We start from the raw sequence: 72,089 nt of genomic DNA, 5'->3' as shown, positions 1-72,089 counted from the left end.
CAAAGCGAAAATTGTTGTTATTCTAGTACATGGTACTAATAAATATAATGTTGCTGAATTTGTCGAACAACATAATCATAAGTTGTTTGGTAAGGACAATATGTTTTTGTCTCGTACAAAGAGGAAACTTGATTATTCACAGGAGATCTTTATTTATAACTTGTCAAAGCAAAATATTGGTGCCTCAAGAGCACATAGATTGTATTCCGAACTTCATGGTGGTTCTGACATTCGAGGTGGGTTGGTTTCTGATTTCAAGAACAGTACGAGAAATCTCAATTCTTACATAGGTGCCAGGGATGCAAAATTCCTTGTAGCGAAGATGCTGGAAAGGAAAAAAAATATCCCAATTTTTTCTTTCGATTTTAGAGTTGTTGAGAAAAATTGAACTCGATTTTTTGGGCTGACGAAACTGCAAAGTACAACTACAATGCTTTTGGAGACGTTGTTTCTCTGGATGCCACATTCAGCATGAATAAGTATTTTTAAATTTTGCAATGTTTTCACATAATTTTTCTTGCTTCCAATAACGCTTACCAAGTTTTATATTTTTAAACAGATATGATATGGTTTTCGTACCTTTCACTGGGATAGATAATCATAAGAAATGTGTGACTTTTGGTGCTGGACTTTTGAGTAAAGAAGATGCTAGTTCTTACTCTTGGCTGCTTAGAGCATTTTTGAAAGCATTCAAAAAACAACCTACGCTTGTTCTTACAGATCAAGATCCAGCTTTAAACAAGGCTGTTAATGAAGTATTTCCAATGTCAACACATAGGTTTTGTATGTGGCATATTACAAAAAAACTTCCAAACAAGGTGAATATTTTTTTTATATTCAACCCAAACTCACTATGTTTACCTTGTTATCACATAATGTTCAATCAGATATTAAATATTTCAGAACAAAATCTATGCCACGACTACAATTCAAAACCGACTTCTGCTAGAATTTAAGATACATTCTGTTAGAATTTTAACAGAAATTCTGTTAGAATTGATAGTTTACAACAGTCATACCCTTCATTCCTTGTGCAGCACAATTATATATTTTATACTAACATATATATATATATATATATATATATATATATATATATATATATATATATATTCAGATAACATCACAACTAGCCACAAACTCAGCCTTTCGCAAGCGTTTTCACTCTATAATTTGGAATTCTAAGCTGGAACCACATGATTTTGAAAAGGAATGGAAATCTTGTTTAAATGAGTTTAACATTTCAAATAACAAGTGGTTGCAAGAGATGTATGGGTTGCGTAGACGTTGGGTACCTGCATTTTTCGAGGACATACCGATGTCTGGTCTTATGAGAACTACATCATTGTCGGAAGGTCAAAATTGATCGTTTCAGAACAATACCCTTACTGGTTCTTATCTTTTAATGTTTATGATGACATTTGAGGGTGTTATGGAACGACAAAGGCGTAATCAAGTTGTCAACGACTTTAACATTGCTACAACACTTCCTAGATTCATCACATCTAGTCCAATTGAACCACATGCTTCAAAGGTTTACACTCGTAAAAATTTTTATCAGGTGCAGAAAGAGATATCAGATTCTGATAACACTTGTTTCCAAATGAGTGTTACTTCTAATAATGGTGTTGACACTATTATTGTTTTGGAGAAGCAAAAGAACATGACAACAAGGCAACCATCAAGTCATGTTGTTGATGACAAACTTGAGGAATACCATTATGATCGTCTTACAGAGGATACCCATTACATCGTACGTTATTACTTTAACAATGCATAATTATTTTTTTTAATCACACAACAATACTTTATTACTGAAACTCATATTTTATCATACATATTCCAGGTTACACACTCAACAATAAATGGTTCATACAAATGTACCTGCATGCATTTTGAACATGTCGGTATTTTGTGTAGGCACATATTTTGTGTTTTTAAGTACTATAGTATTGAACAGATTCCTGAAGAATACATTATGAGACGGTGGCGTCGGGATTTTGTTCCAACAGAGTTGCTTAAAAGGCGTTTTTCTAATTCTTTACTAGACTCTAACTCTGACATAGCGGCTATTGAAATTTTTTCAAACGTAGATCGTTGTGTTTCATTTTTAAGCCATGATGCATCGAAGTTAAAGTCATACCTTGAAGAGTTGAATAAGCTGAAGAAAAATTTTGTAGATGATTGTCCAGCCCCTGAGATGCCATCAAGAGAATCATTCTACAACCAGATTATAGGCGTAGAATTAACTAATGAGTGTTACTTCTAATAATGGTGTTGACACTATTATTGTTTTGGAGAAGCAAAAGAACATAACAACAAGGCAACCATCAAGTCCTGTTGTTGATGACAAACTTGAGGAATACCATTACGATCGTCTTACAGAGGATACCCAATACATCGTACGTTATTACTTTATCAATGCATAATTTTTTTTAATCACACAACAATACTTTATTATTGAAACTCATATTTTATCATACATATTCCAGGTTACACACTCAACAATAGATGGTTCATACAAATGTACCTGCATGCATTTTGAACATGTCGGTATTTTGTGTAGGCACATATTTTTTGTTTTTAAGTACTATAGTATTGAACAGATTCCTGAAGAATACATTATGAGATGGTGGCGTCGAGATGTTGTTCCAACAGAGTTGCTTAAAAGGCGTTTTTCTAATTCTTTACTAGACTCTAACTCTGACATGACGGCTATTGAAATTTTTTCAAACGTAGATCGTTGTGTTTCATTTTTAAGCCATGATGCATCGAAGTTAAAGTCATACCTTGAAGAGATGAATAAGCTGAAGAAAAAATTTGTAGATGATTGTCCAGCCCCTGAGATGCCATCAAGAGAATCATTCTACAACCAGATTATAGGCATAGAATTAACTAATGATGCTCCCGATATTGACAATCCATCAGATATTCGTAATAAGGGAACTGGCAGTCGTGGTAAGAGATTAAAATAAAAAAAAGAAATGCTGGAAAAAGTTTGTTCGAAGCCTAAGCGAAAGTGTGCTTTATGTAAACAGATGGCTAACCATGATAAACGAAATTGTCCTCTTAAAAAACGTGTCTAAGTAGTATGCTTTATATGTAGTTTTTCTTTTAGTATTATATTACAGTAAAACTTTTTTGTTTCATCTTTATTTATTTTAATGCTTACAAATTTCATAGTCTTTAATAAAATTGTCATATAGTGTAATACACTTTTGCATAATTTGTAACAATTCTTATCTGCCATTAATGACTATCCTAACTTGTAACAACATAATCTTCATACATTATACCACGATTAATGTGTATCCTATGTAAAATATAACATTGAAACAAACATGGAAATCATAATGTTCATACGTTCTACCACTTGTAAAACAGCACATATATTCTATCAGAATATCTTATACACATAATATTATTGAAAAATAAAACTTACATGTGCATCACAAACCATCTTTCAACAACTTATTTTGTTACACTTTACCAATTGTAACATAAGTTATTATATTCTTCTTCTCATACCATAAGTTATGATTCTATTAGAATTGATTTTCTTCTCATAGAATTCTTCCAGAATGCTAATAAGTATAATGTAGACACATACACAGACAATTCTAACAATTCTTACAATTAATCTATTAGAATTTTAATTCTTGGGATCAAATTCTACCAGAATGCTAATAAGTATAGTGTAGACACATACACAGACAATTCTAACAATTCTTACACATGATTATTTTGTATCCTATCAAACATTTAACATTGAAACAAACATGGAAAATCATAATTTTCATACATTCTACCACTTGTAATCAAGCAGAAACATTCTATCAGAACGTCATGTAAATATACTTAAAACAATTTACATATACCATTAATGTCTACACTAACTTGTACCAAACTACCACAACAAATGCATATCATAATTACATTCTTTAATAACAAAACTTACTTGTACATTACAAACCATATTTCAACACAAAACTTACCTGCACATGACAACTTCATATCCATTTACACATTCCAACATCAATCAAATACTAATGATTTCCAAAAAAAAAAACTACTAGAACAAACACCATTCAAATTCAACAATTTCTCAAAAACAAACAATTCTAGAACATAATAAAACACATCAACATTTTCCCCCAAGCAAAATACTTACACCAATACAAACCATGTTACCAAAAGTCTTACACCATAAACCATCCTACCATGATAAACTCTTACCCCAAAACACACAATACTAGACCAAAATAAAACAACATAACAAGTTCCCTAAATAAAAAACATAGACTTAAACCAAACATACTACCAAAAGTCTTTCAACACCAACCATCCTAACATTATAAAATGCCCATCTTAAAATCGACGTCTTCCACGTTTTTGCTTCTCCCTGATTTCCTTCACTTCATTCATCATAGCCAATATCTACAATGGATCGAGTCTCTCATACGCTTCTGCATCTTTCTCCAACATACTTTTATGTTTGTTGTACTCCGATTTTATAAGCTTTGCCATGTATTTGATTTGTAGATTATTTAATGCAAGTAAATCACTCTGCTTTTTCCTGTAAAACCGCAATCCCAACGCCCTTCATTTTCCCCCATATATGACTCCATATGCCTCATAAGATATACTCCACAGTCTAATCCTTCTTTCTCTACTTTCCATGTCATTTACATGACACGAGCTTTAATCTTGTTGAAAGTTGTTGACTTTTGGTAATTCTCTGTTTTTAAATAGTTCCCAAGCAACTTTTTCTGCCATACAATACAATCATTTTACAATTCAATCATAAACTCATGTATTATAAATCTTTCAAATAAAAGCTTCAACATACCACATGAACGGGTTTTATTCCATAGATTTCCTCAACAGAACCATTTCGGGTCACATGGTCTATAATGTAGTATGTTGGAACCCTTAGATGAAAGCATATCAGATAATATTTGCTTTTATCAACTATTGGGAAGAAAACCTGTTACAAAACATATAGTAGTCCGATAAGATAGGTTTGTATGTTAGGGTTGTAATTGATAAAAAACAATGTTTAATTAAATCACCAGTCCAATATCCTTCAGCTTTTCCTGTTTTGGTAGACTTTTAAGGTGGAGTTTCAACATCGAATCAAATAATTTTTGAGTTCTTTCAGGTGACAATGATCCACCCAGTATCTCGTCTGCCTGTACACATTAATAAACCAATCAATAAAACACATATTATTGGACTGTAACTAAATTTAATTTTAAAACTTACCAAAAAATTTGTGTCAAAGAAAACTCTCGAAACTGATCCTACATCCCTTAGTTCCTCCATTCTGTTGAGTAATGATGACCAACAGTCAATGATTATCACATGAATAAACGTGTTGCATTTAAAATGATATGTGAATCATTGATGCAACACATGCCCGCTCCCAATGTTCCATATTTCTTCCCTGCTCGACAATTATAAAGTGATCAATGTTATAACACCACATTCTAAAAGCAAACCACTAAATTGTATTATTTAACTTACCCATAATCTCTTTTTGATGCAAAAACTGAATTGTATAACGACATTTCATCCTTCTTCACCTTGTCACTCATTCTAACAATCCTTTCAACAAAAGGTGATTTTCCATATACAGGTACCTTTTGATCTCTTTTTCCCCTTTTTCCATTGTCATCATCTTCCTCACATACCTCAACTGTTTCCAAGATTTTCTTTCCTCTTTTTTTTTTCTTTTTTATAACTTTCCAACACAGCCTCATCTGTCATTTTAATTGCTGTTGCCAACACTTCAGGATTCTCCAAGAATTGTGAACATGTTAGATTATCTGTATTATCTACCTTATCCATATTAGGTGTACTGAAACCTCCACCATCATCCTTCTTTTCCCCATGAACTACCAATCCTCTAACTGGAGAGAATTCTGCTTCTTTTCCACCATCTGCCTCTCCTTTGTTACTATGACCATCAAAACTAGCTTCTTTATATTTCATTCCTCCAGTCTCTGCATTATTCACTTCTTTGAACAATTTTTCATTTTTTTCACACCACTCCTTCAAGATCACGCTGTCTGGGAATTTCTCAATTCCATGTTTTAGAGCTTTTTCAATATTCTTCTTTTCGGACAATATTACTCCATAGCTATGCTCGATAACAGCCACGTATGCCTGTAACTTTTATATTAACATATCATGATTAATATTATAAAACCATTAATGTTCCACTTTCCAAATAAATCAATAACTATAAATCAAATCATACAATTTAAATCAGCCATGTATGCGTTTATGTTTCATATTAACTTATCATTTTTTACATTCTATCAGAATGTCATGTAAATATACTTAAAACAATTTACATACACCATTAATGTCTACACTAACTTGTACCAAACTACCACAACAAATGCATATCATAATTACATTCTTTAATAACAAAACTTACCTGTACATTACAAACCATATTTCAACACAAAACTTACCTGTACATGACAATTTCATATCCATTTACACATTCCAACATCAATAAAATACTAATGATTTCCAAAAAAAAACTACTAGAACAAACACCATTCAAATTCAACAATTTCTCAAAAACAAACAATTCTAGAACATAATAAAACACATCAACATTTTTCCCCAAGCAAAATACTTACACCAATACAAACCATGTTACCAAAAGTCTTACACCATAAACCATCCTACCATGATAAACTCTTGCCCCAAAACACACAATACTAGACCAAAATAAAACAACATAACAAGTTCCCTAAATAAAAAACATAGACTTAAACCAAACATACTACCAAAAGTCTTTCAACACCAACCATCCTAACATCATAAAATGCCCATCTTAAAATCGACGTTTTCGACGTTTCTGCTTCTCCCTGATTCACTTCATTCATCATAGCCAATATCTGCAATGGATCGAGCCTCTCATACGCTTCTGCATCTTTCTCCAACATATTTTTAGGTTTGTTGTACTCCGATTTCATAAGCTTTGCCATGCATTTGATTCGTAGATTATTTAATGCAAGTAAATCACTCTGTTTTTTTCCTGTAAAACCGCAATCCCAACGCCCTTCATTTTCCCCCATATATGACTCCATATGCCTCATAAGATATACTCCACAGTCTGATCCTTCTTTCTCTACTTTCCATGTCATTTTCATGACACGAGCTTTAATCTTGTTGAAAGCTGTTGACTTTTGGTAATTCTCTGTTTTTAAATAGTTCCCAAGCAACTTTTTCTGCCATACAATACAATCATTTTACAATTCAATCATAAACTCATGTATTATAAATCTTTCAAAAAAAAGCTTCAACATACCACATGAACATGTTTTATTCCATAGATTTCCTCAACAGAACCATTTCGGGTCACATGGTCTATAATGTAGTATGTTGGAACCCTTAGATGAAAGCATATCAGATAATATTTGCTTTTATCAACTATTGGGAAGAAAACCTGTTACAAAACACATAGTAGTCCGATAAGATAGGTTTGTATGTTAGGGTTGTAATTGATAAAAACAATGTTTAATTAAATCACCAGTCCAATATCCTTCAGCTTTTCCTGTTTTGGTAGACTTTTAAGGTGGAGTTTCAACATCGAATCAAATAATTTTTGAGTTCTTTCAGGTGACAATGATCCACCCAGTATCTCGTCTGCATGTACACATTAATAAACCAATCAATAAAACACATATTATTGGACTAGAACTAAATTTAATTTTAAAACTTACCAAAAAATTTGTGTCAAAGAAAACTCTAGAAACTGATCCTACATCCCTTAGTTCCTCCATTCTGTTGAGTAATGATGACCAACAGTCAATGATTATCGCATGAATAAACGTGTTGCTTTTAAAATGATATGTGAATCCTTTATGCAACACATGCCCGCTCCCAATGTTCCATATTTCTTCCCTGCTCGACAATTATAAAGTGATCAATGTTATAACACCACATTCTAAAAGCAAACCACTAAATTGTATTATTTAACTTACACATAATCTCTTTTTGATGCAAAAACTGAATTGTATAACGACATTTCATCCTTCTTCACCTTGTCACTCATTCTAACAATCCTTTCAACAAAAGGTGATTTTCCATATACAGGTACCTTTTGATCTCTTTTTCCCCTTTTTCCATTGTCATCATCTTCCTCACATACCTCAACGGTTTCCAAGATTTTCTTTTCTCTTTTTTTTTTCTTTTTTATAACTTTCCAACACAGCCTCATCTGTCATTTTAATTGCTGTTGCCAACACTTCAGGATTCTCCAAGAATTGTGAACAGGTTAGATTATCTGTATTATCTACCTTATCCATATTAGGTGTACTGAAACCTCCACCATCATCCTTCTTTTCCCCATGAACTACCAATCCTCTAACTGGAGAGAATTCTGCTTCTTTTCCACCATCTGCCTCTCCTTTGTTACTATGACCATCAAAACTAGCTTCTTTATATTTCATTCCTCCAGTCTCTGCATTATTCACTTCTTTGAACAATTTTTCATTTTTTTCACACCACTCCTTCAAGATCACGCTGTCTGGGAATTTCTCAATTCCATGTTTTAGAGCTTTTTCAATATTCTTCTTTTCGGACAATATTACTCCATAGCTATGCTCGATAACAGCCACGTATGCCTGTAAGTTTTATATTAACATATCATGATTAATATTATAAAACCATTAATGTTCCACTTTCCAAATAAATCAATAACTATAAATCAAATCAAACAATTTAAATCAGCCATGTATGCGTTTATGTTTCATATTAACTTATCATTTTTTACATTCTATCAGAATGTCATGTAAATATACTTAAAACAATTTACATACACCATTAATGTCTACACTAACTTGTACCAAACTACCACAACAAATGCATATCATAATTACATTCTTTAATAACAAAACTTACCTGTACATTACAAACCATATTTCAACACAAAACTTACCTGTACATGACAATTTCATATCCATTTACACATTCCAACATCAATAAAATACTAATGATTTCCAAAAAAAAACTACTAGAACAAACACCATTCAAATTCAACAATTTCTCAAAAACAAACAATTCTAGAACATAATAAAACACATCAACATTTTTCCCCAAGCAAAATACTTACACCAATACAAACCATGTTACCAAAAGTCTTACACCATAAACCATCCTACCATGATAAACTCTTACCCCAAAACACACAATACTAGACCAAAATAAAACAACATAACAAGTTCCCTAAATAAAAAACATAGACTTAAACCAAACATACTACCAAAAGTCTTTCAACACCAACCATCCTAACATTATAAAATGCCCATCTTAAAATCGACGTCTTCCACGTTTTTGCTTCTCCCTGATTTCCTTCACTTCATTCATCATAGCCAATATCTGCAATGGATCGAGCCTCTCATACGCTTCTGCATCTTTCTCCAACATACTTTTATGTTTGTTGTACTCCGATTTCATAAGCTTTGCCATGTATTTGATTTGTAGATTATTTAATGCAAGTAAATCACTCTGTTTTTTCCTGTAAAACCGCAATCCCAACGCCCTTCATTTTCCCCCATATATGACTCCATATGCCTCATAAGATATACTCCACAGTCTGATCCTTCTTTCTCTACTTTCCATGTCATTTACATGACACGAGCTTTAATCTTGTTGAAAGTTGTTGACTTTTGGTAATTCTCTGTTTTTAAATAGTTCCCAAGCAACTTTTTCTGCCATACAATACAATCATTTTTCAATTCAATCATAAACTCATGTATTATAAATCTTTCAAAAAAAAAAGCTTCAACATACCACATGAACGGGTTTTATTCCATAGATTTCCTCAACATAACCATTTCGGGTCACATGGTCTATAATGTAGTATGTTGGAACCCTTAGATGAAAGCATATAAGATAATATTTGCTTTTATCAACTATTGGGAAGAAAACCTGTTACAAAACACATAGTAGTCCGATAAGATAGGTTTGTATGTTAGGGTTGTAATTGATAAAAAACAATGTTTAATTAAATCACCAGTCCAATATCCTTCAGCTTTTCCTGTTTTGGTAGACTTTTAAGGTGGAGTTTCAACATCGAATCAAATAATTTTTGAGTTCTTTCAGGTGACAATGATCCACCCAGTATCTCGTCTGCCTGTACACATTAATAAACCAATCAATAAAACACATATTATTGGACTGTAACTAAATTTAATTTTAAAACTTACCAAAAAATTTGTGTCAAAGAAAACTCTCGAAACTGATCCTACATCCCTTAGTTCCTCCATTCTGTTGAGTAATGATGACCAACAGTCAATGATTATCGCATGAATAAACGTGTTGCTTTTAAAATGATATGCGAATCCTTTATGCAACACATGCCCGCTCCCAATGTTCCATATTTCTTCCCTGCTCGACAATTATAAAGTGATCAATGTTATAACACCACATTCTAAAAGCAAACCACTAAATTGTATTATTTAACTTACCCATAATCTCTTTTTGATGCAAAAACTGAATTGTATAACGACATTTCATCCTTCTTCACCTTGTCACTCATTCTAACAATCCTTTCAACAAAAGGTGATTTTCCATATACAGGTACCTTTTGATCTCTTTTTCCCCTTTTTCCATTGTCATCATCTTCCTCACATACCTCAACTGTTTCCAAGATTTTCTTTCCTCTTTTTTTTTTCTTTTTTATAACTTTCCAACACAGCCTCATCTGTCATTTTAATTGTTGTTGCCAACACTTCAGGATTCTCCAAGAATTGTGAACATGTTAGATTATCTGTATTATCTACCTTATCCATATTAGGTGTACTGAAACCTCCACCATCATCCTTCTTTTCCCCATGAACTACCAATCCTCTAACTGGAGAGAATTCTGCTTCTTTTCCACCATCTGCCTCTCCTTTGTTACTATGACCATCAAAACTAACTTCTTTATATTTCATTCCTCCAGTCTCTGCATTATTCACTTCTTTGAACAATTTTTCATTTTTTTCACACCACTCCTTCAAGATCACGCTGTCTGGGAATTTCTCAATTCCATGTTTTAGAGCTTTTTCAATATTCTTCTGTTCGGACAATATTACTCCATAGCTATGCTCGATAACAGCCACGTATGCCTGTAAGTTTTATATTAACATATCATGATTAATATTATAAAACCATTAATGTTCCACTTTCCAAATAAATCAATAACTATAAATCAAATCATACAATTGAAATCAGCCATGTATGCGTTTATGTTTCATATTAACTTATCATTTTTTACATTCTATCAGAATGTCATGTAAATATACTTAAAACAGTTTACATACACCATTAATGTCTACACTAACTTGTACCAAACTACCACAACAAATGCATATCATAATTACATTCTTTAATAACAAAACTTACCTGTACATTACAAACCATATTTCAACACAAAACTTACCTGTACATGACAATTTCATATCCATTTACACATTCCAACATCAATAAAATACTAATGATTTCCAAAAAAAACTACTAGAACAAACACCATTCAAATTCAACAATTTCTCAAAAACAAACAATTCTAGAACATAATAAAACACATCAACATATTTCCCCAAGCAAAATACTTGCACCAATACAAACCATGTTACCAAAAGTCTTACACCATAAACCATCCTACCATGATAAACTCTTACCCCAAAACACACAATACTAGACCAAAATAAAACAACATAACAAGTTCCCTAAATAAAAAACATAGACTTAAACCAAACATACTACCAAAAGTCTATCAACACCAACCATCCTAACATCATAAAATGCCCATCTTAAAATCGACGCCTTCGACGTTTCTGCTTCTCCCTGATTTCCTTCACTTCATTCATCATAGCCAATATCTGCAATGGATCGAGCCTCTCATGCGCTTCTGCATCTTTCTCCAACATATTTTTATGTTTGTTGTACTCCGATTTCATAAGCTTTGCCATGTATTTGATTCGTAGATTATTTAATGCAAGTAAATCACTCTGTTTTTTTCCTGTAAAACCGCAATCCCAACGCCCTTCATTTTCCCCCATATATGACTCCATATGCCTCATAAGATATACTCCACAGTCTGATCCTTCTTTCTCTACTTTCCATGTCATTTTCATGACACGAGCTTTAATCTTGTTGAAAGCTGTTGACTTTTGGTAATTCTCTGTTTTTAAATAGTTCCCAAGCAACTTTTTCTGCCATACAATACAATCATTTTACAATTCAATCATAAACTCATGTATTATAAATCTTTCAAAAAAAAAAAGCTTCAACATACCACATGAACGGGTTTTATTCCATAGATTTCCTCAACAGAACCATTTCGGGTCACATGGTCTATAATGTAGTATGTTGGAACCCTTAGATGAAAGCATATCAGATAATATTTGCTTTTATCAACTATTGGGAAGAAAACCTGTTACAAAACATATAGTAGTCCGATAAGATAGGTTTGTATGTTAGGGTTGTAATTGATAAAAAACAATGTTTAATTAAATCACCAGTCCAATATCCTTCAGCTTTTCCTGTTTTGGTAGACTTTTAAGGTGGAGTTTCAACATCGAATCAAATAATTTTTGAGTTCTTTCAGGTGACAATGATCCACCCAGTATCTCGTCTGCCTGTACACATTAATAAACCAATCAATAAAACACATATTATTGGACTGTAACTAAAGTTAATTTTAAAACTTACCAAAAAATTTGTGTCAAAGAAAACTCTCGAAACTGATCCTACATCCCTTAGTTCCTCCATTCTGTTGAGTAATGATGACCAACAGTCAATGATTATCACATGAATAAACGTGTTGCATTTAAAATGATATGTGAATCATTGATGCAACACATGCCCGCTCCCAATGTTCCATATTTCTTCCCTGCTCGACAATTATAAAGTGATCAATGTTATAACACCACATTCTAAAAGCAAACCACTAAATTGTATTATTTAACTTACCCATAATCTCTTTTTGATGCAAAAACTGAATTGTATAACGACATTTCATCCTTCTTCACCTTGTCACTCATTCTAACAATCCTTTCAACAAAAGGTGATTTTCCATATACAGGTACCTTTTGATCTCTTTTTCCCTTTTTTCCATTGTCATCATCTTCCTCACATACCTCAACTGTTTCCAAGATTTTCTTTCCTCTTTTTTTTTTCTTTTTTATAACTTTCCAACACAGCCTCATCTGTCATTTTAATTGCTGTTGCCAACACTTCAGGATTCTCCAAGAATTGTGAACATGTTAGATTATCTGTATTATCTACCTTATCCATATTAGGTGTACTGAAACCTCCACCATCATCCTTCTTTTCCCCATGAACTACCAATCCTCTAACTGGAGAGAATTCTGCTTCTTTTCCACCATCTGCCTCTCCTTTGTTACTATGACCATCAAAACTAGCTTCTTTATATTTCATTCCTCCAGTCTCTGCATTATTCACTTCTTTGAACAATTTTTCATTTTTTTCACACCACTCCTTCAAGATCACGCTGTCTGGGAATTTCTCAATTCCATGTTTTAGAGCTTTTTCAATATTCTTCTTTTCGGACAATATTACTCCATAGCTATGCTCGATAACAGCCACGTATGCCTGTAAGTTTTATATTAACATATCATGATTAATATTATAAAACCATTAATGTTCCACTTTCCAAATAAATCAATAACTATAAATCAAATCATACAATTTAAATCAGCCATGTATGCGTTTATGTTATATATTAACTTATCATTTTTTACATTCTATCAGAATGTTATGTAAATATACTTAAAACAATTTACATACACCATTAATGTCTACACTAACTTGTACCAAACTACCACAACAAATGCATATCATAATTACATTCTTTAATAACAAAACTTACCTGTACATTACAAACCATATTTCAACACAAAACTTACCTGTACATGACAATTTCATATCCATTTACACATTCCAACATCAATAAAATACTAATGATTTCCAAAAAAAAACTACTAGAACAAACACCATTCAAATTCAACAATTTCTCAAAAACAAACAATTCTAGAACATAATAAAACACATCAACATTTTTCCCCAAGCAAAATACTTACACCAATACAAACCATGTTACCAAAAGTCTTACACCATAAACCATCCTACCATGATAAACTCTTACCCCAAAACACACAATACTAGACCAAAATAAAACAACATAACAAGTTCCCTAAATAAAAAACATAGACTTAAACCAAACATACTACCAAAAGTCTTTCAACACCAACCATCCTAACATTATAAAATGCCCATCTTAAAATCGACGTCTTCCACATTTTTGCTTCTCCCTGATTTCCTTCACTTCATTCATCATAGCCAATATCTGCAATGGATCGAGCCTCTCATACGCTTCTGCATCTTTCTCCAACATACTTTTATGTTTGTTGTACTTCGATTTCATAAGCTTTGCCATGTATTTGATTTGTAGATTATTTAATGCAAGTAAATCACTCTGTTTTTTTCCTGTAAAACCGCAATCCCAACGCCCTTCATTTTCCCCTATATATGACTCCATATGCCTCATAAGATATACTCCACAGTCTGATCCTTCTTTCTCTACTTTCCATGTCATTTACATGACACAAGCTTTAATCTTGTTGAAAGTTGTTGACTTTTGGTAATTCTCTGTTTTTAAATAGTTCCCAGGCAACTTTTTCCGCCATACAATACAATCATTTTACAATTCAATCATAAACTCATGTATTATAAATCTTTCAAAAAAAAGCTTCAACATACCACATGAACGGGTTTTATTCCATAGATTTCCTCAACAGAACCATTCCGGGTCACATGGTCTATAATGTAGTATGTTGGAACCCTTAGATGAAAGCATATCAGATAATATTTGCTTTTATCAACTATTGGGAAGAAAACCTGTTACAAAACACATAGTAGTCCGATAAGATAGGGTTGTATGTTAGGGTTGTAATTGATAAAAAACAATGTTTAATTAAATCACCAGTCCAATATCCTTCAGCTTTTCCTGTTTTGGTAGAATTTTAAGGTGGAGTTTCAACATCGAATCAAATAATTATTGAGTTCTTTCAGGTGACAATGATCCACCCAGTATCTCGTCTGCATGTACACATTAATAAACCAATCAATAAAACACATATTATTGGACTAGAACTAAATTTAATTTTAAAACTTACCAAAAAATTTGTGTCAAAGAAAACTCTCGAAACTGATCCTACATCCCTTAGTTCCTCCATTCTGTTGAGTAATGATGACCAACAGTCAATGATTATCGCATGAATAAACGTGTTGCTTTTAAAATGATATGCGAATCCTTTATGCAACACATGCCCGCTCCCAATGTTCCATATTTCTTCCCTGCTCGACAATTATAAAGTGATCAATGTTATAACACCACATTCTAAAAGCAAACCACTAAATTGTATTATTTAACTTACCCATAATCTCTTTTTGATGCAAAAACTGAATTGTATAACGACATTTCATCCTTCTTCACCTTGTCACTCATTCTAACAATCCTTTCAACAAAAGGTGATTTTCCATATACAGGTACCTTTTGATCTCTTTTTCCGTTTTTTCCATTGTCATCATCTTCCTCACATACCTCAACGGTTTCCAAGATTTTCTTTCCTCTTTTTTTTTTCTTTTTTATAACTTTCCAACACAGCCTCATCTGTCATTTTAATTGCTGTTGCCAACACTTCAGGATTCTCCAAGAATTGTGAACAGGTTAGATTATCTGTATTATCTACCTTATCCATATTAGGTCTACTAAACCTCCACCATCATCCTTCTTTTCCCCATGAACTACCAATTCTCTAACTGGAGAGAATTCTGCTTCTTTTTCACCATCTGCCTCTCCTTTGTTACTATGACCATCAAAACTAGCTTCTTTATATTTCATTCCTCCAGTCTCTGCATTATTCACTTCTTTGAACAATTTTTCATTTTTTTCACACCACTCCTTCAAGATCACGCTGTCTGGGAATTTCTCAATTCCATGTTTTAGAGCTTTTTCAATATTCTTCTTTTCGGACAATATTACTCCATAGCTATGCTCGATAACAACCACGTATGCCTGTAAGTTTTATATTAACATATCATGATTAATATTATAAAACCATTAATGTTCCACTTTCCAAATAAATCAATAACTATAAATCAAATCATACAATTTAAATCAGCCACGTATGCGTTTATGTTTCATATTAACTTATCATTTTTTACAATTATGAAAGAAATATTTTTCCATATTCTTAGTGAATTTATAGCTTTCCTCCTCGTCAACATAATCCCTCATCATCCCGTCCAACATCTCATCTTCATCAACCATTCCATCATCATCACCAATATCTTCAAAGTTTTCCGGTAACTGCCTACCAAACCCACCAGCACTAATCTCCTACTTCTCTATTTTTTCAAGTAAAGCACTCGTAACATTTCTAATAAACATTAACCTTTTCACTATCTTCAAACCTGTGAACTTCATACTACGAACTTCATACTATATACATACACCAACTACATCAAAAAGATTAAAATTCATTACTTAATTCATTATACATATTCCTTTTCAGGTATTCTTCTCCATTGAACCCTTTTTTATCATATTGGCCTTTCCATTCTTGCAGAACTTCATTATCTTTATCACAACTACTCAAGCTCAGAAAGTCTTCCCCCACATTTGGTAAACCCAATATGACATGCACTGTGTCTTTCGTAATTGTTATGACCATATTTTCCAGAACTAGACGGCTACTATCTGGATCATAGTGATCTAACAGATAGTAGTTAAGTAACCCCGTAGTAGTGTCTATTTCAATATGAAGAAGTGAACCAAATCCCATTGACACAATCCCATTTTTCTGTGCGGGTGACATTACTTTCACAGCTGAACTTATCCTTCCAGGAGTCATCCTAGTTGCAAGTCTTCTATAACCTTCTGGATGGTCCTTGCTTATTTTTATGACCTTCCCTTCCATTGTTTTGATTTTATCATTTTCATGTTCTACTTTTCCTTTTTTTCTCTTTGGACTTTTCTTTGAATGTGCATCTTGCACTACCTTTTTCCTTTTTACAACATTTTCCTTATCTTTCATATCCACACCAAATTTAGCCTTTTCATTGTCTTTCTTTGCCCCACTAATACTCTCCATAAAAATCTCATTTAAACCTCTTGGTTTTTTCCTTTCACCACTTGCCTCCGACGATTTCTTATTGTCCTTAACAGGTGTATTTCTAGCAGAAGCTTTCCTTTTCAGCCTTCCTACACTTGTGCTGTCAATTTGTATTGTGTCTTTCTTATCTTTGTTAAAATCTGTTGTATCACACAAACACAATTACTAATCGTCTAATACAACTTCAATAGAATAATAAACTCTATATTAGCCATATCAGAATCATATAGTTGAACTCATTAATTACAAGCACTTATTATCTAAACTGACTTACCAGATTCTACATTGTTCTTTCCATGTTCTGATCTTGAAGTTGTTTTCCTCTGTTTCTTTGTTTTGCTTGATCCAACAATATTCATATCATTTGGTCCACTTCCGACACCTTCTACTTCATTAATTAACAAGAAATACATATTGGCTACCAACATTTTCAAAAAATTTTGTTATTTTCCCTCATTAACCAAAAAAATTAAATCTACCTGTAGGTTGAGTACTGATATTCTCTTTAACGGGTGTTGATCTGGTACGGTAGTTCCTTCTCACATTTGTTTGGCTTGTAGTATCAACATTAATTGGGACTGGATCAGCTTCTGCAACAACTAATGAAATGAATGATTAAAGTCAATTAATAGTAGTTTTCAAAGTAACCAGCCATACTTCATTACCTATAAAAACTACAAGTATTATATAAGTTTTTATTCTGTAAGAATGAAAGACATATCCAAAACCTGTTTCTACCATAATTAAAACCAAATAGTAAATACAAATAAATTAAATCATCAAACATCACAGTAATAAAAACATATACATTTACTTAATAGCAATCTCCAGATTAACCAGTCACAATCCAATCTATATGACCCCTATATATACTTACTTCTGTTACAATTCAGTAAGCATGTACACACATACCTGTACAATGAATCTATTAGAATTTTAATTTTTGGGATCAAATTCTACCAGAATGCTAATAAATATAATATAGACACATACACTTCTGTTACAATGATTCTATTAGAATTTTACTTCTTCTCATTCTGTAAGAATGCAACACACATAAGTATAATGTTTATATTACAATTAAAGCCAAAGCTTTGCCACAAAAAAACTAAATCATCAAAAAACACAGTAACAAAGACAAACAAACAAACACATATACAAATACTCAATATTAATCCCCATATGAACATTAATTTTTAAAGATTGTGTGAGAATTAGATTTATTTAACCACTACATCCCCTTCTCGTGTTCCACATTCTTTACGAATTTAACACATTTAATTAAACTAATTATGTTAGAATTACATACACACTCTACATACAACTAAACTGCAGCATCAAAATAATAGGAATAAATCTACAAATTATAAAAACAAAAAAACCAAATAAAATAAAACAATACAACATTATATAACAAAATTTTATCATAACATAAAGACCTTGAAAGATTTGTGCATTTTTTTTAAAAAATATCTCAAAATACTAAAAAAAATTTAAATAACAAACAAAACCTTCACACCCTAAATTACCACAACATCAACTACGTTGCCTCCTTTTACATATTTAGTATTATGTAAGAATGTACTTCACATAAAATCAACACATAACCTTTTAGTTCTTACAGAATATCCTCAAGACTGACTTATATCATAAATACAACAACATATTTCAAATAAATAAATGGATAGAAACAACATCGTTTTTGGCGGTTACAAGACACAACAAAATACACAATCACAGACCCTGTTCTTGAAGAATCACATTACCATATCTGTAAAGTAAAAAATTTAACTTAGTTTGTAAATCCCAAATTTCAGAAAACCCTAATGAAAAAAATACTCCATTTTTACAGACTTTTGTTCTGTGTTACTTAACCGAACTTAACAACCACATGCATCTACTTCATTGTTCAAAAATTCCAAAAGAATGTTCTGTAATCAAACGATTACCTTAAAAAAAACCAAAAAAAAAATACCTCTAAGCGGAGTAACGAATAGATTCAAAATCGTTGCTTGTGTGTTCTTAAATTTCGATTTGAAAGAAGTCGTCCTTGTATTCCTCATTCTACTGCAATTTCTTTTTTTTTCGAACGATCACAATGCAATTTCTTTGAACGATCTTCGATAATATAACACTTTATAATAAGAAAACAACAGAATCTACCGCTATTTTTGGTTGATTATAGAAGATATACATTGATTTCGTGTTTCGATACAGAGGGTAGTGGAATCCGGATTTATGCGAAGTTGTAGGGATTATGCGGGAAGTTATGAAAATAGAGCAGTTTTCTATTTTAATGGAGAGGACAAATATACACATATACCCTTCCTGGTCCCTTTTCTTTAAATGTGAAGACTTTTTCATTTATTGGATATCAATTTAATGATAATCATTTTCATTTAAAAATTACATATTTCATTGGCCCACAATTAATAATACAATAACACTATAAATAGTGTTAACAAAATAACCTAAGCCTATATATATATATATATATATATATATATATATATATATATATATATATATATATATATATATATATATATATATATATATATATATATATATATATATATATATATAGGGTGAGGTTCAATAGAGAACCATAATTAACCAATGAACCAATCTTTTTTTCAACTTTTACAACTTATTTTTTATCGAAAAAAAAACTAAAAATACATAAATTCATAACTTTTTATCCTTTTTCCAATGATATCAAATTCGATTTTTTTTTCTTTTTTACGTCAAATTCACAATGTGAATCTTTGAAAATTCACACGGTGAATCCGAAAAATATTTTTCACATTCACAATGTTAAAATATTTTTCACATTCACATTCACAATGTTAAGCTCTAGAAATTAAAAAAAAGATTTGGTTCCTTGAAGAACCAATAATTATTAGTTCTCTATTGAACTTTTCCATATATATATATATATATATATATATATATATATATATATATATATATATATTACCAATGAGCATTAATATATACACATTCTATAGTTACGAAATAAAATAATAATTTGAAAATCTTTTATATTTAATATAAAATAAGACATAATCGAGAAAGAAAAGGCTAAAAAAAACAAAAGTGATTGTCACAACAAAATGCATCATGAATAATGATAGAAGCTATTTGTTGAAAAGGGAAAGAAAAGGCGAATTTTTTCGCACCAAACAAAACACAAAGATTCGACATCTTAATAATTGTCATAATATGATTTTGATTTTTAAAATTATTCATTATTTTTAAATTAATATATGGAAAATATATAATAAATATGACCAATTAGGCCCTTCTATTTGCATAGATGTCTCAAATAACATCTTTTAGTTTTTATTTTTAGTTCAAAACATTATTATTTTACCTTATTTTTATTTTTTTGCAAATCATAGTTATTTTACCATAATGAATTAATGTTTTTTTTTCAAAATTTTAACAGTTTAAAATATAACATAAAGCTTACTGCAAAAAGCCATTGTTGTTAATTTTTTTGTTTAATAATTTATATTTGTTTTACTATGAAAGTAAATTATTACAAAAACAATATCATCATTGCTACTTTAACTAGGGATGACAAATGTATGGTATCGTACTCATCCATTAAATTAGTTGTAATTTCTTAATCAAACATATTTATTTATGTGATATTCATTTCAAGTTAAGCAATGCCTAAATTCTAAAAGAAGAAGAAAGACAAAAAAAAATTTAGATGTTTGTTGCAAAGTCACAATCATGTAGTCAAATCTTAACCAAAATTTCGACAAACGTTTATGTTAGTATCCATTAAACTAGTTTTAATCTTTTAATCAAACATATATATTTATGTGATATTCATTTCAAGTTAAGCAATGTCTAAATTCTAAAAATAAAGAAGAAAATCATTTTAGACGTTTGTTGCAAATTAATAATCATGTAGTCAAATCTTAACCAACAGCCGTTTATATTAGTATATTTTTAATAGATTAGGTTAGTATAGTAAGTTTATAAAAATCAAGAAAAAATATAGGTTGTACCATGAACATTAAGTTTTAATTTTTTTTTTGAACAGTAAGAAATTTATTAAAGCAACACAAGCAAGATGCTAGTGAGCATTAACAGAAATATAAGACGAATTGGGACTGATGTTCCATCTATCCCATGACAAAAATCTATCTTTTCTAACTCTACTTTTTATCCACCAAAAGGATCTGGTTTTAATTTCTCAGAAAATGGAATTATAATTCATAACCATGCCTTTGAAAATCTTGTTGTTCCTATACCTCCATAAAACCTATATGAAAGCCAATAAAATCACTCCTAGTCTGTTGCTTTTCTCCTTCTTATCTGCATCCCTCTTCTGAATAGTTTGGAACAAATCTTCAATGGTAACCTTGTCAGTTGGAAATTCATGACTCCACATATTAATAAGAGCGATAACTTCCTTAGCCGTTGAACACCTGGTAAACAAGTGGTTCTCCGTCTCTTCGAAACTATGGCACAAAGGGCAATATGTGGATCTGATTTGAGAACTTCTCCTTGCCAAATTCGACAAGGTTGGTAAACGACCCAACCTTGTTCTCCAAAATAGTACATTTGCTTTATTGGGAGTCGACTTGTTCCAGTAAGTATGAAAATCCAAACGTTCAAGAGTGTGGCAGTCTATAAGCTTTCTGATGGAAGAAACCGTGAATTTTCCGTCATCTTCTAGGCCCCAGTCCCAGCCATCATCCGTTTTGAAAAACATGTGTCTAAGATCTATATTTCCGAGGTTAAGAGCTTTGTTGATGTTGCTGATCGTCCCCCATATCCCTCTTTTGTCTGCAGCTGACCAACAAAACCCCAATGGATTTATATAATAACATCTCTACATCAAAACCTCTTATAATGTAGATTTCTTGCTTCAATATTATGAACATATATCAAATAGCTTGATCACATCCCCTAATCTAATAAATAAGTAGATTTTTGCCACGTGGCATTTTGTAAGCCCTCCCCAATCTATTTTTCCTGCTCAAAATACCAATGTGAATTTTCCCAAATGCCCTTGCTTCAGCTTTAATAGTTATGCATTGACCTTTGAACTGATATTTCAAATTCGATAGCAAGAAATCTGGAATTCCATAGCAAGAAATCAAGAAAATCAGGAATCATAATTGTAACGCCCGTAGATCCGGGCTAGTCAATCTGGAGATAATAGGGGTCGAAAACGACTTTTCTACAAAAGATTATTTAGAATAAATAATATTAACCAAGTTGTATAATATGTCTCAAGGGTTCCGTACATATAAAGAACGCCGAAATCCGAGTTATAACGAAGAAGTTATGACCCGTCGAAGTTTCACGATGGAACCGACACGACACCGGGAAGCGTAAATAGTGAATTTACGATAGAGAGACTTTTAGCCTTAGCGATCTAAACGAAAGTCATAGAAAACGTTAAACCGAGAGCGTCCATAAAAAGAACTCCCAAATCTGACTTCGTATGAGGAAGTTATGATTTTTCGAAGTTTCGGCTTAGCAACGTACAACCCGAAGTTCGAATATTAGATCGAGTGGTTTTTAACCAACACAGCCTAAACGAGAATCGAATATCTCGTTAATAGTAGCGTAACGATAAAAAGACAGACGAAAACGGACGTCGGATGAAGAAGTTATGGATTTTTAACGGACCAATCCTGTCCCGACCTGTTAAAAATATAAAATTTAAAATAAATTCAAAATTAGCCGACGGAGTCTAAACGAAAGTTATAGAGTACGTTCCCGCCTACGCGTGGATATAAAGAGCGTCAAAAACGGAGCTCGTATGCGAAAGTTATGATTTTTAGAAGTCGGAAAGGAAAAATTGCGAAGCTGTTGCTAGATCGATGACGTGGCGCGATCCCAACCGTCCCTTGATGTTCACAGGCCTCGCTTCGGATGGAGACACCTGGCCTCGCTACGCAGCGCGTACAAGGAACGCCTCATGTTCGGAATTGCTTGGTCTCGGAGCATGCCACGTCGCACCATCAGGCTTCAGACACGTCTCGTACGAACGCACCGCGTTGGAAGTCTACGCCCTACGTCCGAGGAACGCCCAGCATAGGTCCGAGGAGCGCAGCACGTTCCCAGCAGCTCCGGCCCTATAAATACCATGCGAGCCTTTCCGGATTTCTCACTCATTTCTTTATTCTCTCTCTAATTTCTTTCTCTCTCTAAGACCCCAAACCACCCCTAAACCCTAGGAAAAACCCCTAGCACCCAAAGGAAGCCCCGAGGCTCCCGGATTCCCGAGAAAAAGGGTATTTCGGCTCGGGAATGCTGCTCCGACGAAGCCCGGTTTTTGAGAAAAACCCGCTGTAAGTGCGCTACGCCTAACCTATCTTTAGTATAGCTTATGTTTTAATATAGTAATGTTATTAGGACCTTATAATAATTATTTGGGCTATTATTATGAGTTATATAGTGTTGTTTAACGCTTATATAATAATAATAATAGCTAGACTATTAATTAGTCTCGGTTAACGTTAGACTAAACCCTAGTGGTATTGATACTAGGTTTTGTCAAGGGAAAATTGTTTTGAGATAATGAAGCGCTGTCCGAGTTCCGAGTCACCACCTTTCAGGTGAGTGCATAGTCCCTTTCATCTGACACATAGATATGAAGTATTTAATATAAATTACGTGCTATGTGTGCATATTGTCTGTATACTTGCCGTCTGTGCTGGGTGAAAGATTTTTATACATGTTTTAAATGATTTAAACTGTATATGTATTTTATATCTACAAAATGTGTTGGGTAAAACATGGGTAGATGAAATAGTTGCTGTGTGACAAAAATAAAATGATGAGAAGTGATATAGACCATGAGATAAGGGTGAGAGGTAAACCAGGAGAGAAGCCTTTTACCCATGTGTTGGCCCCGTCATTCAGCAGAGTATGGATGACAACCACGGACTATTCTAGACAGTCTAGTGGACACTAGCAGGCTCGCAACCTGTAGGTGTTTTGAACTGTGTATTCACCAGATGTACTCTAAACACCCATTGACATGTATTGCGAGTGGATTCTCGGAAACGATACTATCAATAAACGAGATAAAAACCCATTGACATGTATTGCGAGTGGATTCTCGGAAACGATATTGTTGATAAACGAAATAGCCCTGACAGCTATGGATTTAGTGCCTGTTGAGCAAACCCTGGCAACTATGGATTTAGTGCCCGTTGATTAAACCCTGGCAACGATGGATTTCGTGCCTATTCCTTAGGATGATCCTTAGGAACGAATGAACAAGAAATCGTTGATTCTTAGGGTAGATCCTTAAGAGTAAATAAGATACTGGGGATGGGTAATTGGGTTAATTGTTTGATGATTAAACATAATAATTATATTATTGTGGGTTGAAAACCCTATGTACTCACCAGGTTTCCCAACCTGACCCACTCAGTTTATTTGTATCACAGGTGTCGATATGAAGTTACATTACACTGAGAGATTTAAAAGAGATGTCGATCACTAGTGTAAATGAATGTAAGTTCTGTTTATGTTTATGTTCCTGTATTGACGGTGACATCCCAATGTTTTAAAATGAATAAAAATACATTTCTTCAGAAATGCTTTGATAACGTATTTTATCATGTTTTTCTGGGAACAAATTCCGCAACATTTTCATTAAAAGAGGTACTCTGATTTTTATAAAGCATAAACAAAATCGGCCTTTTCTGGCCGTGAAAATGGGGATGTCACAGTTGGTATCAGAGCATTAGTTTAAGCGAACTAGGAATTTGTAGGAAATTTCTAGACTTAAACTTAGAATGCTAAGCGATTATTGTGAGATGAGTGTCTGCTATATTTTAGACACGAGCACTAGTTTATTTTAGGAAAGATGCCTAAAATGTTTTATGTGCTAAATGTTTTATGTTATAGCTATAAAGATGCCTTATATGCTATTATTTGTTCGGATCTATGGTCTATTGCCGACCGGATATGGAAATTTTATGTGTTCAGATTTCTAAACGTTTAATTACGATATTAGAACTGACATGTAACTTTTCAGAGTAATAGGGAGATTTATACGTCTATCGTAAATAAAACTTTCCTATCTTAAATTCTCGCCTCGGTACACCGAATGTCTGCTTTGGTGTACAAAACGTCATGGTGAAGACAGACTAGGAAATATCCGAGGAAGATGACAACCTAAGCCAAAGAATGTGATGGGTCATGCATCGGTCGTTGTGCCTGCACCCGAACCTATCACAATGGCAGAAGTTCAGGAAGTGATGCGAACCATGATAGACTGATAAAATAGAGGAAATAATAAGGCTTACGATAGTGAATGATACCTATCAGAAGATATCGTAAAAGAGGTATCTTGCCTTTAGAATGCGTCTGATAAATAATATGTCTAGTACGGGAGAAGTACACTTTCGATTGGCAGAAAGAAAGAATTTTTGGTATAATCCATAAAGTTATCCCATGGTCTTGAATTTTCAATACCAAGCGAGTTGAAGCAGAATTGATGATTGAAGATGTGCATGGAAGAAGTCCTAGTAGAGTCTAGGGAATTTTTTTTATGATTATTTGGACACACTCGTATGTGTTAAATTGTTTTGTGATTTTAGGACTTGGGGACTGCGAGACAATACTTGGGACGAGTATGAGTAGGTGTGAAAGGTAGTAGATGCATATACTACCGGAAGCACAGGACTCACGCTTGGATCAGGGAAAGTCACAAGGTTACCAAGAAGCTAGTAATTGATTCCGTTTTATTCAAGCATGTTGTTACCATCGATTCGGTAATGACTAAGAAGATTGTTGTTATTCCGACCCTAGTGGTCATATCGAATTGAGTCCGACTACGATGAGCATGATCTGTGGTTCAGAGAACCAAGTCCGATGTAGCATCTGATTTAAGCTAGAGGCTTGAAGTGGAAGACAATCAAAGCAATCAGTAAAGGTATCACGATAGTTGCTTGTAGCTAGGAATGCTACCTTTGAAGATGTGATTATATCCCATTAGAACATGAAGGGAGGTATAGCCTGTTCTGGAATTTGACTCTAAGAGACCTAAGTCTAAGCATTGCAACATATGATGATAGGTCATTAGAATATGACACATCGTTCCATTATAGTAATAAAAGAACTTATCTTAAGTTCGTATCCAGTGAGGATCGAGATTGTGACTTGAAGGTCATAATTTGGAGTCTAACGTGAGATAGGGAGCAAGTGCAAGATTGAGCACCGCCTGCAGTCAACGAGTCCAAGAGTTAGATACTCGTTCGAAGAAACAAAGAAGTTACGATTATTACTTAGGATGAAGAGATAACGTATGGAGTCATCATGTGAGCCCTGTTTCGTTGATGATTCCGGGACGTAATCATCCTAAGGAGGAGATAATTGTAACGCCCGTAGATCCGGGCTAGTCAATCTAGAGATAATAGGGGTCGAAAACGACTTTTCGACAAAAGATTATTTAGAATAAATAATATTAACCAAGTTGTATAATATGTCTCAAGGGTTCCGTACATATAAAGAACGCCGAAATCCGAGTTATAACGAAGAAGTTATGACCCGTCGAAGTTTCGTGACCGAACCGGCACGGCACCGGGAAGCGTAAATAGTGAATTTACGATAGAGCGACTTTTAGCCTTAGCGATCTAAACGAAAGTCGTAGAAAACGTTAAACCGAGAGCGTCCATAAAAAGAACGCTCAAATCTGACTTCGTATTAGGAAGTTATGATTTTTCGAAGTTTCGGCTTAGCAGCGTACAGCCCGAAGTTCGAATATTAGATCGAGCGGTTTTTAACCAACACAGCCTAAACGAGAATCGAATATCTCGTTAATAGTAGCTTAACGATAAAAAGACAGACGAAAACGGACGTCGGATGAAAAAGTTATGGATTTTTAACGGACCAATCCTGTCCCGGCCTGTTAAAAATATAAAATTTAAAATAAATTCAAAATTAGCCGACGGAGTCTAAACGAAAGTTGTAGAGTACGTTCCCGCCTACGCGTGGATATAAAGAGCGTCGAAAACGGAGCTCGTATGCGAAAGTTATGATTTTTAGAAGTCGGAAAGGAAAAATTGCGAAGCTGTTGCTAGATCGATGACGTGGCGCGATCCCAACCGTCCCTTGATGTTCACAGGCCTCGCTTCGGATGGAGACACCTGGACTCGCTACGCAGCGTGTACAAGGAACGCCTTGCGTTCGGAATTGCTTGGTCTCGGAGCAGGCCACGTCGCACCATCAGGCTTCGGACACGTCTCGTACGAACGCACCGCGTTGGAAGTCTATGCTCTGCGTCCGAGGAACGCGCAGCGTAGGTCCGAGGAGCGCAGCGCGTTCCCAGCAGCTCCGGCCCTATAAATACCATGCGAGCCTTTCCGGATTTCTCACTCATTTCTTCATTCTCTCTCTAATTTCTTTCTCTCTCTAAGACCCCAAATCACCCCTAAACCCTACCCTAGCACCCAAAGGAAGCCCCGAGGCTCCCGGATTCCCGAGAAAAAGGGTCTTTCGATTCGGGAACGCTGCTCCGGCGAAGCCCGGTTTTTGAGAAAAACCCGCTGTAAGTGCGCTACGCCTAACCTATCTTTAGTATAGCTTATGTTTTAATATAGTAATGTTATTAGGACCTTATAATAATTATTTGGGTTATTATTATGAGTTATATAGTGTTGTTTAACGCTTATATAATAATAATAATAGCTAGACTATTAATTAGTCTCGGTTAACGTTAGACTAAACCCTAGTGGTATTGATACTAGGTTTTGTCAAGGGAAAATTGTTTTGAGATAACGAAGCGTTGTCCGAGTTCCGAGTCACCACCTTTCAGGTGAGTGCATAGTCCATTTCATCTTACACATAGATATGAAGTATTTAATATAAATTACGTGCTATGTGTGCATATTGTCTGTATACTTGCCGTCTGTGCTGGGTGAAAGATTTTTATACATGTTTTAAATGATTTAAACTGTATATGTATTTTATATCTACAAAATGTGTTGGGTAAAACATGGGTAGATGAAATAGTTGTTGTGTGACAAAAATAAAATGATGAGAAGTGATATAGACCATGAGATAAGGGTGAGAGGTAAACCATGAGAGAAGCCTTTTACCCATGTGTTGGCCCCGTCATTCAGCAGAGTATGGATGACAACCACGGACTATTCTAGACAGTCTAGTGGACACTAGCAGGCTTACAACCTGTAGGTGTTTTGAACTGTGTATTCACCAGATGTACTCTAAAAACCCATTGACATGTATTGCGAGTGGATTCTCGGAAACGATACTGTCAATAAACGAGATAAAAACCCATTGACATGTATTGCGAGTGGATTCTCGGAAACGATACTGTTGATAAACGAAATAGCCCTGACAGCTATGGATTTAGTGCCTGTTGAGCAAATCCTGGCAACTATGGATTTAGTGCCCGTTGATTAAACCCTGGCAACGATGGATTTCGTGCATATTCCTTAGGATGATCCTTAGGAACGAATGAACAAGAAATAGTTGATTCTTAGGGTAGATCCTTAAGAGTAAATAAGATAATGAGGATGGGTAATTGGGTTAATTGTTTGATGATTAAACATAATAATTATATTATTGTGGGTTGAAAACCCTATGTACTCACCAGGTTTCCCAACCTGACCCACTCAGTTTATTTGTATCACAGGTGTCGATATGAAGTTACATTACACTGAGAGATTTAAAAGAGATGTAGATCACTAGTGTAAATGAATGTAAGTTCTGTTTATGCTTATGCTTCTGTATTGACGATGACATCCCAATGTTTTAAAATGAATAAAAATACATTTCTTCGGAAATGTTTTGATAACGTATTTATCATGTTTTTCTGGGAACAAATTCTGCAACATTTTCATTAAAAGAGGTACTCTGATTTTTATAAAGCATAAACAAAATTGGCCTTTTCTGGCCGTGAAAATGGGGATGTCACAATAATCATATCCAAACTTAATCACTTAAGGTAGATTCTCTCTTAAACCCTAATCCTCTTCACTCTCCATCAATGGGTCATTGCAAGAAACGACGTTCGAAACGAAGCATTAAGATCAACGTAAATCGGAGAAGGTATTGACCATGTTCTGTACCGACGATTCAACATTGTTGTGCTCTATACATCAATTTAAGGTCAGAAAGTACAATTCTTCTTCCTCCTGTTTCAAATTCCCATTCGAATTTCAAGACATTATATTTATGATCATCTTTGAGTTGATTACGAAATTAATGTAAATAACATTGACAGTTAAACTAAAATTTTCAGTCATAAGGTGATGTGTATGTTATTGGTGATTAACCGTATGTATGTATGGAGAATTTAGCTTTAGATAATGATTTTTATTAGTTTTTGAAGTTCAACAGAACAGTAGCTTTAGTTCTTTGGTTATTAATGGCAACAAAATCATAAATCATAAAGAAAATGTTGATGAAGTTCAACAGAAAAGTAGCTTTATTTTTTTGCTTTAGCTATTCTGTGGTACTAATTTGGGGTTGAGTAGATTATTTTTGATGTTCAATTGGCAGGTTTGAAGATGTACACCAAATGCTTGATGAAATGCTTGAAAGAAACCGGTAAGATTATTTATAATTACTTGATTAGGTTGAAGTATAATGATGTATCATAAACATCCTATTTTATTGTCAGATTTGAAGATTTTCTGTTTAAACTTTCATCCATGATATTTTTTTGTTTGGCTTTATTTTATCATGAAGATTCCCATCTCCTCTATCATCCACCACCCTTGAAGTCTTCCAGCCATCTGTTGTGGGTAAGAACAAAGTGAATATCAACACTCTTTCCTCGCCCCTAATATTCTTATTTGGTAACTTTGTTTTGGTTACTCAACATCTCAGGTTAGATCTGTATTACTCAAGATCTAGAGATCTAAGCATCTCATCCAAACAACACACTATCTTATCACCTTTGTATGATTCCAAATTTTGCATATTTCATCAAATAAGGTTACATATACAGTTTCTTTTTTCTTGAATGAGTATTTTTATCCTTATGGTTTTAATTAATAAATGTTGATTTATACGTGCCAACTGCAATGTTTGAATTTGTATTGAGGTAAATGAATTTATTTTCCAAGATTAGACCATGTCCAGTACTACAATCAAACTCGGCTCATCTTCAGCACTTCCGGTTATAGTTGACTACATACGTTTGTACTTCGTTCCTAATATAGAAGATAATGAAGGAAAAAATATTGAATCCATGCTTATCACTGTCTAGACAAAAGATACATTTAGAAGCACAGTGTGTAACAAGCATGTAGTGTTGTGTTTATGGAATTATGCTGTAGGGTTTAATTGTTTTCTTGAACTTTAATGGTGATATGAAGTTGTATTAGTAGAAGTGTGCATGGCTAATTAATCAATATCTACTTTTGTCATTTAATTGATTAAGTGGCTCGAGAATCCATTTGTAAAGGATAAATATTATTCATTTAGGGAATTTTACTTTAGTTTATTGCTTGGCGTCATTCAGATGTTCTTTTTTTTTTTAACATAATCCTAAAACATAACAATTATAATGTATTAATTTCAGAAAAAATTGAGTCAATTATAGAAGATAACAATGATACATACATTCCTTTCATGAGAAAGGATTATAGTTGTCAATTTGTCTTAAGTATTTAATTGCCAAAAAATATTTAATACAATGGTTTTGTCTTAATTTTATTGATTATTAATTTTATTATATTTAATAAACTGTAACCAAACTCTATTAAATGGGTTTCCAATTCCTTTTGTGTAGTTACTATATCTTATGTTGATATTTTCTTAATGCTAACTTATTCTTTTAAATTGTATATTTTAATTGTAACTTTAGAAAATGTTGAATTCAAATTTTAAAAATCAAATAAACAATATATAAACCTTTTAATTATTTCTTTATATGTTTAATATACCTTTATATATATATATTATTAATATACATTATTATTGAAATGTATGTTTTTTTGTTTGATTTTTATTTAATGTTAATTTAATACTAAATTTCTTTATCATTAGTCACAATTAAAAAATTAGACCAAAAACCCGTATTTTGTTTTAGTACTACGAAAATATTAAGGTAAATAATTAGAAAAAAAAAATAGTATTTTTTATAAAATAGCTTTTTACGTATCATATTTCTCAAAAACTAATAAAATATTTTATTTTTCAAACTGTAAATATTAACCTGACTCTTCTAAGCCTAATAAAAAAATAAAATTAATTAATTGCTATTTGGATTATAAAAATAACAAACATTTATGTAATAAATCAATATTTTAAGCTCCATCTACTACAAATGTTATTGACAAATATTATAACCGTACATTTCTTTATATATTGTTATATTTGTTACAATATAATTTTTTCAATATTTTTTTCACTTAAGTTATAACTAAAATTGCATTGCTTATTATTGCAAATTTTCTTATCAACATTATTATTTTCGGTCAAAATATTTTATGAATGTAGTAAAATACATTTATTTATGCAGGTTCAGATTGATTGTTATTTTTTACACTATATTCAAATTTATATTTCTTCTATAAAATCATATCTTTATTAAATATCTAAACATACATAACGTTTATCGGATATTCAAATTAATATATATATATATATATATATATATATATATATAATTTTAAATAATAAATATAAAAATCTAAACAAACTTATATCTTATTAATTTATTAAATTTTTATAAATATTTGATTTTTCTTTATTATTTTTAATTATTATATTATTTTTCGTTGTTACCCGTGGTTTCTACGGGTTGTAACCTAGTGTTTGTATAAGTAAGGGGAAACCGTATATACACTAATTCAAACTTTAACTCACGAAAGAGGTGCTGTTTCGCAGATCAACCGATCCATTCATTTTTTTAATATAATAATATTTTTATACAATATAAATTTTACTTTTTTATATAACTTAAATACTTTTAAATTTATCCCTTACACATTTATAAAAGTTTCAATTAATACATTTTGTTTATTAAAATTTCATTTATATATCATTATCAACGTATTAATTGGACTAGGTGTAAAACCTATGTATTACATAGGTTCATTTAAAAGAAGAAATAAATATGAAATTGTAAACATTGAAAAGTTTGAATTTATAAGAAAATTAAAAAAATATTGAATTATTAAAATTAATGTATTTTTTTTAATTTTAAACAAATAATTTAGATAAATAAACAAATGAAACTAACGATGTTTTACTTTACAACTTTTAAAATTAAAAGGAAAGTATGTGGAATTTGAAAATGAAAAAAAATTACAAAATGTCATATGAAAAAATTTAATTGAAAATAACCACAAAATGACATGTGGTCAAATCAATAAGAGTGTGACATGTGGCAAATTTTTTTTTATTTATTAGAGTAGATGAAGATGATAAGAATATTAAGATTTTTGTTATTCTAGACCTATTTTTAATACTTGTATCGGTTTAAAAAATCGAGTGGTAAAAATCATCTAATTTTCTGCTTATTTATTTCAATTAGTTGATGTGCCGTTATGTCACAATTTAAATAAGAAAAATCGATATGTTAGTTATTTTCAACTTTTTTTTAATATGTTAATATCGACCTACAAAAGAATAGTGTTAACCAAAGGTTCTAAAGAATATTGAAACAAAGTAAGAAACCAAATTTTAGAAACTTGAGCAATACCTCTTTCCTTTTGGGTTACATTATATCACAGTGTGACTACGTTTTTATGTTGCTTGAATTTGGGTATTACATATGTATCTTTCATATGTATCTTTCTATTGTGTAAAAGTATCATAATATGTATTATATCTTTTGTCTTTGAAACACGAGCCACATGTATTAAAACAAAAACTGTAGAAAAGCACTAGTGGATACAAAAAGAGATTTACAAGTTGTTTAGAGGGACTTGCAACCAACAATTCCGATTAACATAAATTTTTTTGAATCTTTGCTAATCTAGAGAAAGAAAAATTCTCCAATAGAGTCAAAAATAATATATTTCCTTATCTTACATCCCTCATAAATAACGTCATTACGAAACCTCCAAAGGTTCTAAAGAATAGTGTTAACCATCGCATCTATCACTCTTCTCTTAATGAGAATGCTTCTCAATGCTTGATCAAATAAAACATTAATACAATAAAAAGAATTGACTTGAATTTCTAACCATTTGAAAATTGATGTAACGTCCCGGTTTTTAAGGCATTTTTTTTTCATTTTTATTTCTTAAAGTATATTAGAGTATGATTAAATTGTGTTGAAACATGTTGCGAATGTGTGTATACCATCGACCATTGTCTTTCTCACGAACCAATGAAGTGTCTGAAAAACATTTGTAACAACTGGGTAAGTGCTAGGCTTAGTGAGTTTCCTGAATAACATATACCACAATACATATACATGCATACTAAAAATGGCTAATTATCCGCCAATATATGTGTATTTTAGATTTACATGACCATTTCATGTTCAATACGGGTCTACGTGTACTTACAGCCTGTAACACCCTGTTTCTACTTAGTGATTTCAAAATATTGTTAATAAATAATAATGAACATTTATATAAGACAAAGCTGCACAAATGGTCCATGTGGTTTGCTGAAAATTGCCACTTTGGTCCAAAAAGTTTTGGACTAGCACCACAGGTCCAAAGTTTTCATTTTGTTGCGAGTTTGGTCAAATTTACTTTAAAAAATTTTGTAATGACGATTTTACCCTTCTTTTTTGTTTTTTTTCCAGTTTTTTTGTTTATTTAAATATTTTCATAATTAAAAGAAAAATAAAAAAGAAAATAATTCTCTCTCTCTCTCTCTCTCTCTCTCTCCGATTAAACCCTAGAAAATTCTCCCATTTTGCAAATTAATTTAGCCATGGAGTAAACAAACCTGTAAAACATTAATTTTGCCAAAGATCAAACAAACTTACAAATCTGTTTACCACGTAGTGGGCCTGGATTCCAAAACGTTCCTTCAGTTCATATTCAAATTCAACTGTTTTTCTCATTTTGACGGAATTCTCTCACTCGCTTCATATCTTATTCGTCGGATCTTACAATCGAAACTTAAAATCGATTTTTATCACTTAATCATTTATCAATTTCAATTGATAGTTCTGAGCATATACTGTTTAAATTTTTGTTTGACTTTACTTCACAAATACGAGACCAAAACGTATGATTCACATAGCCAGTTTATCGAAAGATTGGATTTCGATGGTCTCTAATTTTCAATTGACGAAGGTGATAACGAAGGCTTGAAGCAAAACGGGACTGAAATCGATTTTGGATAACAAAGGATTCGAATTGAATAATTGATTTTGAACTCGTTTGACTTTCGGATAGTCAAAAATTGATATCTGATTATCGAAGGTTTGATTTAGAAGTGGATTGAATAATGAAGGAGATGAAACAACGAGGGTGTTTCCCCTTACTCATCCACAACCCAGCAGCCCCGAAATCACAGCCGCTCGCTGCTTCTTCCCACCTGTGTCGCTTCGCTCTCGTCGACCCGGAGACTTCTCCCTCCTCACGATCTGCAATAGCCGATACCTCCCTCGGTCCCCTTTCTGGCCTGCGACGAGCAAGGAACCAAGAATCGAACCCCCCAAAATCGAAGTTGGTGTTCGATTTCTCCTCTACTTGCAATAACGCTTCCATTCCTTCTGCTGCCTTGTGTTGGGTATTGTTCACAGTCTCATGTTTTCTTGTTGTACGGCGACAAACGAAGGAAAGGAAGGGTGTTGAGTTGGGCTTGATCGGTGAAGGCAGCGGGCCAACGGGTGGTGGTAACGGTGATGTTGTGGTGGAGCAAGGTGGCCCTCGGTGGTGTTGGGGTGTTTCTTGGTGTTTCCGGTGGTTAGGGAATGAAGCAGAAACGAGGGTAATGGAGGTTGCTGCCTTCTTTTGGGTCTTAAAAAAAACACGAATGGTCGTTTATGGGGAAAAGAGAGAGAGAATTATTTTCTTTTTTATTTTTCTTTTAATTATGAAAATATTTAAATAAATAAAAAAACTGAAAAAAAAACAAAAAAGAAGGGTAAAATCGTCATTACAAATTTTTTTAAAGTAAATTGGACGAAACTCGCAACAAAATGAAAACTTTGGACCTGTGGTGCTAGTCCAAAACTTTTTGGACCAAAGTGGCAACTTTCAGCAAACCATAGGGACCATTTGTGCAGTTTTGTCTTTATATAATTAAAAGCTAAATGTTGTAGGTTTGACAATGACTTAACTAAATAAAAGATAGACAAAATTGCAAAAATGGTCTCTGTGGTTTGTCAATTTCTTCGAGTAAGGTCCAAAAAAAAGTTTATTAGCAAAAAATGTCCCTATTTGGTGGTTTTGTTATGGTTTTGGTCCCTACCTCGTTAAGTTTAACAACATGACTGTTAACTTTTGGCAAATGGCAGATTTACCCTTGGGACCATTTCTGCAGTTTTATATTTTTACCAAACTACAATGACCAATTATTCAATTTTTCTTTTCCATTTTATTGAATTATTGTATATTAATTCTTTTAATTACTTTTTTAAAATTTTTTTCTTATTGTATTATTTTTTTATTGGATTATTATATATTAATAAATATTATTTTTAATATATTATATTTATATATTAATAATTATTACTTTTTTATTATTAATTTTTTTAATTAATTTTTTTGAATTTCTTTTTTATTGCATTAATTCTTTTTTATTGGATTATTGTATATTAATATATATTATTTTTAACATATAATATTTATCTATTAGTAAGTGTAACTGTATTGGATTATTAATTTCATTTAATTATTTTTTTTAAACTTTATATTGTGTTAATTCTTTTTATTGGATTATTAATTTAAAATTATTATTTTTATTTATAATAAATAATATTTTTTTAATTGTTTTTATTTTCTTTCTTTATTGTTTTAAATAAAAATACCAAAAAATCTCACCCATCCCAGTTTTCCTAATTTATTTTAAATATTTGGAAGATAACATATTTTGGACATCACCACCACCATCACTCAGTCACAACAAACCACTATCGTGCTGTCTCTAACCCTGTTACTATATATATATATATATATATATATATATATATATATATATATATATATATATATATATATATATATATATATATATATATAATTTCAGTAATTATTCACTAAGTGAGATCATCGTGTGTATTTTAGTTTTTGTGTATTCACATGTATCTAAATTTGTTATATATTTCAATAAGCTTATGATTTTGACATATATAATTTCCCTAAAAATATTTCTACATGAAATACGCAAAAGTGTTGCATCCCATCGTTGAAAATTGGTCGGATAACCACCAATAACCTTCATCGATTGTTCGACAGAAACCCCACCAACTCGTTACACCCAATGCCGCCAATAGCCACCTAAGACAATCTCATCACTATCCGTCAGAATCCTCTACATATGCCACTAAGACCATATTCTGCTTCAACGACCAGGAAGTCTGATCCAAACACTCCTGGCCAGCTCCTCCATTCTTTGCTTTTTACCACCTTGCGTCGTCGTATCATCTCACTGGAAATCATCGATCATCGACTACAATCACCCATTCTCGACGAAAACTACACAAGTCGACTATCCACACAATGTGCAATAAACCCCAGAAAGCATGCAACCTTCAGCCGACCATTTATTACAGATATCGCCATCGATGATGACAATGTTAGATCGAGGGTTTCCAAACCACCATAGCCGCTACAGGTGGTGGAAAAGTTGTAGGACTCGTTATTCGGTACTCGTTCGGCCGACCGCCGAGTAGCGAATATTCGGATTTGGTAATTCATGTAGAAATATTTTTAGAAAAATTATATATATCAAAATCATAAGTTTATTGAAATATATAACAAATTTAGATACATATTAATAAACAAAAACTAAAATACACACAATGATCTCACTTCGTGAATAATTACTGAAATTATATATATATATATATATATATATATATATATATATATATATATATATATATATATATATATATATATATATATATATATATATAGTAACAGGGTTGGAGACGGCACGATAGTGATTTATTGTGACTGAGTGATGGTGGTGGTGTTGTCCAAAATATGTTATCTTCAAAATATTTAAAATAAATTAGGAAATGTGGGGTGGGTGAGATTTTTTGGTATTTTTATTTAAAACAATAAAGAAATAAATAAAAAAAATAAAAACGATTAAAAAATATTTTTTTTATAAATAAAAATAATAAATTTAAATTAATAATCCAATAAAAAAATTAATGCGATAACAGAATTAAAAAAATAATGAAATGAAATTAATAATTCAATAAAGTAACACTTACTATTAGATAAATATTATATGTTAAAAATATTATTTATTAATATATATTAATACAATAAAAAAGAATTAATGTAATAAAGAAGAAATTCAAAAAAATTAATAATAACAAAGTAATATATATTAATATATAAATATAATATATTAAAAATAATATTTATTATTATATAATAATCAAATAAAAATTAATAAAAAAAAAAGTTAAAAAAAAGGTATTTAAAAGAATTAATATACAATAATTCAATAAAATGAAAAAGAAAAATTGCATAATTGGTCATTGTAGTTTGGTAAAAAGATAAAACTGCGGAAATGGTCTCAGGGGTAAATCCGTCATTTGCCAAAAGTTAACAGCCATGTTGTTAAACTTAATGAGGTAAGAACCGAAACCACAACAAAACCACCAAATAAAGATATTTTTTGCTAATAAACTTTTTTTTGGACTTTACCCAAAGAAATTGACAAACCACAGAGACCATTTTTGCAATTTTATCTAAAAGATATTATAAAAATGTTCATAATAATAATTATAATAAATTATTTATTTAATATAAATGGTATATATTTAGTATAGTGGTTAGATTGTAATTTTTAGAACTCATTTTATCATAAAATCTCATTTTATGGTGAAACACTATCTATCCTATTTTTTTCTCTTTTAGGGAGGGCGAATGGAGGTGGGTTGGAGATGAATCTCATTTTATGGTGAAACACTATCTATCCTATTTTTTTCTCTTTTAGGGAGGGCGAATGGAGGTGGGTTGGAGATGGTGTAACCCAATGCATATATTGTACCCACATTTTGCTTCATTTGAACCTGCAAATTATGTCATTCTCGAAAGCCAATTGATTCCCCTTCCTAAATAACATCTAGACGGATGTTATGAATGAAGACTCAAAGGGATCTACAACTTCAACCACCATGCAAATGGAGAATGCTTTGCAGAAATTTAGTCGGAGAAAGGGGTCATGGTCATCAGAGGCCATGCCATCGCCAGAGATGCTGCTATCATCGGAAAAGGAAAGATTTTCGGAAAGAGAGTGTTGTTGGCTGTGGAGGGTGTAGTGTGACACCTAGGCAAGTAAGGCACCCTCTTAACCTAGCTGACCACGTATTTAAGATTTGGGCTTTTAATTGTTGGGCTGAAATCTTTATGGATTCAATTACTTTTTGGGCTAATTAACATTGGGTTTAATTGCAAGATAAACATAATATAAAGTAAAGTCTTATTAATTATAAATGGGAACTAAATCTATTAATTAAGGTCGTTTATTTTATCTATTGAACGATAATATTATTGAACGATAATATTATGTGATTATGGTTCGGTTAAACTAATTATAGGTAATTAATTTGAATTATATTTATTAATAAATTTGTTTGGACATGAGGCTCAAAGTTATTATTTTGCGGTTAAAATATTAACGATATTAACTTATAGCACTTTAATGTGGATGAATTTAGAAGTTCATCATTCCCAGTATGATGATGAAAGTCAATAAAATATATTATGAAATATTAATAAATAATATTTTGAAGTATTGGATAAGTGAGGATTATTAATACGGTTGTAGGTGCTTAAAGAGACATGAATTTCTCTTAGCCATTGTAGTGGTTTTAGTCGGTAATTCTTGTTCAGGTGAGTATTCTCACTCTGCCACATGTCCCATTGTATATCCTTTTTATGTTAGGATAGAAGTACTGTTAGAGTACAAGTATGCGAGTTATTTAGGATGCTTCCTTGTTATGCATGTAAAGTGTAGGACACTTGGTGTCACGGTATGATAAACTGGCAGGGTCTTGCATGTTGATCGTATGGTATTGTTAGGAGTTATGATGGGTTAGGATAATTGGGAATGGCCATTTATCACTATTATGTGTGTTCGACTAGCGAAGGACTCCATTGATAAGCGGTCAAGGGCAGGGTAACTAGGGAAGGCTAATTGCCAAGGAAATGTACTTTGTTAGTTTATATTGTCAGTTTATGCTATATGGTTATGTGGTAGTGATAGCCATATTCTATGTAGTATAAGTTGGATAGCCTGAGAACTCTTGGTCTAATGCTTGATTGTGGTGTTCTTGTCTGGTTTTTTGCTCTCGGATGGATTATCTGTTCGACTATCTATCTGATTCTTGACTACATATGACTTTCTATATTGTTTGAAAGAACGTGGGGGTAACCCATGGAACTTTCTTGTAAGACCATGGGGATAGCTCATGGTATTTCCCCATGGTATTATAAGAAAAAGACCATGGGGGTAGCACATGGCATTGCAATGAAAATACCATGGGGGTAGCCCATGACATTACAAGTAAAAGACCATGGGGTAGCCCATGACACTTGATTGTAAGACCTGTTGGGTTTTCTATGCATCAAATACACTCTAAAACTAGGCAACGGAAAAATCGAAACAACGATATACCTAAGTGTACATGCATCCTATGGATCTATGGCTTCATGCTAATTACATCAACCCTAGAAAACTAAAACATAAGTAAGAAAACATACCTCTTATGTAGCCCTTGATATCCATGCTTGAAATCTTGAACCTCCATGAAGTTGCTTGGATGAAAGGATCCAAACCAGAATCCCTCTAATGGTATCACACCCAATGACACCAAAGAGTGGAATAAAAATAACTAGGAGAATGGTCAATTTCACAAACCCAAAGGGGTTAGAAATCGTCCCTAAGAGGGGAGGAAGAAGGGTTGGCGAATACTTCAAGCCAAGATGCAAGGAGGAATGAAATCCCTAAGGCCCTATTTATAGCCTTGGATGCCTCCTAGGGTTTAGTACTCCTTCCCATGTGGGATGGAGGCCTAACCACGAAATTTCACTCCTTTCCCATGTGGGATGGAGTGATTTTCATCCAACCCTAATTCCATAAGGGTTCTGGAACATTCCTGATTAACCAACTATCGATTAATGAACATTCAACCCTATAATTAATTAAACTGTTAATTAATTCCCTAAATATATTTCCAAAATATATTTCCAATTAGTTTCTAATTAATTATTAATCATAATAATTAATAAACCAATTTCTCCTTTATTTATTCTACTCAATTTGGGTCTTGAGGGCAACCCAAAAGGACCCTGCTATTATTAGAAATATTACCAATAGTTAATGACCTTGGACACTATTCCAATAAGACCATGCAGGTAATCCATAACATTGCAAGGAAAAGACCATGGGGTAGCCCATGGTACTTGATTGTAAGACAATGTAGGCAACCCATAACATTGCAAGGAAAAGACCATGCGAGTAGCTCATGGCATTGCAAGGAAAAGACTATGGGGGTAGCCCATAGCACTTGCTTGTAAGACCATGGGGGTAGCCCATTGCATTATAGGGAAAGACCATTGGGGTAGCCCATGAAAAATGTAAGGCTATGATTCGACCCATAACATTCACCCAAGGTTGGAGCAGACCCGTTACTTCATGTATGATTGTTACATATGTTTATGTGGATAGGAGATCAGACTGTTCGGTGCTAGAGCCTAACTCTTGTGTAGATACATTGTATGTATTATGAACTATATGGTATACTGGGAAACTCACTAAGCTTTATTCTTACAATTGTGGATTAAACATTTTTATAGATAGTTCGTGAGGAGAGCTCGATGGGACTGTACACATTGTAAACTTAACTCTAATAATTTATATTTCCATCCAAATGAATGTTAATTAATGGTTTTTGAAACAAAGGTGTTAACTTGTTATTATATTTTATAATTGAAAATTCTCTTGAAATTTTCGGGACGTTGCAAGTTGGTATCAGAGCCTTGGTTTGAGGGATTCACGCCTTACGGTATGTCTGAACTCAAATTGAGGACTGTGAGATATTTTAAATGAATTTTGAAAAGAGAATGATTTTATTCAAGAAAATGATTTTCCAAAAAAATCTAATAATTGGAGGATGTGATGTGTACAGTCAGTTACAGCTCAGGAAATAAGTGATTCCCAATATACCCAAATGATTATGTATTATGATATGAATTGCTTTGTACGCTAGATTGTAGACTAAGGGTCTCTCCCAGAATTGCTTGCTAGAACTGCATGTTTTGTATAAGATATCTCATATGCTTAGTATGTGCTAATTGTTGTATGTTTTCTAAAAATCTTTGTCTGTATGGTGAATGTTTTATCAAATCCTATGGGGATTGTATATAACAAGAATCTAATAGCCTTAGGATTTCTGTTTTGGCCTTATTACTTATTCCTTGTCTGGTTGTGGTTTTCGGGTAAAGATGCTTATTTGAATGTCTATTTCATTATGGATTATGTATAACTGTGCATTTGTGAGGCATTTATTGGATGTTAGTTGAGGCTTGATCATCTTGCGGGTTGCGGGAAGGAAGAGTCCTAGAAAGAGAGTCTAGGAAATGTAGTATTATGCATATGGCTAGCTATATGCATGCGTGTGAGGAGTATAATGGAGTGATTTTAAGTGACTTGGGAATCTTGGAACAGTCTTTGGAACGAGTATGGATAGGTGTGGAAGGTATTATTGGGCCTATACTACTGAAAGCACAGGATCCATATTTGGGTCAAGGAAGTGTTAAAGGAATACCAAGGAACTTGTAGGTGGGTATGCATAGTGTGGGTTGGCATAATGCATTAATTTTGAGGTGTTAAATTATCTTTCAGATTCAGGATGGCAAACTTTCGTGTTGGTGATTCACGTCTGAATGAGAGGGATATCCACGACATCATTACTGTAGTAATTTCGAGGTTCATTAGGAGGTTTAGTAGGGTATGATTATTACTCTCAGAGATGATTTGGTTTTGGTGTTAGACGAGCGGATTAGGATTCTATAGGTCAAGTTGGAGGCCGGTTGGACATGCGGTCATGTGTTTACCTTCAGGGAGTTTGATGCTTGTGGAGCTCATCATTTCTTTGGGATCACGGAGTCGATCATCAACATACATTGGATTGACGATATAGAGAGTGTCTTTCATGCCAACTTTTGTCCCGTGGAGGCTAAGGTCAGATTTGTAGAGTGTCTTCTACAAGTCAGAGCTAGAGATGGGTAGTGCGAGGTTGTTTTAGGCCTCAAACCAGATGTGGTCAAGTCCATGTCATGGGAGGATTTCGTCATGAAATTCAAGAGAGAGTTTGTGCTAGCGATTGAGGTTTAACAGTTGGCCCGAGAGTTTTTGGCACTTGAGCAGACTAAAGAGACAATGGCGGAGATCACCGCCAGGTTCAGACAGAGAGCATTGATTTTCCCTCAGTATGCGAAAATGGAGAAGGTGAGGATGACTCGCTACCACGATATGTTGAGAACAGAAATCTGAGAGCACGTGAACATCTTGAGTCATAAGTCTCTTTTCGATTTTGTGGAGGCAGAGAGAGAGAGAGAGAGAGAGAGAGAGAGAGAGAGAGAGAGAGAGAGAGAGAGAGAGAGAGAGAGAGTTGGAGTTGGAGTTGGAGACCCAACAATGGAAAAGGATACATCATCAGGTTCACGCATTGGCATTAATAGTCAAGAAGTCGGGGTGACTGACTTTCGGTTGGTAGATCGAGATACTCACAGATCTTACGATAGGTGTTGCCGGATTCATCGGGGCACTTGTCGTGCGCTAGTTTTGAGATATTTTAGATGTGGTCAGGAGGGGCTTCTTTTACCGTCATCCCAGCCATGTTAATGTTGATTGTCCTCTGAGAGCAGATGGGATGATTTTGGATCCAACACATTTTAGCTTAGAAGTAACCAAAAGGACGGTGTTGGACGCCTGGAGTTCCAAGGGCCAAGGTTTGAGCTATCAGTTCTTCATCTCGATCGGATGCTACATTATTGATGTCATCAGTATCTTGTCGTTTATGTTTTCGTTGTTTTAGTTGTAAACATGCATGATTTGTTGAATGGTATTGTTTCAATCAACTACGGTTTTGTTTAGATTGATTATTTATGATTGGATTGCTTGTTGATTGCGGGGTTGTAGATGTGTTTGAACTCTTGGATTTTGGTTTGAAAGATTTGGGTTCTCTTATGCCTTTGATTTCAGGTATGGTTATTAGGAACCAAGTGGTTCGGTTATTGGAATGACTCAAAATTTTGAATGGTTATTAAGACGTCAGATTCTAGTAAATTTCAAGTGGGGGAGAATCGCTTTATGATACGAAAGTGATTGTACGACTATGGGTGGATCATATCAATCACTTGGGTTCAAATGAATCTGTTGAAACATGAAGTGACCCTTTGCAACTAAGAAGTATTGAAGACCTGACTTGATATTGCGGTAGCAGCTATTGTTAACAAGACTTGGGAGTTATCGCTGAAAACTTGATACCGGTGTGAAGAAGATTGACCCGAAGAGTAATTTACTTTGTCTTTTGTAATCATATATGTTAGAAAAGTAATGTTCACCTTTTATGAAATTGAGTAGTCGTTTGTGTAATGTCAGTCAAAACATAGCAAACAGGGTCATCTTACTTTGGAGTATTTTATTGTTTTTGATGTAACTTGTTCAGCTATTTGTAGGTGATCATGTTGATCGATTTAGAACCCACTTCTCCAAGACTTTCCCAGTATTACACTTTATTGAATACAAGTCTTCGTTATCTTCATCTGTTCCTTGTGTTATTCATCACTTACTAACTCGATTTTGAATCCAAACATTGTTACGATTCAACTATGTATTTCTGCTTGCTTATATTTACTGATTAGTCTTCATATTATAACTTTCCTGATTATTCCGTACATTTATTTATTGTTGAGCTTATCAAATGATCCATGGAGATGGACTTGTATTTCCGCAAATCAATCCTCAAGTTCTTCTCTCAACAATTGGTATTAGAGCCACAGTGATTGCTTTTTAACTTTCTTCCAAAATACAACTCGTTTTCAAAAGATAAACTTTGATTTAAAAGGCTTCCTATATCACTTAGCTCATCTTTTTCAAAATATAAGTAGATATGGCACAAACTTACTCTTTAAATATATCTAACAGTATTGGAGGTTCTAATCGAGCTCTAATACTAGTTGTAAGTGAATATCATCACTGGTCTCAATGAATGGAAAGATATATAAGATGACTTGGTAAAGAAGTTTGGAGATCTGTGGAAAAAGGACCACATGTACCAGTCTTACTCCTATTGTCTTCGATGATGTTTAAGTTACACTTGGAGGTCAAGTTTCCATGAGTAGACCTAGAAATGAAGACATTAAGAAGATGGAGAAAGATGAAATCGCTTTCTATGAAATCTCTTGTGGAGTTCCTCTTGACACTTTCGATCAAATTATCAACTTTCAAACAGCAAAAGAAATTTGGGATGTCCTTAAAAATCTTTATGAAGGTACAAAGCAAGTTGAAGAAAAAAAAGTTGACCACTACACTGAATGAGTTCAACAGCTTTAAAGCTCTTCCTGGTGAAAGTATTAATGACTCCTTCGAAAGATTCAACCTCATCGTCACCAAACTCTCAAATGCAGACATCACTTGATGTGATCATGAAACAAACCTGCAGTTCCTGAATGGCTTGGGAAAACACTGGACAATGGTGAAGATGATAGTTGAAGGTGACAACAAAATCAGAACTCTATCGTTGTACAAGCTCTATGGTGAACTAAAAGCTCAAGAGTCTACAATTATAAAAGATTGCATGGATCTAGGTGGACCACTCGCCTTAGTCGCCTACTCAACACAACCTACCAACTAATCCCCTCAGTATCATCATACCGAAGAATCATCATATCAAACCTCATATGACGACACAATGCAGTCATATGAATCGGAGACACTACTAGAAAAACAGCCTTTTACGACGCGCAATGCGTGTCGTAAAACGCTCAGACGACGCGCAAATGCGTGTCAAGGAAGGCCCTGTCATAACGAGAGACGACACGCTTTTGCGCGTCGTCTATTTACGACACGCATTTATGACGCGCAGTTATGACACACAATGCGTATCAAAGAAGGCCCTGTCATAAAGGATGACGACACGCATTTGTGTGTCGTAACCTTACGACGCGCGTGTTTATGACACGCAATGCGTATCAAGGAAACCCCTATCATAAAGGAAGACGACACGCATTTTTGCGTGTCATAATTTTAAATGTTTTTAAAATTATATATTTTTGATAGATTTACTAATTTTCAAATTAAATAACACATTAAAAGTCTCATAATACAAAATAAAATACCATAAACAATAAAGATAATTCATTGCACTGATATGTCAAATACAAATAATTATTCCAATAGTAAGTAAATGTAACACATTGCTAATATTGCATAATATTTATTATAGAAAACAAAACATGTACAACATTAAAAGAAACCCATGACTAAATTCTCCTTTGACAATCTCCTTTGAGAATTTCCTTTCTAAAAGAATAACCTGAATGCAGGAACTTTGAGAGGCTGCAAGGCACTAATATGTCAAATTAGTTTGTCTGCATGTTTTCAGCCAAATATAGGAAATTTCAGGAGTATGTATACATGTCATTTACACACACACACACACACACACACACACACACACACACACATATATATATATATATATATATATATATATATATATATCAAACGTAAGATAAAGCATACATTGACATAACATAACTAATTCCAAACAATTCAAACATGACAAAGGGAAAACAAAGGTGACATACTTGATGCATTCACCCTCATCTGCAGCAACTATTATTGGAGAGAGGCTGCAGCAAAGCTGTTTTAGCACCAGTCTCAAACTTTGTATCCCATCGAGCAATTGGACTATGAAGATTGCTACCAGCTGAAAATGAAAAACAAAAAGAAAAATAAATAAATCAAAAATCAACTTCACCATTGTAGCTCCAGTTGTTGTAAATAGTTGATTGAGGTAAAATGCTTCTCTCTGAAGCTCCTGGAACACCAGGTGAGCCTAAAAGAGGATCTGCAAGCCCTGAATCCATTAAGTGTGGTCTGAACTCCAGTAAACAGACTCTTCTCATTCCAATTCCTATTAAGTAACTTGGTCTAGGTGGACTAACAGGTGGAGTTCTAAAAGTCAAAGGCAGATGACCTAAAAAAAAAGATCAACTTTTTACTAAAAAAGAAAAGGAGAATGAAAAAAGATAAGGAATTAAGAGACTACTGACCTCAAGATCAGCAAACTCGAACCATGGGCAACAATCCAAGATTTCACAAACAAAAACAACTGTGTCTCTTACAAGAAACCCTGCATCTGCTTCAAGCATATCAGAAACCTTCATAAACTGAAGCAGAGAATTATTCCATGTCTTTGTACAAATAGATGACTCCTTCCACACAGTCTTGGAAGGATTATTTTGATTCACCTCGTACATGACCTCCAACTAAAGGGCAAAATGATCATTAAACAAAATCAGACATATACCTTGAAATTGTAGCTAAAACTCATAACTAGACCTTTCACAACATGAACTTCTAAGCATCTAAAAGCTAAAGTCTCGGTTGCTACCACAAATATGTTAAAATGGTGAGGTCACGTTTCAACTTTCAATCCTTATTCAATTCAACTTCACTAAAACTTGCTGTTAGATTAGACAAATTATAAAACAAGATCAAAAGAAATACAGAACCAATTGTTTCATATGTTAGGATCATTAAAATAAGCTTCCTTCACCCTAATTAAGCCAAGTGCACAATTAAAAGCGCATATATCATACATATAGGGAAAGAAAATGTTGCATTTATTTTAGGATGAATAGCTTTATGTTACCAAAAAGATATAAACATTTTTTACCTGCTAGCATCCTCGGTATTTTTCCCAGCAATTTTTCCTTTGGGAGCTGAGGATAACTGCAAAAGTTCAACAAAAACTTAAATCATACAAAACATGTTGATTAACAAGAGTACAATTTAATAATTATATCTACAAACCTGTGAAGCCACATCCACACCAATCTCATCTAGCACCTGCAATTTCAAACATTTATATATGAAAAGGTAAAAAATAATGCTGGGTGAAAAATGTGGTTTTTTTTTTTACTTAATGGACTTGATTCCATAAGAGCTATATATGAGTGTTTCTTTTTAACCAGATGCAGAAAAACAATAAAAAAAATCACAAGAGGCCTTTCCCATTAAGCCCTAACTTTTTATAAATCTGCCCTCATCCAAATTTTTTTTCTTTAATATATTTCATGCATCATTTATCCAAACAACACAACACTATGCAACATAGAGTTTACCTGGTTGGTGAGATCATCAGCTTCATCCTCAGCTTCATCATCATCAAGAACATCATCTATCGCATCTGACATCATTTCAGTCTGCACAAAAGAAAAAAAAATAGTATTAAGTTCCATTTTCCCTCACACCATGGAAGCAGGAATTGGACTAAATAAATGAATCCCAAGTGCTTCATCACAAACCATGCATGAAAAATAATGTTTTTTTTTAATTTTATATTTTATATTGTAAGGGCATGCACTATCTTACAGTCATATCCATTTGTGCAGATTGCTTCTGGAAATCTTGCATCACTTTCATTTGCTTTGCAGGAGCCATTTCCTACAAACAACACATTCACATCATAAGTTATTTATCAATATAAAGAGTATTTATTTATTCTATCACAATTTCATAAAGATGTTGAGGAAATCAGAATATATATATATATATATATATATATATATATATATATATATATATATATATATATGTTGCTGTCTAACCAACCTTATTCATTGCTGCTATTGCCTTGGTAGCACCTTTCATCCCAACAGCCACAGAAGAGTGTGCAGCTAATGCCTGTGAGAAGTTAAAACCATAGAAAGTCAATCATATGGTATAATTTATTTATGACAAAAAAAACAAGTTGCCATTTGAAAATTTACCTGTGTATGTGTTGCTGTGCCCCTCATTTGAGCCCAACTACTTTGTAGGTTGGCTATTTGTTGTCTAAGCCTCACCAATTGGCGTGCCAAAATCTTTGTTGCTGCCTGCACAAACCAGATGTTAATGCACAAAAATTTCATCTTCATATAATCAACAAAGTATATACTTTTACTTATATATATATATATATATATATATATATATATATATATATATATATATATATATATATATATATATATATATATATGCTATCAGCAATGTGAGTTTAAACTTAAAAGTAAGCAACTAACCTCATTTCCTGTTTTAGCAGTTCTCTTTATCTCAGCAACAAGCTTCTTTTCCTGCTCGAGTTATATGTATAAGATGCTACCATTCTTTTTTAAAGGAACAAAGTGCTAGTATTCGGATACATGCAAGTTAAATATACATCAAATCCAATGCGGTAGAGAAAATAAAGAGGAGATGAAAGGACAAGTGAAGTGGTTGTCATACATGGTAATCAATTGTGCTACATTAGAATGTTGCTTTACAAATCTACAAAAGACATCGATTGTCATATTCAAGGCCTTTTCTTTTTCCTGCATAAACATGTTGGAATGGAAAGTCAAATCAGAATCATGATTGATCCCTAAAAATCTGTCAAAGGGAATCTTTATTTTTAATGTGAATATTTGTATAGCTAGCCTGCCTAGATTAGGAGTTCTTTCCATGTTTATTCTTGTGTATAAATTGTAGCCCTGAATGTAATATATGTGTAGTTTTCAGTTTAATTTTTCTAAGTCTCTTTGTTTCATGGTATCAGAGCCGTGCAACCTCTGCCGGCTAACGTTGTTGCTGCCAAATAACCATTTGTGATCATCTTATTCTTGATTTTTTTTCCCACCATAATGACGGGCTCTGTTGAATCATCTACTACCCATCTGTCTTCAAACCCAAATTTATCTCTTTTTCCACCATCTGATATCAATCCCTCTCTTCAAATTACCCAACATAAACTTAATGGATTGAATTTCCGTGAATGGTTTCAATCGGTTCTACTTGTCATCAGAGGGAAAGGGAAGACCGGGTACCTTACCGGTGAAACTAAAGCCAAAAGGATGCTCACTACAAAGTATGGGAGGCAGAAAACTCCATTGTTATGGCGTGGTTGGTTAATTCTATGAACCCGAATATCGGAAGAACCTATCTCTATTACAACACAGCTCATGAAATCTGGAAAGCTGTCCAAGAAATGTATTCCGATCTTGAAAACACCTCACAGTGTTTTGAGATTCGTTCAGCTCTTCGGAATACCAACCAAGGAGGACGATCGGTTACTGAATACTACAATGTTCTAACAGAATTGTGGCAGGAGATGGATGTGTTTTACAACATAAAATGGTCATGTCCTCAAGACGGTGTTCTTCATGCAAAAATGCTTGAAAAAGATAGAATCTTTGATTTCCTTCAAGGTCTCAACAAAGAACTAGACGAGGTTAGGGGCAGAATCCTTGGCACGAAACCACTTCCCTCTCTTCGAGAAGTATTTGCAGAAGTTCGACGAGAAGAAAGTCGCAAGAAGGTGATGCTACATACCCCAACAAGTATCGATATTGAAGGTTCTGCCCTTGCTACCTACAGATCAGAAGGACAAAAGAATTCTAAGTCTTCAAACACCAAAGTCTGGTGTGAACACTGCAAGAAGTCGTATCATACAAAGGACCAATGTTGGGGCCTTCACGGAAAGCCCGCAAACTGGACTCCTCGAAGGGTACAATCCAAAACCGCATCTGCACATGTTGCAAAGACTTCACAAGAAAATAATTCTTCTTCCAGCCCTTTTACAGCAGATCAAATGGAAGTACTCAGGTCACTCTTACAATCCACCAGTTCATCCTCCACTCCATTAGGTAATGGGGCACAACAAGGTAAACAAATACCTTCTTTTCTATTAAAAAATGGATCATTTGAAGCATGGATTGTTGATACTGGTGCTTCTGATCATATGACTGGGAGTAAGAATTTACTAAAAGACATTAAACCAAGCACCAATTACATTACTGTAACAGTTGCTGATGGAAAAGTCGCTCGTGTTACCGGAATAGGGAATGCTATCTATGATGATTTAAAACTAAATTCAGTTTTATATGTGCCAAACCTCCGGTTTAATTTAATGTCAGTCATTAAACTTCTTAAAGATCAGAACTGTATAGTAACTTGTTTCCCTACACATTGTGAAGTTCAGGAGCAGTCTTCAGGGAAGATGATTGGCATTGCTAAAGAATACAACGGTCTCTACTACTTCACAGGCTCTTCATCCATGTTGCATTCCCCTAAACACCTTTCTCTTTCTGTTACTTCTGAGTCTAATGTTTTGTTATGGCATCAACGTTTAGGACATCCTAGTTTTGATTACTTGCGTCGTTTGAATCCAAAATTATTCATCAATAAAGATTGTTCTGGGTTTCAATGTGAAAGTTGTGTTCTTGCTAAACAAACCAAAAATACATACCCAAGCCATGTATATCAACCATCCCAACCATTCAGTATTGTTCATACTGATATATGGGGCCCATCCCGTACTCTTAACATAAATGGATCCCGATGGTTCATCACATTCATCGATGACCATACACGTGCTTGTTGGGTGTATCTGTTAAAAAACAAATCTGATTGTGGTGAAGTTTTTAAAAAATTCCACAAGCATGTAGAAAATGTGTTCCAATCCAGAATCCATGTCCTTCGATCTGACAATGGCGGAGAGTATTTTGCTAATGATCTCAAAGCTTATCTAACTGAACATGGCATTCTCCACCAATCTTCTTGTACCAAAACTCCACAACAAAATGGAGTGGCTGAGAGAAAAAACCGCCATCTTCTTGAAGTGTCTAGGGCTATCATGATAAACTGTCATGTCCCTCACTCTTTCTGGGGTGAAGCTGTGCTTACTGCTGCCTATTTAATTAATAGGCTCCCTTCAAAAGTTCTTGCTTTTTCAACCCCAATACAATGTCTTCAAAAATGTTTCCCTAAACTCAGAGTTCTAAACTCTCTTTCGCCACGTGTCTTTGGGGTGTAAAGCCTATGTTTACAATACAAGTCCATCTCGAGGGAAATTAGATCCTAAAGCTATCAAATGCATTTTTTTGGGATACTCGTCAACTAAAAAAGGCTATAAGTGTTATTGTCCATCTTCAAAAACGATGTTTGTAACTTGTGATGTCACATTTTTTGAAACACAAAGCTTTTATCCCACTACATCTTTTCAGGGGGCAAACCTTAGTGAAGAAATCCATTGGGATCCCTCAATTTCCCTTCCTGTGTCATTGTCGGAGCCTATTTCTACATCCCCTATGTTATCTTCAACACTACCAACCATTGAGGATCCTGGTCAAGGGGAAGAACCACAACAACCCACACTCAAAGTATATTCCAGAAGGCCACGACCTGGTAATTGCCAATCATCATCTCCTGAAACACCTGCTCCGGAAGAAGCTCAAACACATGATCCTGATAATCTTGATGTCCCTATTGCCATTCGAAAAGGGGTTCGATCTTGTAGATACCCGATTTCAGGGCATCTTTCATACAGTAAGTTGTCTTCAAAATATAAGGCCTTTCTCTCACAAGTGGATAAAGAAGTGATTCCTACAAGTATCCATGAGGCCCTACTTGATCCGAAGTGGAAGAAAGCTGTCATGGAAGAAATTAATGCCCTTAAGGAAAACAAGACTTGGGAGGTTGTCAAAACACATGAAGGAAGAAAGATAATTGGGTGCAAATGGATTTTTTCAATTAAAGTTGGTGCTGATGGAAACATTGAAAGAAACAAAGCAAGGCTAGTTGCGCAGGGGTACTCCCAGACCTATGGGATTGATTATGAAGAGATGTTTGCCCCCGTGGCAAAATTGAACTCCATTCGAGTTCTTCTCTCTCTTGCTGCTAATCTAGATTGGGAACTACACCAATTGGACATAAAGAATGCATTCCTCAATGGAACACTAGAAGAAGACGTATACATGAAACTTCCTCCAGGGTTTGAAGAAAATAAGGGAATGGATCAGGTGTGTAAATTGCAAAAATCCTTGTATGGTTTGAAGCAGTCACCACGCGCATGGTTCAATAAACTGAGCTCAGTTATGAAACAATTTGGGTACATGCAAAGTCAAGCTGATCACAGCCTATTTACAAAACAGTCTAGTGATGGTAAGAAGTCGATATTACTTGTGTATGTAGACGATATGATCATCACTGGGGATGATATTCACGGGATTGAGAACTTGAAAAGAAGGTTACATTCCATGTTTAAGGTTAAGGACCTTGGAAAGGTACAATATTTCCTTGGAATGGAAATTGCTCGAAGCAAGCAGGGAATATTTGTGTCCCAACGAAGATATGATCTCGATCTTTTGAAAGAAACAGGAAAACTTGGATGCAAACCAACAAGTACCCCTCAAGAGCGAAATTGGACATCTAAAATCAGCGATAATGACCCTCCAGTTGATCGAGAGCAGTACCAACGCCTTGTAGGTAAGTTAATTTACCTATCTCTAACACGTCCTGATATTGCATACAGTGTGAGTGTTGTAAGCCAGTATATGCATTCTCCCACAAAAAGACACTATGAAGCTGTTCAACAAATTATGCGGTATTTGAAAGGCACACCTGGGAAGGGAGTATTTTTTAAGAAAAATGAACAACGAAACATTGAAGGGTTTGCTGTGTTAGAAAACTTACCTTTCCAGCCTTGCTTCTTCTTTCCAGCAAGGGACAGCTTCTTCTTCTTTCCAGCAGGACAGCCCTGCTTCTTCTTTCCAGCAAGGGACAGCCTTGCTTCTTCTTTCCAGCAAGGGACAGCTTTTTTTTTCTTCTTTCCAGCAAATGGTCTAGATACAAGTTAGAAGATAACTTGTATAAATGTATTCATTTCCTGCATTTTGAAATAACAAAAAAAAAGAGTATATGAATGAATCCTGAATTTCTTTCTATTTCTACTATCTTATACTACCTTTTTTGACATGGTATCAGAGCAGTGTATATGGTTTTAGGACCAAAACTGCTCATCATCTACTCTTTAATTTGAGCTGTCATGTCTGAAGATGGAAGTTCATCCCATAGAACAGGCATCACTAGTGATGACCTGACCCAAATACTCACAAATCTCTTAAAATCCCAAACACCAAACCCATCCAAACAGAGCCTATCCGATAACCTCAAAATTAGCATCACCCTTAATAGCCAAAATTATGCATTATGGGCTCGCATGATTCGAGTGGCAATTGGAGGGAAGTCAAAATCATTACTGAATCATTTATCCAGTAATCCTCCAGATGCAACACATGAAAGTTATGAGCAATGGGAACAAAACGACTTAGTTGTGTTTTCATGGCTCATACAAAACATAGAACCAAGCCTTGCCAGCAACCTTACCGAATTTCCCACAGCAAAATCATTGTGGGATGCTCTTGTGGTTACATACAGCAGTGGAAAAGATAAACTGCAACTGTTTGATCTTCATGTCAAAGGCAATGAAATCAAACAGAAAGGCATACCTCTTGAAGATCTCTGGATCGTTTTACAAGGGATCTGGGGAGAAATTGAAAGAAGGGATCCAAATCCTATGAAGTGTTCTGTTGACATCACAACATACAACAGAATAAGGGGGGAGCAAAAACTGTTCCAGTTTCTAAATGCCTTGGATCACAGGTACGACCCAATAAAACGGGAAATACTTAGATGTGATCCACTTCCCTCATCAGAAGGAGCCTATGCAACAGTTAGAAAAGAAACAGCTCACCAGAAAATCATAGGAGCAGCCTCTGAAACAACCATAGAACAAGGTGTGGCAGCAGGACTAGCTGTCACAGGAGAAGGAGAATCTGAAGGTGCAGGATTCATATCCAAGGGGCAGAGACGACCATTCACACAATCTGCATCACAGAAACAAGATAAATCACACCTAAAGTGTGAACACTGTAAGAAGACAAGACACACCAAAGAGCAGTGCTTTAAACTTGTAGGCTATCCTGAATGGTGGAATGAAGGGAGCAAACGAGGAGATGTAACTGCCACCAATAACAGAGGTGGAAGCAGCAGCAACAGTGCAACTGTCACCAAAAGCAGTGGCGAAAATACAGGTTTTGGAGGGCTCATGGCTGAAACAAAAGGTAACAAAAATAATAAACTTGTAGGCTATCCCCGAACCCCGCCAACCGAGGGGGAGGCTACGACAGTACCTACTTATACAGGAGAAGCCCATAATGTTCAAAATAATAATAACAAACAAAAAAACTGGATTTTTGATTCCGGGGCAACCGACACCATGACATTTGAAAAATCCGATCTAGCTTCAAAAACCACACCCAATAAGACTCATATCCAAACAGCTAATGGACAAGTGGTAACAGTGGAAGGAGGGGGCACAATTGACATTTCACCAACTTTAAAAATCTCAAATTGTCTCTATGTGCCATCTTTGTCTCACAAATTACTATCTATTAGTCATGTGACCAAAGAGATGAATTGTATTGTACTAATGTATCCCTCATTTTGTATCTTACAGGACATCAGAACGGGGGTGATTCTTGGGCGTGGCACTGAACGTCAGGGATTATACTATGTGGATGAAGTGAATCAGCATGGTACTGTGATGTTGACTCATGGAACTAATGATAGAGCCGCATGGTTATGGCACCGACGTTTGGGACACCCCTCTTCAAGTTATCTGCATCTTTTATTCCCGCATTTTTTACCTTCAAAAAACTTGTTGCAATGTGAAACGTGTGTCTTGGCCAAAAGCCACAGACATACTTTTAAACCCAGGAATACAAGAGTTGATTTGCCATTCTCTTTAATACACTCTGATGTGTGGGGTCCGGCTGAGGTAAATGGAGGCCAAAACTTACGCTATTATTTACTTTTTGTGGATGATTGCACCCGCATGACATGGATTTACTTCTTGAAACATAAGTCCCAAGTTTCCGATAAGTTTGCCATGTTCCATACCATGATCCAAACTCAATTCCAAAAACCCATCCAAATCCTTAGATCTGACAATGGTGGTGAATTTGTTAACACCACCATGAAACTTTTTTGTCAAGAAAAAGGAATCATCCACCAAACGACCAGCCCCAATACCCCAGAACAAAATGGTGTTGCCGAACGAAAAAAACCGTATCATCCTTGAAATTACTCGGGCTCTTATAATTGACTCCAAAGTTCCTAAATCTTTTTGGCCGGAGGCGGTTGCCACAGCTGGTTACCTTATAAACAGACTTCCAACCAAAGCTCTTGACCTAAAAACACCCTTACAAACCCTTTCCGCATTTATCAAAATTCCACCACCTCTCACCCTACAACCCCGTATCTTTGGATGTTCTGTCTTTGTCCACATACCCAAAGCAGAACGAACCAAACTTGAACCGTGCGCAGAAAAATGTGTTTTTGTGGGATACGGAGTAAATAAAAAAGGATACAGATGCTACAATCCAAGAAGACGTCATATCTTTACTACCATGAATTGTGACTTCTTGGAAACAGAGTTTTTCTACAAATCCCAACTCAGCAGTCAGGGGGAAATGGAAACTGAAGACTCACTGAGTTGGCTAAAGCAGGTACCGTCATCAGAAGAAGTCAATCACAGTACCAATGATGAATCACTTCCAAATATAGTACCATCCATCGACATCAGTGTCAACAACCAACATCCTCCCAATCTAATGTTCGAGGTAAGTAACTCTGACACTGAATCTTCCAGTCATGATGAAACTCCTAATCCTTTACCTGCCCCCAATCATGATGAGACAGCAACAGGTCATTTTGATGAAATACAAGAAGAGCCTATAGAAAGATATGTACTACCACCAAGGGCAAATAGGGGAGTTCCGCCTAAAAGATATTCTACGGAAAAAGATTCTCGAAGTTCAAGATACCCAATGGCAAACATAGCCAAAGGAAGACTAACTGACGAGGCCAAAGCATTTGTTTCATCTATATATGCTGAACACATCCCAACGACAGTGCAACAAGCGTTGCAGTCAAAGAACTGGGCAGAAGCTATGAGATCAGAAATGAAGGCCTTAAAGAAAGCTGACACATGGGATAAGTGTAGACTTCCAGATGAAAAGAAAGCAGTCGGAGCTCGTTGGGTATTTACAGTCAAACACAATCCGGATGGTACAGTCAACAGATACAAAGCTCGACTCGTTGCAAAAGGGTACACCCAAACGTATGGTATTGACTACTCAGAGACTTTCTCTCCCGTAGCCAAGATCGACACAATTAGAGTGTTATTTTCAGCTGCAGCAAATAAAGACTGGCCACTCCATCAGTTTGATGTCAAGAATGCTTTCCTACATGGAGATCTAAAAGAAGAAGTCTACATGGAGGCACCACCAGGTTTTTCAGATGATTTCAAAAATGATGAAGTCTGCAAACTCAAGAAAGCCTTGTACGGGCTTAAACAGTCTCCGCGAGCATGGTTTGGGAGATTCACAATGGCTATGAAGCAATATGGGTATAAACAAAGCAATGCTGATCACACATTGTTCCTAAAGAAAAGAGGGACCCTGATTACATGCCTCATAATCTATGTTGATGATATGATTATTACAGGAAATGACAAGGAAGAAATTTCGCGCCTCCGAGAAAATCTCTTCACTACATTTGAAATGAAAGATCTCGGTAGACTGAAATACTTTCTAGGAATAGAAGTTCTTCGATCCAAGGGAGGAATTTTTATCTCACAACGAAAGTATATTCTTGATCTTCTTGCAGAAACTGGTATGTTAGATTGTAAACCTAACGATACCCCGATGATGGTAAACCACAAACTCCAGAAAGTGGAAGGAGCAGAACTAGCAGATCGAGAAAAATATCAAAGGCTGGTGGGAAAACTAATCTATCTAGCTCACACTAGACCAGACATCTCCTATGCTGTAGGGGTTGTAAGTCAGTTTATGCACGAGCCGCAGACGCATCATATGGAAGCTGTGATGAGAATACTCAGATATCTAAAAGGATCCTCTGGAAAAGGTGTTGTATTTAAAAACAATGGCCACCTTGAGATCAAAGCCTTCACTGATGCAGATTGGGGCGGTAACCCAAATGATAAAAGATCTACTGCAGGATACTTCACTTTTATCGGAGGAAACTTGGTCACTTGGAGAAGCAAAAAACAGATGGTTGTAGCCCTATCAAGTGCCGAAGCAGAATTCAGAGGAATCGCAAAAGGAATCACAGAAATTTTGTGGTTAAGAAAGCTAATGAATGAGATTGGGTTTCCACAAAAAATTCCAACCAAATTGTTTTGTGACAATGAAGCAGCTATCAGAATCTCAGAGAATCCTGTTCAACATGACCGTACAAAACACGTAGAAATTGACAGACATTTCATCAAAGAAAAACTAGAAGCAGGAATAATCGAGATTCCATTTGTACGATCCGAAGATCAGTTAGCAGATATACTGACAAAGGCAGTCACTGGAAAAATCTTCAATCACTGTTTGGACAAGTTGAGTATCGGAGATCCCACTGCTCAACTTGAGGGGGAGTGTTAGAAAACTTACCTTTCCAGCCTTGCTTCTTCTTTCCAGCAGGGACAGCTTCTTCTTCTTTCCAGCAGGACAGCCCTGCTTCTTCTTTCCAGCAAGGGACAGCCTTGCTTCTTCTTTCCAGCAAGGGACAACTTTTTTTTTCTTCTTTCCAGCAAATGGTCTAGATACAAGTTAGAAGATAACTTGTATAAATGTATTCATTTCCTGCATTTTGAAATAACAAAAAAAAAAGAGTATATGAATGAATCCTGAATTTCTTTCTATTTCTACTATCTTATACTACCTTTTTTGACATGCTGATGCGGATTGGGGAGGCTCAACTGATGCCAAGTCAACAACAGGTTATTATACTAAAGTATGGGGAAACATAGTTACCTGGAGAAGTAAGAAACAGACTGTGGTAGCTAGAAGCAGTGCTGAAGCAGAGTATAGGGCAATATCTCAAGGGATTTGTGAGCTAATCTGGATTAAAAAGGCTACTGGAAGATCTTAAAATAAATGTTGATGGTCCAATGAAGTTGAATAGTGATAGTAAACCCGCAATTGCAATTGTCCATAATCCTATTCAACACGACAGAATGAAGCATGTTCGAATAGACAGAAATTTCATCAAGACTGAAGTAGAGAATGGTACCATCAGTCTCAACTATGTACCAGCAAAGCAGCAGGAAGCTGACATGTTCACTAAAGCATTGCTGAAAACAGATTTCGAATGCAATGTTTCCAAGTTGGGAATGTGGGATATACATTCACCAACTTGAGGGGGAGTGTTGGAATGGAAAGTCAAATCAGAATCATGATTGATCCCTAAAAATCTGTCAAAGGGAATCTTTATTTTTAATGTGAATATTTGTATAGCTAGCCTGCCTAGATTAGGAGTTCTTTCCATGTTTATTCTTGTGTATAAATTGTAGCCCTGAATGTAATATATGTGTAGTTTTCAGTTTAATTTTTCTAATTCTCTTTGTTTCAAAACATTATACAATTCATAAGCCTGGTCAACAGTCTCTACAAATAGCCAAAAAGGTGAAAGCTGCATAAAAATAAAAACGATTACTTGCCTTCGGTTTTGGGCGTTTTTGCACTTGTGTTAACGTCCCATAATTTAACAGTTGAATCAGCGGAACCAGATACAAGTATGTGATGTTAATGAGTTGGGTACCTGAAAGCAAGAGACCAGACACATGAAGTATGGCCGACAAGAGGAGTGACACATCGACCATTGGAAACATCCCACATCATTATACTTCCATCTTCATCTCCAGATGCCATGTATCTACCATCAGGTGACATGGCTAATGATAAAATCATACTCCTATGACCAATAAAAATTCTTATGCATTCACCACTTTGTACGTCCCATAAACGAATTGTTTTGTCGCTTGATCCGGTTGCAACATAATTGCAGTTCATATGCCATTCTACAAACTGCCAAATTTTATTAAAAAAAAAGCATAACACGTCCAACAACTATTGTCTAGATCAAAGGTAAATTACATTTTGGTCCCTTGGTGCTTCATTTTTTGGACTAAAATTGCAAAAATCAGCCATCCTCAGGGACCAAAAAGAGAGAGAAAACTCACATCAACATCAGATAAGCGTCCTGCAAGTATTCTTAGAGGCTGAATTCTATCAATTGACCAAATCCTAACTGTTCTATCATGAGATGCACTTGCAAAATAGTGTCCATGTGGACTAAACTGCAATACTGCATATACAATAACAAATAACTACCACATAAATTTACAATATTCCATTAACATTTACATGGTAGTAAATTTTTGACTTTTCTACCTTAACATCCCATACAGGGTAATTATGACCCTTGTAGCAGACAACATTTGCATTGAACTTCGTGCTCCATAATCGAACTGCAATAATTATTCATAAGTAAAACATGGAAACATGAAATAGTTTTCATAAGAAAAAAAAACATACTTGTTGAATCTGACGATGATGATAAAAGAAAATCCCCAAAAGGACTAAATGAAGCTGAATAAACCGGACCAGAATGCCCCTGATACAAAGTGTAAGACATTTTTCCACCATTCGATCCATCCGAATCATTTTCACCAGCTGAAAACCAGTAAATCTTATTTAATTAATCATTTTTTACCTTTATTTAAAAAGTTAGTTATTTAACTTTTGAAGTAAATAATTTGGATGACTTCCAACTCCCCATACGCCCAAGTTTTCCCATGTCCCACACCTACCAGATATTAATAAGATTATAATATAAACTGGATTTCTAATTTTGTATTAGAATATTAAGAAATAAAATTAAGGAAAAAGACCTTGAGTGATGAATCTGAGAATCCTCCAGCTACTAATGATCCATCGTGGGATATTGATGAACAATTTAATCTGAAACAGACGGAAAAAAAATTATATAATATAAATAGATGAAAAAGAAAAACAAGACACAAAATAATTAAAGTAAAAGGGGAAATACAAATACCCGTTATGTGTATTGATGAATGTGTAGAAACTAACTGAAGGAAGTGACTATAAAGGTGATTCCAGCTGCAAAAAGTAAAGCAGGTAGGAAGAGAGAATCCAAAGTGAATAAGATGAGGTGGTAAGCAAGCAAAATAAGAAAAGGTATTACATCATAATCATACCAGTTGATGTATTCAGAAGATTTGATGGACCACCCTGCACATCGAGTCATTCGCACCAACAAAATCAGCCCAGGGGTATAAACGTCTTTTAGAAGTGAACCAAAATTTGTTGGTTTACATTTACCTTCTTGTGGCTGGATCTCTGAATATAGTCAACTCCAAAATCACCCCATGGAATTGAACCCTAAACCACATGTACTAGAAGGGTATTACTTCCAAACTGTTGGAAATTAACTCCCTAACTGGAAACAAAAAGAATCAGATTTCAATAAACTAAAAAGAAAAAAAAAGTATAATATAATTTCCTGAAAATATCAATAGCATTCATTTCAACTGGGAAAGGATTTTAGGATGACCAGGAGTAAATTAATGTCTTCAATTAACACAAAAATATGTATTTAAAGCAAACCCACATGTATCCGATGATGGAGTTAGATACATGCTTCAATCAAAACAAATATAACTATTCAAAGCAAACCCACCATGTTGGGTATGCAACAAAACAAGTTAAGCACTTCTAAAATTGATATAACGATTTCGGCAAAACTCGCGGAATAAACTATTGAAAAATTTGCAAACGAAATTGAACACGATATTTAACGTGGTTCGGTCTAATCTGACCTACATCCACGGGCGAACGAGAGAGAGGGGATTTTATTAACACCAAAGAAAATTACAATCATACAAGGCTAAAATATGCCCTTGTAATATGATCACTCACTGTAAGATATCACTCGTAATTTTTGGCTGCCAAAAATTAAGGCTCTGCACAAAAATTAATACCTTACTAATTTCTTTTCTGTGTATATAAAATCATTGTGTTGTGTTGTGCATTTCTTCTTCTTGCTGGTGCATATATTTATACTAATCAAGAGCCGTTGCTTTCCTTCCATTCACACGAATGTGAAAAACCACAAATAATTTAATATTCCTTTAGTGCGGCCGAAGTTTTACAAATTTTCTTTCCCACTGAAAGTTGGTGATAATGCGTCCGTTAGTGCGTCCAATAATTCAATTCAAATTTTAATTGCTAAGTTACATTTATGGCCCTTGAACTCTTAGGAACTTGTCAATTTGTTCAAGACTCCATAAATCTTAACAATCTCCCACTTGGAGGCTTGAACAACTTAGCTTTTCTCTGCCATCCAAAACCTTGCAACATTCCTTAAGCACTCTCTCTCTCTCTCTCTCTCTCTCTCTGCCATGCCTTTTTCTCAAACTTCTGAAAGGCCAGTTGAAGCCATACAAAGCTTCAACTTTTCAGTGGTAGCCACCTTGGTGAACATATCTGCTGGATTCTTTGTTCCAAGGATTTTCTTCAGATTTAGAGTTCCATCATTAATTAATTCTCGAATAAAATGGTACCTCATCTGAATGTGTTTCGTTCTACTATGAAACACTGGATTCTTTGCCAAATAAACTGCACTCTGGTTGTCACAATGCAATACACAATCCTCCTGATGCATTCCAAGTTCTGATAGAAAGTTCTTCAACCATATAAGCTCTTTGGCTGCTTCTGCAATAGCCATATACTCTGCTTCTGTGGTTGAGAGAGCAACACTCTTTTGTAACCTGGACATCCAACTGATTGATGTACCTCCAATTGTGAACACATAACCTGTTGTGCTCTTTCCTGAATCCACACATCCACCCAAATCAGCATCGACGAACCCTTCCAAGATCACACCCTTTCTTCTGAAACATAGGGCAACCTCAGATGTTCCTTTCAAGTAGCGTAACAACCACTTTACTCCCTCCCAATGCTCTTTTCCTGGATTTGACATGAACCTGCTCACAACTCCCACTGCATGAGCAATGTCTGGTCTGGTGCATACCATAGCATACATCAAGCTACCAACTGCAGATGCGTAGGGAACTTTAGTCATCTGGTTCTTGTCTTCTTCCGTCTTTGGGGATTGCTTCTTTGAGAGTCTCAACTGACTTCCCAAAGGTGTACTTCTGGCGTTAGCATCTGCCATGCTGAACTTTTCTAAAACTTTCTTGATGTACTTAGCTTGTGAAAGTTTTAATGTACCGGTAACTCTGTTCCTGGCTATGCTGATGCCCAATATCTGCTTAGCAGCCCCTAAGTCCTTCATCTCGAACTCTCTGGACAACTGCTTCTTAAGCTTGTTGATTTCCTGCATGTCGGACCCAGCTATCAACATGTCATCAACATATAATAACAGGATGATGTATGAGGAGTTGAATTTCTTCAAGTAACAACAGTGATCCATTTCACATCTGTGATACCCACTCCTCTGCATGAAGCTATCAAACTTCAAGTACCACTGTCTTGGAGCTTGCTTCAATCCATACAGACTTTTCTTTAATTTGCACACCAGGTTTTCCTTGCCAACTGTTGGGAAACCCTCTGGTTGTGCCATGTAGATGTCTTCTTCCAGGTCACCATGGAGAAAAGCTGTCTTCACATCTAGCTGCTCTAGATGGAGATCTTCAGAGGCTACAATTCCCAAGACCATTCTGATTGTAGTCATCTTCACAACTGGGGAGAATATCTCGTTGTAGTCAACACCCCTCTTTTGTTGGAAACCCTTTACTACCAATCTGGCCTTGTATCTTTTAGTGCCATCAATCTCATCTTTGACCCGAAACACCCATTTGTTCTGCAGTGCTTTCTTCCCTGCCGGGAGCTTGACCAAGGACCAAGTATGGTTCTTATCAAGTGAGCTCAACTCGTCTTCCATAGCCGTCTTCCACTGTATGGAATCTTTCATCCTTAAGGCCTCTGGATAAGATTTAGGTTCACCATTCTCAGTCAACAGCAAGTAATTAGCTGAAGGAGAATACCTTACTGGAGGTCTTCGTGCTCTAGTGGATCTACGAATAATAGGAGTTTCGGTTTCTGCATCATCTGCAACCTCATCTTCTGAACTACTATCCACTGTGCTCCCACTATCTCCAGATACATCAGAGCTCCCACTGCTTCCTGAACTTTCACCTATCTCTGGAGTACTAATAGGTTTTACAACGTCATCGTCTGAGATTTCTTCTAACTCAACTTGATCCTTCTTTTCTGGTTGCTTGTCACCATTGGAGCTTTTTGCAAGTTCATCCTTGTATAGAGCATTCTCGTTGAACACCACATCCCGACTTCTGATAAATTTCTTATTCTCATTATCCCAGAAGCGGTACCCCATGTCATCCAACCCGTAACCTATAAAGGTGCACTTTCTTGCCTTTGCCTCTAGCTTGTCTCTCTCCGAGTCTTTGATTTTGACATACGAGACACAACCAAATACCTTCAAGTGTTTGAGCGAAATCTCCCGACCTTGCCATTCCTCTTCTGGAATCTTGAACCCTATGGGAACTGAGGGTCCTCTGTTGATTAAATATGCAGCTGTGTTGACCGAATCTGCCCAGAACATCTTGGGTAAACCTGCATGCAGTCTCATGCTTTTAGCCCTCTCATTCAATGTTCTGTTCATCCTCTCAGCTACTCCATTTTGCTGAGGTGTCTCCGGAACCGTCTTCTGCATTCTGATTCCTTGGTCAGCACAATAATCAACAAATTCTTTGCTACTGTATTCGCCCCCATTGTCTGATCTGAAACACTTGATTTTCAAGTTTGTTTCATTTTCTACAATAGCTTTCCATTTCTTGAATGTGCTGAAAACTTCAGACTTATGCTTCAAGAAATAAACCCAAACTTTCCTTGTGCAGTCGTCAATTAAAGTAACGTAATATCGGGACCCTCCCACTGAAGAAACTGAAGTGGGACCATAAACATCTGAATGTACTAGCTCCAACTTCCTAGACTTGGGAGGACGACCAGTCTTCACGAAAGTAACTTTCTTCTGTTTACCAAGAACACATGGCTCACAGAAATCAATTGTTACAGTCTTCAGATCTTGAATTCTTCCTTTGGAGGCTAGCATCTTCATTCCCTTCTCACTCATATGGCCAAGTCTTTGGTGCCATAGAGTAGATGCCCCAACTTCTTCAACAACATGTGCTTCAGCATCAGAAACTTCCACCATATAAAGTGTACCCCGCTTCTGACCTCTAGCAACAACTAAGTTTCCCTTTGTCACTTTCCACTGATGATCACCAAATGTAACATGGTGACCTTCATCATCAAGCTGACCCACAGATATTAACATCCTTTTCAAGTCTGGAATGAACTTGACATTCTTCAAAGTCCACTTCGTACCCAAGGTTGTCTTGAGGACCACATCCCCAACTCCAGTAATATCCAGGCTCTTGTTATCTACTAATCTGACTTTCCCTTTGTACTGCTTAAAATTATGCATTACTTCTCTGGAATGACTAGCATGAAACGACGCGCCAGAATCCATGATCCAGGATTCAGTTGAGTTTTCAACACAACAAATGAGTGCATCATCTTCAGAATTTGCTGCCATATTTACTTCCTTCTTGCCTTTGTCTGCCGAAGGCTTTGGGCACTGATTTCTGAAATGACCTTTCTCATTACAGTTCCAATAGGTAATATCTTTCCTGTTCTTCGATTGACCTCTCTTTCTTGACTTCGATCTTCCTCTACCACCACCTCCTCTGTTGGTCTTTCTTCCTCTGCCTTCAGTAGTTAGAAGACTACTGGAACCTTCTCCGGCACTCCTTCTGCGCACATCCTCACCAAGGATTAAATCGCGAATACCTTCGAATGATAGCTTGGCACCTCCGGTTGAACTGCTAACGGCGGTCACTGTGCCGGACCAACTATCGGGTAACGATGATAATAGTAGCAACGCCATGACTTCATCTTCAAATCCAATATCAACAGATATCAATCTTGATATTATTGAGTTGAATTCGTTTACATGATCTGTCACCGAGCTACCCTCCTTCATCTTCAGATTTACAAGTTGCCGGATCAAGAAAACCTTATTTGCCGCTGAAGGTTTTTCGTACATATTAGACATCGCATTTATCAGACTGTAGATTGTCTTCACATTGACAATATTGTAAGCTACATTCTTTGCCAATGATAACCTTATTACTCCAAGTGCCTGCCGATCTAATAAGTCCCACTCCTCCTGCGTCATCGCTTCGGGTTTGTGTAACTTCTTCTGGTAGAGATAATCTTCGATTTGCATTTTCCAGAGACCGAAATCTTGACCATCAAATTTTTCGATCTTAACTTTCCCATCTTCAGCCATAGCTCTGATACCAGTTTGTTGGGTATGCAACAAAACAAGTTAAGCACTTCTAAAATTGATATAACGATTTCGGCAAAACTCGCGGAATAAACTACTGAAAAATTTGCAAACGAAATTGAACACGATATTTAACGTGGTTCGGTCTAATCTGACCTACATCCACGGGCGAACGAGAGAGAGAGGGGATTTTATTAACACCAAAGAAAATTACAATCATACAAGGCTAAAATATGTCCTTGTAATCTGATCACTCACTGTAAGATATCACTCGTAATTTTTGGCTGCCAAAAATTAAGGCTCTGCACAAAAATTAATACCTTACTAATTTCTTTTCTGTGTATATAAAATCATTGTGTTGTGTTGTACATTTCTTCTTCTTGCTGGTGCATATATTTATACTAATCAAGAGCCGTTGCTTTCCTTCCATTCACACGAATGAGAAAAACCACAAATAATTTAATATTCCTTTAGTGCGGCCGAAGTTTTACAAATTTTCTTTCCCACTGAAAGTTGGTGATAATGCGTCCGTTAGTGCGTCCAATAATTCAATTCAAATTTTAATTGCTAAGTTACATTTATGGCCCTTGAACTCTTAGGAACTTGTCAATTTGTTCAAGACTCCATAAATCTTAACACACCAATCATTAGATAATTTAAACAAGGGTCATGATATTTCCACCGTAGGTTTTTATACTTCCACTGAAAAAATTGGTTATTGACAATTATACCCTGATTATATCTTCATAAATATTCTGAACGGTTTCCTCCATCGATGATACTTGTTCGGCGGTCTTCGAAGTGTGTTTCTTCGTGTCATCGGTATGATAAGCCACAATAATCTCTCTCTCTCTCTCTCAAAACAAAAGATGATGAACAAGGGCGAATTGAACAAGCTTGGTCCGGAAATTGCCATGTGAGAGTCTTTTAAGCTTTTTTCATACCTGCAATGCAATTGGCATCTAGAAGAAGACACTGATGTTATCCCCAATTCTCAGTTCCTAAAGTATTAATTTATTTAAGACCCAAAAAAACCTCAAAAAACACCCAAAATTGTATATGTGCACTAAAAAGCATACAGAAAACCTCATATCAGGCAACCAATTTCTTCTTCTTGTGGCAACATCATGTGGTTTCTATAAATTGGACAAGTGATGTTACCCTGAATTGTGAATTTCTAATTTTTCTAGAAATCCACAGTCATAGTTTACATTTCAACGGTGAAATTAATTGCTAGAACAGCAAAAACGATGCAGTTCACAAGAGGCATTTGCAGAGAGAATCTGATTAGACAACTTGTTATATTGTTATCATTTGAAAGAAATTTCCAGAAGCAAAGTATTCATTCGATTGCCCAGTTCACTTACCTGTGCGACCACAGAAGGAGGAAGATCTGTTGGTCTTGATTTTTTTAGAAACAAAGAAAATTTATCTTTTAATTATCTATAAACTGAAATCAGGGGCATAATTGTCATTACTCTATTTTTTCAGTGGAAGTATAAAAGTCTTCAGTGGAAATATCATACCCTTTAAACAAACCATCTTACATCTTTGAATTGATGAATAAAGTGACCCCATGTCAAGAAGGTGATAATGTTGTTATATTTATTATTTTAGTCAGTCGGCTTGATTGGAAGAAATGTTAATAGTTGTTGAAATGCTATCAGTCGATCGAATCCATCTTTCTGATATAAGAACGAAAACGTTAAGAAGAGAGTTGAAGGAAAACATACCTTAATCATACCTAGGGCTTGTAATCTTGAGCAATCGTAGTAGGTTGAGTAAGGTAGAGGGGAAGTGGAGCCAGAACGCAGCCCTATACAAAAACACGACAGTGACTCAAAAAATCCGACAGCCCTACACAAAAACTCGAACAACTCCCTCTCTAGCCACTAAGACGAACGAACGGAAGATTAGGGTTATTTTGGGATGCTAAGGGTTTGGTTAGAGGGGATGTAAGAACTAAATATATGAGAAATCGGCCCTAACATAAGAGCCCAAGGAGATCTCTACATCAAAATGAGGCTTTCATCTCAAGGGTACCTGACGTCAACATGTGGCTGACAATTAGGTTTTTTTTTCATGCAGAGGATGTAGTTGGAGGTGTTCTTGCAGATTAAAGCTCGAGTTGTGTTGGACGAACGAAGAAGGGTTGGAGGTGCTGCATGTAGGTGAAAATGAAGGCCCTAGGGTTTCTTTCTAGCTAATTCAAATATTAGCATCGATGGAAGAAGGTGGAGGCATCAGTAGAGGGAACAAGGGAGACTGAGAGAGGAGCAAATAAGCGGGGGGTTTAATTTTTGGGATGCCATTTCCCCTTACTAAAAACGCGCGTTCATTAAAAAAATTATAAAATGACATGTTTAGATGACGCGCATTTTATAACATGCGCCCTCCGTTTTTTTTGAGACACTAATTTTAGGGCACGCAAAAATGCACGTCCTAAATTCTTCAAATTTCTAAAGATCTGACATTATTTTTAGGGCACGCCCTTTTGCGTATCATTAATCAGTGCGTGTCGTAAAAAGCGCGTCATTAAAGGTCTGTTTTCTAGTAGTGAGATACAACCTGATGATGAAGAAGGTTTTCAACACACATTAGCCCTTGTTAGCCAACAGTTCAACAAACTCCCTCCACTCAAATACTGTAAAAACCAACATTTTACAAGACCCCAGTTTAACCGTAATTACCTTCCTCAAACAACTCCCATCAACACTATCCTCAGTCTTCAAGATATCCCAAAAACCCACCATATCAACCTCAATCTCAAAACGAATAATTGATGATCAAAAACTCCACTGAAGTATCCAAAGAAGAAAAATCTTCAGCTACCGTAGTTGATACCGAAGTGAAAAAAGGAGTTCTCATATGCCACAAGTGTCACAAGAAAATCACTTCACAAGAGACTGCAAATCAAATGTCATGAAATTCAAAGCATTCCATCTTAGAATGGCTCAAGAAGCTGAAAACAAAGAAAATATTGAGAAACCTTTTGTAGCACAAGTAAGAAGAGACCACTAAGTATGGTCTTCGACAGATGAAGATGAAGACAATGACAACAAAAGAAAACGAGGCAAGTTGTGTCTAGTTGAAAAGAAAAGGGAGAACACTGAAGAGTTGAAGAAAAACTACTGCTTCATGGAAAAGGATGGAAACATTAACATCGTTAAGCATGTAAAATTTATGATTCAGTCAGACAATTATAACATGCATGACTGTGAACCACATCTGGAACAACTTACTCAAACATGTGTTGACATCCTTTCAGATTATAACAAAGCCTTAGATGACAAGAACATAACAACCCAAGAGCATGATCAATTGAGAGGAAGACTAGAAGACGGGAAGCTTAAGGTCACCATGTTAGAAGCAAACCTGAAACTAGAAAAATATGTTAGGTTGCTTAATGAAATTTAGTTAGATGTTGCTTTCAATCAACGAGATTTAGCCCGAGTAGAAATTGTACGCTTAAAAAAATTAATAGAAGAGCTCTTTAATGAAAATGAAGCAACCGAAAACTTGGTCAATAATGGGTTTGTAGACAACAATGATAACCGGGATGGTCCAGTGGTTTCAATATAGGAGAGAAATCTCCACCTCAGTTTGATGTCGAACATCCCTACGTCCCACCTGACATGAAATTTCACTTCCCAATCAATGACAAGACTTATCCCAAAGACATTTAATATCATTTTGGAAAACTTCATGTCCTGAGCAACAACTGTGTCATTGAAGAAATTATCCCAGAAACATTGGGATTCCCTGATAATATTCAATCCATACCAGTCATTTGAACGATATATCCTGGTTCAGGATTTGACCTGGAAGAAGAAATCATTGTGGAAGAGCCAAAAATGTCCCCAAAGTCAAATGTCCCAGAAAAAGTGAGTACATCATCCTCTATGGTAACCCACTCAACAAAAGTCTCACCGTAAACTTCTGTTAAATCCACCACCAAGGTTCAAGCTCTTCCTCAAGGAGTAAGAATAGACAAATTCGAGATAGGACAATGCTCTAAGTGTCAAAAACTCTACAGTTCTGATGACTCTTCTCCCAGACCCATAACGAAGTCCAAACTCTTTAAAAGAAAAAGACCTAAATTGAACGAATCCGATATTTTGTAACCAAAAGATGAAGCAAAGCGTGCCTTGAAAGCTGAAATCAAATTTTGTATAGAGAAGAGGCAAGCTGAGTCGAATCTTAGGGTTACTGGAAACAAAAGGTCTCCATTTTCAAAGAAAATATACTCAAATGACTATGTAGGTAGCAAATCCTTTCAAAATAACTCTGCACAAAAACATTTTGACAAATATAACTCTTCACAGAAGTTAAAAAGGGAACAAAAAATCAAAAGTCCCAAAGCAATTCAAAGTCCCAGCAGGTCACCAAGTTCCAAAAGGACTCAAAATCCCAAAAAGACTCAAAGTCCAATTCCTGTTCAAAGCAACAACACTACAGTTGTCACTCCTCTGAACAAAAAGCATGACCAAAAACTCAAGTCAGTGTTGGTTGATAACATTTCTGTTATCAATCAAAAGAACAAAGAAACGGCAGAAATGAAGCTGAATCTTGCTAAACACATTGATTATGTTTCGAAGTCAAAACTCCGACAAACCATCTGGATAAATGAAAAGAAATTAACCGTTAGTTCTTATCCACCTGTCAAGAAGTTTGCCACTAAACCTAAAAAGAAGGATATTATCTCAAGAAAGATTTGGAATAAGAAAGAGAGAAAGAACAACACATCATCAAAAGTCACAACCAAACCATACATTGCATACCTTAAATCATATTATGTTGTTGCGGGACCCAAACAAGTTTGGGTGCCCAAATTAACTAATTAATACTGTAGACAATGTGTGAGGAGGATCACAAAACATAATGGTTAATTGATAGCACCTGCTCCTTGCACATGAATTTAAGGCAGTCACAAATGGTGGTCACATAACTTTTGGAAATGATGCAAATGGAACCATTCGAGGATACGATGTCCTAACAAATGGAAACTTCTCAATACAAAGAGTTACCTATGTTGAAGAATTAAAACACAACCTCATTAGTGTTGGACAACTCTGCAAAGCTGGCCATTGTGTTGAATTTGATGATGATTACAGCTACATAATGACGAAATATAGATCAAGATGTCTAATCAAATTAAAGACTACTAGAACAATGTTCCCACTAGACATATCTTTAGACATCGGTAAGCTACAACTGTGTTTTCTATAAAAAGTCATCTTCGAGGTCAACTGGTTATGGAAAAGGAAGCTTGATCAACTTAACTTTAGGTACATCAACAATCTAGTTTCCAAAGATATTGTGCGAGGATTGCCTCTCCTCAAATTTGACAATGACACTTTATGCCCTGCTTGTGAATATGAAAAGCAGACAAAGGGAAGTCATCTATTGCTACTTGATTAATCTATCAATGAACATTTGGAGTTGCTTCATACCGATCTCTATGGTCCTTCAATGGTGGCAAGTATACATCATAAGAAGTATATTCTGGTCATAGTCGATGATTTCACTCGTTTCACATGGGTGGTTTTCTTGAGACTTAAATCAGAGACTCTGCAGATTTTGATCAACTTCATCAAGGAAATTGAGATACAGATCAAGCTTCCCATTTGAAGAATTTGAAGTGACAACCGAATTGAGTTTACAAATTGGTTGCTTAATGACTTCCTAGTGTCAAAAGGAATCAATCACAACTTCTCATCTCCTTACACACCGCAACAGAATGGCATGGTAGAAAGAAGAAATAGAACTCTTGTAGAAGCTGCCAGGTCCATGCTTAACTTCGCAAATCTGCCTCTTTATTTTTGGGTAGAAGCAGTCTCAACAGCATGCTTTGTACAATACTAAAGCATCATCAACAAATGCCTCAACAAGACTCCATATGAAGGTTTGAACAATCAAAAACCAAATGTTCGTTTCTTTCACATTTTTGGTTGCACGTGTTTTGTAGTCAACAACAAGGATCATCTGAGCAAATTTTCACCCAAATCAGAAGAAGGAATATTTTTGGGATATTTTACAAACAAGGTAGCATACAAATTTATGATCCGAAGAACAAGAATCATTGAAGAAAGCTTTGACGTGAAATTTGATGATTTCAATGTTTGGAAGACCGTCCTCTCAATGAAACAAAGTTTATCATGGAGAATGTTATTCCAATGGAATCCGGACCACTCGACATCATAGAAGTCAACTATGAAACACTCTTCGATCCTCCAGAAAATGCAAGACTTTTCGAAATCTTAGTTTCTCCTTCTGCTTAATTACAACATACTGAAGACTCTGGTCCTTCAATATCTGAAGACTCTATGCACATGACTTCCACCTTGCTGGTTGAGGGGGAAAGCAATCTCTCAATTCCTGAAATAATCACAACCATCGAGGTTCTAGTCATAGAAGAAGTAATTCCAATTGTCAACAATAATCATTCAAGGA

General features: G+C 34.9%; 2 protein-coding genes, 1 long non-coding RNA gene and 1 pseudogene across 4 annotated transcripts; 1 reads left to right on the top strand and 3 right to left on the bottom strand.

The window, feature by feature from the left end:
- Positions 1-45,806: 45,806 nt before the first annotated feature.
- On the bottom strand, positions 45,807-46,770 carry LOC145112254 (uncharacterized). The gene is made up of 3 exons (XR_013710476.1): positions 46,619-46,770; positions 46,151-46,542; positions 45,807-45,931 (listed from the first exon to the last, which is right to left on the bottom strand). It is a non-coding gene; the product is annotated as an uncharacterized LOC145112254 (long non-coding RNA).
- A 252-nt stretch (positions 46,771-47,022) lies between these two features.
- LOC145111704 (vacuolar protein sorting-associated protein 2 homolog 3-like) lies at positions 47,023-48,735 on the bottom strand. Its single transcript, XM_079047960.1, has 8 exons — positions 48,635-48,735; positions 48,341-48,445; positions 48,183-48,254; positions 47,943-48,014; positions 47,693-47,773; positions 47,382-47,417; positions 47,245-47,300; positions 47,023-47,032 (listed from the first exon to the last, which is right to left on the bottom strand). Exons 2-8 carry the CDS (start codon positions 48,365-48,367, stop codon positions 47,023-47,025), a joined length of 354 nt encoding a protein of 117 aa, XP_078904086.1. The 5' UTR covers positions 48,368-48,445; positions 48,635-48,735.
- Positions 48,736-53,194: 4,459 nt separating this feature from the next.
- Positions 53,195-54,991, top strand: LOC145115988 (uncharacterized). Its single transcript, XM_079052349.1, has 2 exons — positions 53,195-54,490; positions 54,886-54,991. Exons 1-2 carry the CDS (start codon positions 53,413-53,415, stop codon positions 54,921-54,923), a joined length of 1,116 nt encoding a protein of 371 aa, XP_078908475.1. The 5' UTR covers positions 53,195-53,412; the 3' UTR covers positions 54,924-54,991.
- A 3,912-nt stretch (positions 54,992-58,903) lies between these two features.
- LOC145111703 (uncharacterized) lies at positions 58,904-60,548 on the bottom strand (annotated as a pseudogene). The gene is made up of 8 exons (XR_013710345.1): positions 60,486-60,548; positions 60,336-60,382; positions 60,172-60,241; positions 60,053-60,086; positions 59,816-59,953; positions 59,672-59,748; positions 59,461-59,577; positions 58,904-59,305 (listed from the first exon to the last, which is right to left on the bottom strand). The product of XR_013710345.1 is annotated as an uncharacterized LOC145111703 (transcript).
- Between the last annotated feature and the right edge of the window lie 11,541 nt (positions 60,549-72,089).

The sequence above is a fragment of the Lactuca virosa genome, chromosome 5 (assembly GCF_052849685.1).
Source record: "Lactuca virosa cultivar CGN04683 chromosome 5, Lactuca_virosa_CGN04683_v6, whole genome shotgun sequence".
NCBI lineage: Eukaryota > Viridiplantae > Streptophyta > Magnoliopsida > Asterales > Asteraceae > Lactuca > Lactuca virosa.
This window is presented reverse-complemented; position numbering and strand designations above follow the sequence as displayed.

What these genes read in the sequence shown, in the direction of transcription:
- LOC145111704 (XM_079047960.1), bottom strand. Translation starts at nt 48,367, where the DNA reads ATGAGGGGCACAGCAACACATACACAG. An exon ending in CAATAGCAGCAATGAATAAG is followed by an intron (nt 48,015 to 48,182) that starts GTTGGTTAGACA and finishes TGTTGTTTGTAG; the next exon opens with GAAATGGCTCCTGCAAAGCA. An exon ending in CTGCACAAATGGATATGACT is followed by an intron (nt 47,774 to 47,942) that starts GTAAGATAGTGC and finishes TCTTTTGTGCAG; the next exon opens with ACTGAAATGATGTCAGATGC.
- LOC145115988 (XM_079052349.1), top strand. Translation starts at nt 53,413, where the DNA reads ATGTCTGAAGATGGAAGTTCATCCCATAGAACAGGCATCACTAGTGAT. An exon ending in GCTCATGGCTGAAACAAAAG is followed by an intron (nt 54,491 to 54,885) that starts GTAACAAAAATA and finishes TGTATCTTACAG; the next exon opens with GACATCAGAACGGGGGTGAT.